Source organism: Pongo abelii, chromosome 20, assembly GCF_028885655.2.
Source record: "Pongo abelii isolate AG06213 chromosome 20, NHGRI_mPonAbe1-v2.0_pri, whole genome shotgun sequence".
In the NCBI taxonomy this organism is placed as follows: Eukaryota; Metazoa; Chordata; class Mammalia; order Primates; family Hominidae; genus Pongo; species Pongo abelii.
The window spans coordinates 40340690-40393409 of NC_072005.2; the positions used below are offsets into that span (position 1 = coordinate 40340690).

General features: G+C 44.1%; 2 protein-coding genes across 3 annotated transcripts; one reads left to right on the top strand and one right to left on the bottom strand.

Moving 5' to 3' along the window:
* Nucleotides 1-336: 336 nt before the first annotated feature.
* On the top strand, nt 337-18557 carry ZNF30 (zinc finger protein 30). Its single transcript, XM_054538860.2, is given in 6 exon segments — nt 337-556; nt 3203-3275; nt 5172-5304; nt 6945-6958; nt 6960-7041; nt 16603-18557. Coding segments are annotated over 5 exon segments (1854 nt in total). The 5' UTR covers nt 337-556; nt 3203-3266; the 3' UTR covers nt 18219-18557.
* An 11014-nt stretch (nt 18558-29571) lies between these two features.
* On the bottom strand, nt 29572-37638 carry ZNF792 (zinc finger protein 792). 2 transcript variants are annotated; one of them, XM_024238420.3, is made up of 4 exons: nt 36933-37638; nt 34151-34277; nt 33449-33571; nt 29572-32785 (listed from the first exon to the last, which is right to left on the bottom strand). In XM_024238420.3, exons 1-4 carry the CDS (start codon nt 36963-36965, stop codon nt 31170-31172), a joined length of 1899 nt encoding a protein of 632 aa, XP_024094188.3. In that variant the 5' UTR covers nt 36966-37638; the 3' UTR covers nt 29572-31169. The 2 variants fall into 2 exon arrangements, with proteins under 2 accessions (XP_024094188.3, XP_024094187.3); XM_024238419.3 differs by having other exon boundaries at nt 37364-37637.
* Between the last annotated feature and the right edge of the window lie 15082 nt (nt 37639-52720).

Sequence of the window (52720 nt, forward strand, 5' to 3'; positions counted from 1 at the left end):
TATTTTTGTGTTAAAGTAATAACATATTTTGGTATAGATTATCATTTTTTGTTTGTTTTTGTTTTTGCTTTTTCTGACCTGGTGTGTTAGTGCCCTGGGTTGGCCCTCTAAGAAGCTGGCCACCTACTTCGGGCCTCAGGTGTCAGACGCCCCCTAACTCCCCAAAATCACCCAGCTTGGAGGTCCACAGCGCCCAGCTCTACTAGCGCCTGCGCCTGCGCACTCTCAACCCGACGGAGCGCCCAGAAGTCTCCCGGCGCGGGTGGGCGGCCTTGTGGACCGCGCCGCGCATGCTCGGCGGTGTGACGGCTACGGACTACATTTCCCACAGGCTGCTGCTATCCGGCCAATGTAGTCTGAAACTACATTTCTCAGCGGCCGCTGCAACGACCTCAACCTCTGCCTCTTCGCCAGTTCATTGTGGTCGTTGACCCGGCAGCGAGCTTTGGAGTTCAGCAAGGGAGAAGTCAGCGCCCGGCTCCGAGGTTGGAGCAGCTCCGACGGGCAACTTGAATTTCTGCAAACGAACACAGCACCGGGAGCTCTGCAAACCCGGGTAGGCGCGGAACCCAGATTGAGACAGGCGTGAGCGTTGGGTGGACCGGGCGAGGATCCTGGGCCCGTGAGTGCGGGAGCGGCAGGGCTGGGAGGGTGCGTGGGACGGGGCCGGTGTGCACCCGCGAAGACTGGGTGCATGGTCTCCATGCGAACCTGAGCTATTAATATTTGTTACTATTTTGGATAAAATCGCTGTAATTGATTTATGTAAAGGAGCAAAATACTCAACTCTCAGTTTAAAAAGGAAACGATAGATATGATACTTTGTACATGCAGCGGGAGGAAATGGGATTGCCAGGAAGCCTCTTCTTGTTTGGAAAAAAACTGTATAAAGTATTTACACCTTTTAAAGATGAGAACAATGTCATCTCAAAATTATCAGTGCAGGGAAAAGGACTTCAAAGGATCTGTTGTGCAGATTACTTTCCTAACGACAAAAGTATGTAAGAAAGGAGAGCAAGATGACAGCTGTAAACATTTCCATCAGTCTCCATATTGCACAGAGATAGGACCCAGCCTTTTCTTAAGATTCTTCAATTTTGCATTATCCCACAGCAGTAGCTCTCTCTCTCTAGCTGCTAGGGGACAGAGGAAATTGAAATGTCAGAGAATCTTTTCTGTTGGTTTTTTGTTTGTTTGTTTTTAAAGAAGAGTTGCTCTTAATTTTTTAGTTAGAATTAAAAGAAAACATGCCAGAGAAACTTCGTTTTAAGTAAAAAGTGGAAACAGGTCGGGCGCCATGGCGCATGCCTGTAATCCCAGCACTTTGGGAAGCTGAGGCGGGTGGATTGCCTGAGCTCAGGAGTTCGAGACCAGCAACATGGCAACATGGTGAAACCCCGTCTCTACTAAAAATATAAAAATTAGCCAGGCGTGGTGGCGTGCGCTTGTAGTCGCAGCTACTTGAGAGGCAGAGGTGGGAGAAGTGCTTGAAGCTCGGAGGCAGCGGAGGTTGCAGTGAGCGGAGATGGCACCACCGCAATCCAGCCTGGGCGACAGAGCGAGATCCCGTCTCTAAAAAAAAAAAAAAAAAAAAAGATACATAAATTAATAAAATTAAGTGGAAACAAGTATTTCTTTAATTAAAATGAAATAAAGGATGTATAATGTTTATGTAATAACTCCAATGCAGTAGTGCCCCCTTAACCGGCAGTTTCACTTTCTTCAGTTTGTTACCCTCAGTAAACCGTGGTCTGAAAATAGGTGATTTTGGTACAATAAGATATTTTGAGAGAGAGAGAGACCATGTTCACATAACTTTTATTACAGTATGTTGTTATAATTTTTCTATTTTATTATTAGTTATTGCTGTTACTCAATTATGGTGGCCCGGTGCGGTGGCTCATGCCTGTAATCCCAGCACTTTGAGAGACTGAGGTGGGTGGATCACTTGAGGTCAGGAGTTCGAGACCAGCCTGGCCAACATGGTGAAACCCTGTCTCTAGTAAAAATACAAAAATTAGCCAGGCGTAATGGTGGGCACCTGTAATCCCAGCTACTTGGGAGGCTCCCAGGAGGTGGAGGTTGCAGTGAGCCAAGATCACACCACTGCACTCCAGCTTGGGCAACAGTGTGAGACACTGTCTCAAACAAACAAACAGAAAAATAAAAATCTCTTATGGTGCCTAATTTATAAATTAAACTTAATCATAGGTGTGTATGTATAAGAAAAAACAGTATATATGGGGTTCAGTCAGACATCTACTGAGGATCTTTGAGTGTATCTGCCCCCCGTGGATAAGAGGGAACTACCATAATAAGAGCTAACTCAGCTGCGCGCGGTGGCTCACGCCTGTAATCTCAGCACTTTGAGAGGCTGGGGCGGGCGGATCACGAAGTCAGGAGATGGAGACCATCCTGGCCAACATGGTGAAATTCCGTCTCTACTAAAAATACAAAACTTAGCTGGGTGTGACTATGCGCCTGTAGTCCTAGCTACTCGGGAGGGAGGCAGAGGCAGGAGAATCACTTGAATCTGGGTGGCGGAGGTTGCAGTGAGCCAAGATGGCGCCACTGCACTCACTCCAGCCTGGGTGACAGGGCGAGACTCCGTCTCAAAAAACAACAAAACAAAAGAGCTAACTCATGTTAAGCAAGTATTCTATTAAGTTTTGGGGTGGGTTTTCTTATTCTTCAGGACGACCACATGTTGGAGCTGATATTCCTATTACTATTTTAGTGATGAGAAAACTGAGCCATATTAGTAACTGCCTGATCATTTTCTCCTATGTTCTCTACCTCCCATGTCTTGACCAACCTCAGATTTATACTGCCACCATTAAAGAAGCTCTGGATTGGGGGATGTGGACTCTTTTTTAGGCTTAGAACGTGGGAATGGAGTGAGGAGAATCTGTTCAAGAGAAGACTGTGCAACCCAATTTGAGACCTAGATCAACATTCCCAAAATGGGGGCCTGGTGGGAAAGCTTGTGTCTGACTCTGCCTTCCTTAAGAAGTGCCACACCTCTGCAATCAACTCTATACAGCTTAGTTCACTGGGGCTTGAATTCCACTGTTCTTCTCCAAATTTTGTTTGAGGGTGTTTGTAGCACAGTTTGGAAGCTGAAATGAAGGGACAGGAAGGTTTATTAATGTATGTCATTGAGAACGCTAAAGCCTCCTTTTCCTCTCTCTGGATTTTGTAGCGTTTGAACTTCTCAGATAGAGGAACCCCAGTGAAGACTGATCAGTTCTTACAGTTCTCAAAGCATGGCCCACGTAAGTTGGTGTTTCTTCTTGAAATATTGGGATTTTTATATTTCGTGGCTATTTTCCTTAATTGACCTGAAGCATTCTTCATCAGAGTGTACCATCTAATTGCCTACTTGATGCCTTTTGTTTGGCAGAATGATGTCAAAGTATCATTTCCTCCTTACGAGGTCCTCGTTTCTAATCGGTGTTCATGAATTCATTGAGCAAATTACTAAGCAGGTAAATAGTAAGTCTTAGCTGAAAGGCTGTGATAGAGCAGTGAAGGATTGAAGTCCCGTGGCAGAAGTATTTGAGCTTCCTACATCCATCTGTGGTTTGATGAGTTCGATCTGTTGGCTTCATCTGGCCACACATCAGAAGATTTGAAGTTTTCCACAGAGCTGATAAGGTGGAATTTTGTATTGTTGGTCTCAATATGATGAGATAACATGCTCTATGAGGCTTTTAAGATTGACTGGGGATGTGATTATGATGTGAAACATTGATATCATGGTTCTTCTTGGGATGCCTGAGAGTGATACTAAGGTCAATTTTGTTATGGAATGGGACCTGCCAGACTTGGACAACATGCATTTGGTTCTGAGTCATTTTCACCCTAATCCACTAACTCAAGAACAGCCAAATGGCCAGGTGCAGTGGCTCACACCTGTAAACCCAGGACCTTGGGAGCCCCAGGTGGGAGGATCACTTGAGCGCAGGAGTTCAAGACCAGCCTGGGCAGCATTGCAAGACCCTGTCTCTACCAAAAAAAAAATTTTTTTAATTAGCCAGGCATGGCGGCATATGCCTGTAGTCCTAACTACTTGGGACCCTCAGATAGAAGGACACTTTGAGCCCAGGAGTTCAAGGTTGCAGTGAGCTATGGTCATAGCACTGCACTACAGACTGGGCAACACAGTGAGACTCTGTCTCAAAAAAAAATTTAAAAAAACAACAGCCAAAGTATTAAGTGAAGGATCTTGTATGACGCTATCAGCATATTATTATCAGTAGTAGATGAACAGATTACCAGAACTGGGGAAAACTGAGGCGTTTGGTGCAGTCTTCATTTATAAGTATAAAATCATTACTTTTTTTTTCTTCTTTTTTTTTTTATTTGAGACTGAGTCTCGCTCTGTCACCCAGGCTAGAGTACAGTGGCACAATTTTGACTCACTGCAACCTCCACCTCCTGGATTCAAGTGATTCTCCTGCCTCAGCTTCACAAGTAGCTGGGATTACAGGCACATGCCACAACGCCCAGCTAATTTTTGTATTTTTTATAGAGATGAGTTTCACCACATAGGCCAGGATGGTCTCGAACTCCTGACCTCATGTGATCCACCCACCTCAGCCTTGCAAAGTTACTAACCTTTAATACAGATCCACAAGATAATTTTTATGTCACTTTGGAAAAAAGTGTTTATTAATATAAGGAAAAACACTTATGATGTGACATAATGAACTTGAAGCTTGAGGAGTTATTCAACAAATTTGTGTCATGGCTATTTTCTAAGACAGATTTTATTCTACAGTTGGAGAAAGAAATCATAGCTATTTTCTTCTTAAAGGGAAAGTAATATACAGACTAATTGTTTTTGAGAATTTGTTTCATTGGATACTTAGCAGGCAATATCTTTGTATATACTCTTCTACTTAAAAGGGAAACTAGGATTATTTTATCCATTTCACCACAAATCTGGAGTATTGTGATATCCTACAATATATAGGACATTTTGTCCATAGCAGCAGGATTCTTCCAGAACATACAGATACCATGCTTATCCACTTGGCACATCATAAGCTTCCAGCTTATGTGATTGTTATGTTATTGCTCCCTTACTACATTGAAACGTTTTATTCCCTCTCCTTTCACCTTGAAAGCATTTTCTTTGATTTTACCAGAAATATGTGGGTTTGCAGTTTCAGGGATCAGTGACATTTGAGGATGTGGCCATAGCCTTCTCCCAGCAGGAGTGGGAGAGTCTGGACTCTTCCCAGAGGGTCTTGTACAGAGATGTGATGTTGGAGAACTACAGGAACTTGGTGTCAATGGGTAAGCGTACTTCTCTCAAATAATTGAGAATCTGCTTCCTGTTATACTTTCTCCATTGCAGATTTTAGGGCTATCTTAAGAACTGAACACAATTTCTTCTTGTTGCCAGAGAAATGATTTGAGCTTTGTTAGGTTGGAAATGATCCAATGGCAGGATTAGAATTCTGGATTGTTTATTGCAAAACATTGACAAAAGAGGCCAGGTTTTCTATTATGTTTTTGTTCTAAATTGCTCTAAATGCTCTGTGAAAATCTGACCCACCTTGCAGGCAAAACAACTAGACAAAGGGTCTTGATTTGTTCTATCTGAAGAGCCTATACAACTTATATGCTGGCGGATTGGATAAACAAATCATTTAAAACTGAAGTTACCTCATCTTATTTCGTATAAAATAATCTGATTTTGTGGTTAAAATTCATCATCTCTGAGCTTTGCATTTAAGAGTAAATGTAAATTAAATCTATATCCTATAGATGTAGATGTCTAAGGAGACTTTGTTTTTCTCTTAGCAAAATAACAATAATAATGTTAGTAACACACATTGTGCTTACTGTATGCTGGTTCACTGTTCTCTGCTCTTTATATTAATATATATTTGTATTAACTGATTTTTATCCTTACAAGCACTCTATAGGTGCTAACCATTTTAGATGAGAATGCTAAAGCACAGTCTGTTTAAGTGAGTTACGCAAGATCACACAGCCCATAGGTGACAGTAGCAGAAACTTGAACCCAGGCACTTAGGTTCCACAATCCGTGTTCTCAATCACAATGTCATACTTTCCTTCTTCTTTTTTTTTTTTTTTTTTTTTTTTCTGAGGCGTGGTCTCACTCTGTTGCCCAGGCTGGAGTGCAGTGTAATGATCTCAGCTCACTGCAACCTCCACCTCCCAGGTTCAAGCGATTCTGCTGCCTCAGCCTACCTAGTAGCTGGGATTACAAGCGTACACCACCACACCCAGCTAATTTTTGGATTTTTGGTAGAGACAGGGTTTCACCATGTTGGCCAGCCTGGTCTCGAACTCCTGACCTCAAGTGATCTGCCCACCCTGGCCTCCCAAAGTGCTGGGATTATAGGCATGAGCCACCGGGCCCAGTTTTTTATCAAGACACAAAAAATAAATGAGTATACACTTATCTCTATTTATAATAGATAGATAGAGTTCATTTAAAATAAAACCTTTCAGCTGGGCGTGGTGGTTCATGCCTGTAATCCCAGCACTTTGGGAGGCCAAGGTGGGTAGATCATGAGGTCAAGAGATTGAGACCATCCTGGCCAACATGGTGAAATCCCGTCTCTACTAAAATTAGCTGGGCATGGTGGCACATGCCTATAGTCCCAGCTACTCAGGAGGCTGAGGCAGGAGAATCACTTGAACTCGGGAGGCGAAGGTTGCAGTGAGCGGAGATCGCGCACCGCACTGCAGCCTGGCAACAGAGTGAGACTCCATCTCTAAATAAGTAAATAAATAAAGTCTTTCTCTACCTATCTGGAATTATGAATCCTCTTACCCTTCTCGTCTCTGAGATATAAAGGTCAATATCTTTTGCCCTTTCATTTATAGCAAATTTAACCAAAGCTGAAAGTATTTTTGAACTCATATTTTATTTCTTTTCTACATTCTTATCTCATAAGCAGGACATTCCCTTTCTTAAACCACATGTGATCGCCTTATTGGAACAATGGAAAGAGCCTGAAGTGACAGTGAGGAAAGATGGAAGAAGATGGTGCACAGGTGAGTAAGAGCGTGGCAGGTAGGGAGGCCATTGTTGCTGGAAACAGCCCAGCTGTCAGGGAGGAGGTGCATCTCTGCCATCTTTGGAAGTTTCCTTTCAAAGGCCTAGGGCCTGTGTAGAAAAAGGCTGAGACTTGGGAAAGAAACAAATATCTCACCAGCCTCTCCAAAGGAACTTCATCTTTACCTATTTTAACACTCACTCACCTCTTGTTTCCCTCTCATTTTATTACGGACTTGGTCACTTTCCCAGTGCATTATTCCATCTGTGTATTGAATTTCACTGCTTTCACTTCCTCTTTTACGTTTGGATTTATTCATATATTCTTAGACAGTAATAGTTGAACAGAGACAGGAACAAGAAGTGAGGGTTCAGGCCGTGTAATTATTTTTATGTAAGACATGCCAAGCAGAGGGAATAGCAGATGTGGACCATGCTTTGGGTGGGAAAGAGCTTTGTGTGCTTCAGGAGAGTAAGCAGGCTCAGGCAGAATTAATGGGAGGAGTAAGAAGAAAAAAGCTAGAGTGCTAGCAGGAATTTGAATTTGTTTGTTTTGTTTTGTTTTTGAGTGAGACAGTCTTCTTTTGTCACCTAGGCTGGCATACAGTGGTGCAATCATAGCTCACTGCAGCCTCGAACTCCTGGGCTCAAGCCATTTTCCTGCCTCAGCCTCCTGAGTAGCTGGGACTGCAGGCACACACCACCACACCTGGCTAATTTTTTTAATCTTCAGTAGAGACAAGGTCTCACTATGTGGCTCAGGCTGGTCTTGAAATCCTGGGCTCAAGTGATCCTCCTGCCTTGGCCTCCCAAAGTACTGAGATTACAGGCATGAGCCATCGTGCCCGGCCAGGAATTTGGATTATTTTCTAATGTAACTAGAAACTATGACCTAATTTACATTTTTCCAATTTTTGAATTTTGGAAAATTCTAATAAATAGGAAACAGATACCAGAAAAACCATGTTAAAATGTACAGCTTGATTAGTTATTATGAGGCAGATACCTTTGTAACTGTCACTCTGGTCAAAAGATAAAACATTTTTACGGGGGCTGGGGGACAACAAGAGGGAGAGCATTAGGACAAATACATAATGAACGCAGGGCTTAAAACCTAGATGATGGATTGATGGATGCAGCAAACAACCGTGGCACATGTATACCTATGTAACAGACCTGCACATTCTACACACATATCCCAGAACTTAAAGTAAAATAAAAAATTTAAAAAACAGGCCGGGCACGGTGGCTCACGCCTGTAATCCCAGCACTTTGGGAGGCCGAGGTGGGTGGATCAGGAGGTCAGGAGATCGAGACCATCCTGGCTAACACGGCGAAACCCCGTCTCTACTAAAAAAATACAAAAAATTAGCCGGGCGTGTTGGCAGGCGCCTGTGGTCCCAGCTGCTCGGGAGGCTGAGGCAGGAGAATGGTGTGAACCTGGGAGGCGGAGCTTGCAGTGAGCCGAGATTGTGCCACTGCGCTCCAGCCTGGGTGACAGAGCAAGACTCCGTCTAAAAAAAAAAAAAAAAAAAAAAATTTAAAAACAATTTTTATAAAATAATGTCAGGCTTACAGAAAAGTTGGAAAGTTGTACTAAGAATTTTCATGTACCCTTCACCCAGATTCTCCAAATGAAGAGAGAAAACTCTACTACCTTCCCTTAAGGCTTTCATGCCCTGTACCTAATCACAGTTACCTTTCTCCCTCCCTGATTAATCACCTCTAGCCACTTCAAACTTTGCCAGGCATCCCATATTCTTACTCCCAGTCTTACCTGCTCTTCTCAAATCAGCCTGCTATGCTTATGGACACCTGCTGGTTATTTTGAGGTTCTCAGGTCTGTCAGACACCCCATGTTGTCCCCCTCTGCCTTTTCCTGGACAGATGCCAAGACCACACAAGTCTTAGCTATAGTATTTCGTCTCTGTCTGCTAGAATTTTGCCATTTTGAGGGTACCTCTTCCTGTAGTTTTGTTGTATATGTTGTCTGTAGTTTTTTTTTTTGTTTTTTTTTTTTTACAGTTTTGCTATCCTGTTTGCTCTGTTTTTATGGGGTTATTTGTTTAAATTCAAAAACAAGGCTACCACTTCCACCATTGTGGTGGTCCGTTTTCATGCTGCTGATAAAACATACCCAAGACTGGGTAATTTATAAAGAAAAAGAGGTTTAATGGACTCACAGTTCCATGTGGCTGAGGAGGCCTCACAATCATGGCGGAAGGCAAAAGGCATGTCTTACATGGCAGCAGACAAGAGAGAATGAGGGCCAAGTGACAGGGGTTTCCCCTTAGAAAGCCAACAGATCTCGTGAGACTTATTCACTACCGTGAGAACAGTATGGGGGAAACTGCCCCCGTGAATCAATTATCTCCCACCAAGTCCCTCCCACAACACGCGGGCATTATGGGAGCTACAATTCAAGATGAGATTTGGGTGGGGACACAGCCAAACCCTATCAACCATCATCCTAGTTTATGTTTTTAGATAATTACTCCAGGTATTTGTAGTGGGTAGTCTGAATGGGGGCAAGAGCAGTGCAAGCTGGGGGCCTGAGTGGTTTGGATTAGGATGTTAATGGTGGACAGTGGTGAGAAGGCAGAGTGTTCATGATACATTTTTAATGTAAAACCCACAACATATTGGTGGATTGTAAATGGATATGGAGGCAAAGAGGGAAATCAAGAAGGATCAACAGGTTTGGACTTGAGCAGCTGAATGGGGGTACAGTCACGTGAGATGGTAAAGAGGGAAGGGCAAGTTGGAGGGCAGCTCTAAAGGTGTCTGCTTTCCAGATGTTAAGTTGGAGGTGACTACTACTCATCCAAGCAAAGATGCCAAGTAGGCTGTGGAATATGCAAGTCTGGAGCTCAGGGAGAGTTTAGGCTTACACATGAGAACTTGGGATGCAGCTGTGCTTGGTGGCTCATGGCTGGAATCCCAACACTTTGGGAGGCCAAGTTGGGAGGATCACTTGAGCCCAGGAGTTTGAGACCAGCCTGGGCAACATAGGGATATCCCATCTCTATATAAAATGTACAAATTTGCTATGCATGGTGGTACATACCTGTAGTCCCAGCTACTTGGGAGACTGAGGCAGGAGGATGGCTTGAGCCCAGGAAGTCAAGGCTGCAGTGAGCTATGATCACACCACTGCACTCTAGCCTGGGCAACAGAGAAAACCCCTGTCTCAAAAAAAAAAAAAAAAAAAAATTGGGATTCATTGGCATTTGGCTGCTATTTAAAGCCATGACACTGGCTGCGGTCCCTTGAGAGTCAGTGCAGGTAGCGACTATTTTTTTGTTTTTGTTTTTGTTTCTGTTTTTGTTTGAGACAGAGTTTCACTCTTGTTGCCCAGGCTGGAGTGCAGTGGCGCGATCTCAGCTCGCTGCAACCTCTGCCTCCCCAGTTAAAGTGATTCTCCTGCCTCAGCCTCCTGAGTAGCTGGGATTATAGGCACCTGCCACCATGCCTGACTAATTTTTTATATTTTTAGTAGAGATGGGGTTTCATCATGTTGGCCAGGCCAGTTTCAAACTCCTGACCTTAGGTGATCCACCTGCCTTGGCCTCCCAAAGTGCAGGGATTACTGCACTGGCGTGAGCTACTGCACCTGGCCGGTAGTGACTACTCTTAACATTTAAAGGTCTTCTAGAGGAGGCTGCAAAAGAGACTGCCTCTTTTAAGGTAGAATTAAAACCGGAAAGTGGTGCCACCAAAGACAAATGAAGAAAGCGTTTCAAGATAGAAGAGTAGGCCAGACACAATGACTTATTCCTATAATCCCAACACTTTGGGAGGACAAGGCAGGGGGAATCACTTCAAGCCAGGAGTTCAAGACCAGCCTGGGCAACATAGCAGGACCCCCATCTCTACAAAAAGTTTAAAAATTAGCCAGGCATGGAGTCATGCCCCTGTAGTCCTAGCTACTCATGAGGCTGATGCAAGAAAACTGCTTGAGCCTAGGAGTTCGAGGCTGCAGTGAGTCTGCACTCCAGCCTGGGTGACAGAGCAAGACCCCATCTCTTAAAAAGAAAAAAAAAATAGAAGAATGATCACCTGAAAAGTGAACTAAGCTAAGCAGTGATGAGAATTGACCACAATATATATATATTTTTTCAAGACGGAGTCCCACTCTGTCACCCAGGCTAGAGTGCAGTGGTGCAATCTCGGCTCACTGCAACCTCTGCCTCCAAAGTACAAGTGATTCTCCTGCCTCAGCCTCTTGGGTAGCTGGGACTACAGGTGCCTGCCACCATGCCTGGCTAATTTTTGTATGTTTAGTAGAGGTAGGGTTTCATCGTGTTGTCCAGGCTGGTCTCAAACTTCTGACTTAAGGTGATCCGCCAACCTCGGCCTCCCAAAGTGCTGGGATTACAGGTGTGAGCCATGGTGCCCAGTCTGACCACAATATTTAGCCTTGCTAAAGGAGGAAATTTTCAGGGGCATCTAGGGGTGAAAGCCTGACTGGTCTGGTAAAAACAGAATGGGAGGCAAGGCAGTGCCAAGAATGAGCACAGCAGTCCTCTTGAGGCATTTGGTTCTGAAGAGATTTTTAAAAATAATAATAAAAAAATAAATAAAAATAAGGTCACATTCTGAAGTACCTTATTTTTAAGGTGGACAGGAGTTTGGGGGACACTGTTCAAACCAATACACCTTGTATCCTATCAGTCTCCTTATATTACTTTGAGGATTTTCTTTTCTTTTTTTTTTTTATAATATCTCTTAATATCTAGAAGTATTATACCATTCTTAAAAGTCCAGATTTGGGAACTTTTTTTGCATTTTGCCAACTGAGTTAAAAACTCCATAATAATCTTCACCTAGATTCACTAGTTCTTAATAATTTACCACTTTGCTCTATATCTGTATATATAAAAATTTTTTGCTGTACCATTTAAGTTGTGCAATTGCAAGACTTTATTCCTAAATACTCCATAAGGTACTAAGAATTAAGGATATGATTCTTGATAGTCAAACACACAAAAACCCATTTCACCTGCAGTACCCACCAGAGGTTCATCTTAGGCTCCACTGCGCATTCAGACTAAGACTGCCTGTGGTTGTCTTGGCTCTATCTGTTTAGGAAATGCCATAACAGGAACCCCAGCTTGCCAGCAGGGCAGCCTCACCTGTTCTGTCAGGCTGCATCCTTACAGTGGTTCACGCAGGATACACTCACATAGCCCTCCAAAAGTAAGGTGCAGAGAGACGAGACACACACCAGGTGAGTTGGCGAGCTGCCATGACTTAAAGAAGATACAAGCATTTCACAGAACTCAGTACCCATAGCAATTCCACAGGCATGGTTTCCAGGGTCCCCACAGAAGACATGCCATTTAAAAGAGATTCTACATTTAGGGAAGCTCAGAGTATGGAGTTCCCATCAGCTACTTAGAGTTCCACTCAGTCCACATGCAACTTACCTATCAGTGTCTCGTCTCCTCTCCCCTCCCCTCCCCTCCCCTCCCTTCCCCTCCCCTCCCCTCCCCTCCCTCTTCTCTTTTCTTTCAGATGGAGTCTTGCTCTGTCACCCAGGCTGGAGTGCAGTGGCGCAATTTCAGCTCACTGCAACCTCTGCCTCCCAGGTTCAAGCAGTTCTCCTGCCTTAGCCTCCGGAGTAGCTGGGATTACAAGCATGTACCACCACACTGGATAATTTTGTATTTTTAGTAGAGACAGGGTTTCACCATGTTGGCCAGGCTGGTCTCGAGCTCCTGACCTGGTGTTCCACCCATCTCGGCCTCCCAAAGTGCTAGGATTACAGGCGTGAGCCACCGTGCCCAGCCTAACTTTTGTATTTTTAGTAGAGATGGGGTTTCACCATGTTGGCCAGGCTGGTCTTAAATTCCTGACCTCAATTGATCCACACTCCTTGGCTTCCCAAGGGGCTGAGATTACAGGCATAAGCCACCATGCCCAGCCTAAAAGCTAATTTTTAAAAAAAAAGACATGCAGGTGATGTGTCCAGACTTTTTTCAAGCTTTCAAAGGTGTGCAGGTTTTCGAGCAACACAGTAAGGATACGGAAGGATGGCACAGCGTTGATTTATTTCACTACTGCATCATCCTTCTAGGCAGTGCCATCATTCATCCACTTTCTCATTTAGTCTTTCTTTTTTCACATGCTTGGGCATAATTGACAAATAATGATGAAATAACTCTTAGGATGGTGAGACAGAAAAATGTTCCCAGGAAACTTATTCTTACACAAGATTCTTACTGGAAAAAATAAGATTACTGTCTCGTAGTAGATTGTAGTTTTATAAAAAGGTGTAGTAGAGCCCTAATTGTAAAATTGAATGAAATTTAGTATATTTTGAAAATAAGTAAGTTTTCTTTGTTCTTTTGAAGGCCTTTAAGAAAGACTAAAAGTCATGAAATACTAATTCTTACAAATAGTTAGAATTGCTTGAAAAAGAAACTCAAAAACTAAAAATTGACCCCATGGGCCCTGATAGAATATTGAAGGTTAAGACAGGTTTGGGGAGTATGCTGGTCTCAGTTTTCTTTAACACAGAGATAGGGGATTTCGTTGATTTCTGTTCTCAGTGTCCCCTGTCTCCTTTTTGGTCATGCTTCAGCCTTATCTGAAGATAGACCATTATCTTCTTGGGACCATGATTATCCAAAAGTACACAACTATGTCATTTCAACTTCCAAAAGTTTTTTTTTTCTATTCTTTTATTTCGAATATCATTTGGAGCTGGGCATGGTGGCACACACCTGTAATCCCAGCACTTTGGGAGGTCAAGACAGGCAGATCACCTGAGGTTAGGAGTTCGACACCAGCCTGGCCAACATGGTGAAACCCCATCTTTACTAAAAATACAAAAATTAGCTGGGTGTGGTGGTGCACATCTGTAATCCCAGCTACTCGGGAGGCTAAGGCAGGAGAATCACTTGAACCCAAGAGGCAGAGGTTGCAGTGAGCTGTGATCGTACCAGTGCACTCCTGCTTGGGCAACAGAGTGAGACTCTGTCTCAAAAAAAAAAAAAAAAAAAAAAAAAAAATTAGAATATCATTTGGATTGTTTGACAAGAAAATTGTTGCACAATAGCATTTATGACTCTAGGCATTTGAACCCTAGAGTATAGACAAGTCCTAAGAGAATGGTTACGATCAGAATTTATAGTTCAGTTCTAGGCCAGGATCAAAGACTTGTACCCAAACGTAACCACATGAACAGATCCCATCCCTAATCCAAAGAGCCCACAGAACCAGATATGGAAGAATTATCCCAATTATCTAATTTCCTGATTTCTTATGTCTTTCCTAAATCATTTTAGAGTTTTTAAAGATTTCAGAGGTCTTTAAAGATGTGAGTACAACATTCTTCTCATAAGAATAATATTTCTTGCTTGAAAGGCACGGTACTTTTTCTAAACAATGTATTTTGAACCAGTTGCCTATCCAGTTTCATGGACATGAATTTGTGTCTTTGTGACATTGTCCAGATCTGTTATCGGGATTACAGTGCTAACATGGTTCTCCCCATTTTGAGGGTCCTCTTGTGTAGCGTGACATTAAAAGGCTTGGAGGTAGAAGAAAACAGTCCGAAGTTCTGTTTCAGTGGTGACTGAAGTTTTGTTTTGTTTTGTTTTGTTTTGTTTTGAGATGGAGTCTCACTCTGTTGCCCAGGCTAGAGTGCAGTGGCGCGATCTTGGCTTACTGCAGCCTCGGCCTCCCAAGTAGCTGGGATTACAAGTGCCTGCCACCATGCCCAGCTAGTTTTTGTATTTTTAGTAGAGACAGGGTTTTGCCATGTTGGCCAGGCTGGTCTTGAACTCCTGACCTCATGATCTGCCCGCCAGTTTCCCCAAGTGCTGGGATTACAGGCATGAGCCACTGCACCCAGCCTGACTGAAGTTTTTTGACACAAACTGAGGTCCAGTTTCTCTCCTCTTTGAATTAAGTTATCTAAAGGTCTCTTTTTCTGACAAGGGGGATGAATGGGCCACAGTGATCCTAGGAGATAACAGGAACCATCCTAAAGGCAGATATTGAGTTCAGTGAGTTAACATATCTAATCCAGTTTTGCAGTTGGTTTTTGTGTACAAACCCAGTGCTTTAGCGGCCACCCCAGTGATCTCGTCCTATGGGCTTATCAAATAATATAATAATATTTTAAAAGGTGGTAAACAGTTTTGTCTCAATATATCAAAGGAGGCAATGTGTATCTTATCAGGAGACATCTAATGTCTGGCTGTGCTCCTCATTAAAAGACTGTCTACTAGATTACAGTGATAATGGTCCAACCCCACATTATTGAGTTATATGTTTCTCCATGTGACTAAACAATAATCTGTGTGATCTTAGTTTATTCTCAAGGAGTATACATTTCTTCAGTTTAGCAGTATATCTTGTATCAACAAATGATACAACAAATGATAATACAACATTTGTTGGTTTTAACAACAAATGATAATTCTCATTGGAATTATAAAATATCATTCTTTGTATGGAGATATTTTATTACTATTATTTCTTTTGTATAGGAGGCTGGACTCATTGGCTCACACCTGTAATCCCAGCACTTTGGGAGGATGAAGTGGGAGGATGACTTGAGCCTAGGAATTGGAGGCCAGTCTGGGCAATGTGGCAAGACCCCATCTCTATAAAAATTACAAAAAAATTAGCTGGGCATGGTGGCACACACCTATAGTCCCAGCTACCCAGGAGGCTGAGATGGGAGGGAATCACCTGAGCCTGGGAGGTTGAGGCTACATTGAGCTGTGGTTGTGCCACTGCACTCCAGCCTGGGCAAGAGTGAGATCCTATCTCAAAAAAAAAAAAAAGAAAAGAAAAAGAAAACCAGTAGGAAAGCAAAGAATGAAGTGCTAGAAAATAAAGACATGGACGTCCTTAGACAAAGTTAGCAGTTTACCATATTCCTGATAAAGTGACATTTTATTTTAAACATGGATAGGATAAGAAAGCTCCAGTCTACAAACAAAACATGCCAGAAGATTTTTAGGCGATGATGCCACCTGCACATGGAACCAAAAGGTGAGAAAATTTGTAAGAACATCAAGGTGCTAAAAGGGGGAAATTAGGTCAGTATGGGACAGAGGGAGTTGTGTCTTGATATGAGGTCTGAGAGGTGAGCAGGGACCATATTATTTGTGGAAAGATACATGGATTTTAATGTAAGTGCCACAAGAAACCCCTAGAAGGAACAATAAAATATGGATTATAAAAATTTCATCTGCATCAGAAACATTTGTTAGAAAGGTTGACAGTATTGATGCCCAGGAACTTCCCCTATATCTGATTCAGAGGGCCGGGATGCTGCTTGAACATCCATTTTTTAACAGGCTCTTCAAAGATTTTTATCCACACCTAAATGAAAACTGTTTCACTAATCACCAACCTTACTATTTTACATAAACACTTGTTAATCTCTGCATTCCTTCTTTTTTTTTGAATTTCATAATGGTGTTTTAATATTACTGAGCTGTTTATTTCTAGTTGGTGTTATTTTCAGTTTTTCTCTTTTCTTCCCTAGAATTTTTTTTCATACAGAAAAATAAGATATTTTTAAAATTTTCTTTCAGATTTGCAGTTGGAAGATGATACAATCGGCCATAAAGAAATGCCCACCTCTGAAAACTGTCCATCTTTTGCTCTACATCAGAAAATAAGTAGACAGAAACCATGTGAATGTTGGGAATATGGAAAGACTCTTTGTCAAGACTCAAAGCCTGTTCAACATGAAAGAATACATAGTAGTGAAAAACCCAACAGATGTAAAGAATGTGGGAAGAACTTTAGTAATGGACATCAACTCACCATACATCAGAGATTGCATGTTGGTGAGAAACCCTATAAATGTGAGAAATGTGGGAAGGTCTTTATCAGTGGCTCAGCCTTTGTTAAGCATGGGAGAATTCACACTGGTGAGAAGCCACTCAAACGTAAGCAATGTGGAAAGACTATTAGCGGTAGCTATCAACTTACAGTACATAAGAGTATTCATACTGGGAAGAAACCATATGAGTGCGGGGAATGTGGGAAAGCTTTTCTAGTATATGGAAAGCTTACCCGGCATCAGAGTACTCACACTGGTGAAAAACCCTTTGGGTGTGAGGAGTGTGGGAAGGCCTTCAGTACCTTTTCGTACCTGGTTCAACATCAGCGAATTCATACCGGTGAAAAACCCTATGAATGCAAAGAATGTGGGAAGGCCTTTAGCACTAGCTCACCCCTTGCTAAGCATCAGAGAATTCATACTGGTGAGAAACCCTATGAATGTAAGGAGTGTGGGAAGGCCTTCACTGTGTATGGACAGCTTACTCGACATCAGAGTATTCATACTGGTGAGAAACCTTTTGAATGTAAGGAATGTGGAAAGGCCTTTAGACTTAGCTCCTTCCTTCATGCACATCAGCGAATTCACGCAGGGATAAAGCCCTACGGATGCAAGGAATGTGGGAAAACCTTCAGTCGTGCCTCATATCTTGTTCAACATGGAAGACTTCACACTGGTGAGAAGCTCTATGAATGTAAGGAGTGTGGCAAGGCCTTTAGTACTGGCTCATACCTTGTTCAGCATCAGAGGATCCATACTGGGGAGAAACCCTATGAATGTAAGGAATGTGGCAAAGCCTTTATTAGTTGCCATCAGCTTACCGTACATCAAAGGGTTCATACTGGAGAGAAACCCTATGAGTGTAAGGAATGTGGCAAGGCCTTCAGAGTGCACGTACATCTCTCACAGCATCGGAAAATTCATACTGATGTAAAGCCCTATGAATGTAAGGAATGTGGAAAGACTTTTAGTCGAGCCTCGTACCTTGTACAACATGGCAGAATCCATACTGGTAAGAAGCCCTATGAGTGTAAGGTGTGTGGCAAGGCCTTCAGTTCTGGCTCATACCTTGTTCAGCATCAAAGAATTCATACTGGGGAGAAACCCTATGAATGTAACAAATGTGGGAAAGCCTTTACTGTTTATGGACAACTTATTGGACATCAGAGTGTTCACACTGGTGAGAAACCTTTTGAATGTAAGGAATGTGGGAAGGCCTTTAGACTTAATTCATTCCTTACTGAACATCAGCAGGTACACACTGGTGAGAAACCCTTTAAATGTAAAAAATGTGGGAAGACCTTTAGATACAGTTCAGCCCTTAAAGTGCATCTGAGAAAGCATATGAGTGTTATACCCTAAGAGTCTGAGGAGTGTGGGAAGTGCTTCCTGTGTGGCTCAAACATTGTTGAACATCAGGGAATTTATGCGGGTAGGAAACTTTCAAATGTGAAGAATATTGGCAGGTCTATTCTCATCTTTCTTATAAGATAATTCATAATATAATTCAGAAAACATAAGAATCTTCATTTGTCATTTCTAGGTTTGTAATACCAATATTTATACTGGCAGACCATTCAGAAAAAGTGGGAAACATTATTACTTAATGGTTACAGCATTGACAGCATGAAATTTTATATGATGTATTTATTCTAATGTGATCGTATGAACAAGTGAATAAAAAACCTTGTACCTCCTAAACCACTGTGGAACTTCAAATAATTCATCATTATTTTTTAAAACCAGTTAACAATGTAATGAAAGCCTTTAGCCATGGCACTCACATTAACTATCATCATTGTTATTCCACTGCCTTGCAGCCAGTTAGATATTAGGCACTACACTTATCACCTGACAGCATTGTTTTAAAATGGTGATAATAGAACCTACATTCTTATTTAAAAAAAAAAAAATATGCCAGGCTTGGTGGCTCAAGCCTGTAATCCCAGCACTTTGGGAGGCCGAGGAGGGCGGATCACGAGGTCAGGAGATCAAGACCATCCTGGCTAACACGGTGAAACCCCATCTCCACTAAAAATACAAAAAAAAAAAAATAGCTGGGCGTGGTGGTGGGCGCCTGTAGTCCCAGCTACTCGGGAGGCTGAGACGAGAAAGGCATGAACCTGGGAGGTGGAGCTTGCAGTGAGCCAAGATCATGCCACTGCACTTCAGCCTGGTGACAGAGCTAGACTCTGTCTCAAAAAAAAGAAAAAGAAAAAAGAAAAATTGAGACCTCAATTAAACTGGACATCTGAGCTGGGCACAGTTCAAATGGGAGGTCAGGAGGCTGAGGTGGGAGGTTCACTTGAGCCCAGGAGCTCGAGATCAGCCTGGGCAATGTAAAGAGACCCTGTCTCCACAAAAAAAAAACAAATAAAAATAAAATAGAATAAACTGGCTATCTGGCACCTATCAGGGACATGAGAGTTCCATTGGATAGCTTTACCAAGAACCCAGAATTGTGTATTCTGGGAAGTGAAATGTGTGCCTTTGTTATTATCAGTAATATCTAACACTGAAGGAAATAAGGAGTTATTTGGCCTTGTATTGTGGCCATAGTATATCTAGAGACATGTGTGATTTACATTTATATTTTAGGTATCTAAGGTAGGAGATTTTTACTCTGAAGTGCACAACTCTTAGGCAATGGCCTAATAGTCTGCAATAAATGTGAAGATGAGGCCATTTGTTGACCAGGTCATCCAGTGCTAAGATGACTGCCTGAAGTTTGGCCAATTGTGTTGATTGTTGGGGACATCCTGTCTAAGATGCAAAGTAGCAAGATTCCACTAATTTAAAAAACAACACACAAAAAAATCAATATTTATGATGGTTGGCAGTGTCGTTCATACAGTCTGCAGACTGTTATTGCTGTTTACTTGGCTAATCCCAAGGGTCTCCCCAGGTAGCCAACCAGCCTAGGAGAGGGGGTGACTTCCTCCAGTACCATGGCATGTGGCAAGAGACTGAGGACAAAGGAGACCACCTCTCCTGTAGATGGAATATGCCAGAGGGCCCAGATTTGTCTCTATCCTGTATTAAGGAGGCCTCGGTAGCCATGCCAAGTTTGTAGGTTGCTGTTTCTTGACTCAAAACAAATGGGCAGCTAAATATTAGGTCTGTGAAAGTCTCTATTTCTAGAAGAGCCTAGTATGTAGCTAGTCAGTTTGTTTTAATGGAGGCATAGCATGAGTTTGAGAAGGGCAGTTTCTTGTATCAGAAGCCCTTTCAAAACTTCTGGCCATCAGAGGTGGTCTAGAGACTCAAGGACACATGAGAAGAGGTTGCCAAAGCCTTGACAGTGAAGGGATCTCTTAGGGCGCTAACAAATGTGTCTGTTGAGGTCAATGTGGACACATTTTAAAGACTGCTGGGGGGAATCACCCCTGTCTGATGTTATAGGTTATTATATAGCTAAGGATACAAGACACTGTGGTACCGGGGAGGGATAAACAACATAGGTCTAAAGAACAGAATAGATAACCCAGAAACGTGCAAAGAAATATAACCAACTGATTTTTTACAAACCAGGAAAAGCAAATAAATGAAGGCAGATAAGGCTTTTCAGCAAATAATGCTGGAGAAATTGAACGTCCATAGACAAAAGACGTGAACATCAATTTAATCCCATACTTTAAACACAATTCACTCAAAATGGATCACAGACTAAAATATAAAATAAAAAAGTACAAAATGTTCAGAATACAGGAGAAAATTGTCAGAACTGAAGGCTAGGTTTACCCTAGGTTTAATGGGTTAGGTAAACCCATTAAACAAAAGAAAAAATATCCAAAAATAAGAGTATCAGTTTCCACATTAAAAAACTAACAAAGAGAAATGCAAAACGAGCAGAAGAGATTATATAATAAAGATTAAACTGGAAGTCAATGAAATAAACAGAATGAACTGTAAAGAAAATCAGTGAAACCAAAAGCCTTAAGAACAATACAACTGATAAACCTCTAGCCAAGGATTATCAAGTTACAAAGAAGCACATAAATTACCCAGATTGGGAATGAGAGACACGACAGATTCTACAGATATTGAAAGGAAAATCATGAACCCATTTATGCCAATAAATCTGGTAAATAAAATAAAATGAACAAACTCTCTTTGAAGACACAAACCACTAAAGTTCACGTAAGAAAAATAAATAAAAGTGTATATCCCTATATTTATTTTTAAAATCAGATTTGTAATTAGAAACCTTCCTACAAAGCAAACTGTGGCTTAAATGGCTTCAGTGGTATATTCTACCAAACATTCAGGGAAGAAAACCTAAGAATGCAGAAACTTTTCCAAAAAAGTGGAAGCATAAGGAATGCTTTCCAACTTAATTGGCGAAGCTATTATAGTGATACCAAAACCACACAAAGGCATTACAAGAAAACCACAGATCAATATCCTTCATGAACATAGATATAGAAACTTCAACAAAATTTTGGCAAATCAAACCCAGCAATACAAAAAAAGGATAACACATCAAGAAAATGTAGATTTACCCTCAAAATATAAAAGTTCACTTGATATTTGAAAATCAATGCAATTTACCATTAAAAGACTTTAAGGCCAGGTGCGGTGGCTCACACCTGTAATCCTAGCGCTTTGGGAGGCTGAGGGAAGCGGATCACTTGAGGTCGGGAGTTTGAGACCAGCCTGACTAACATGGAGAAACCCCGTCTCTACTAAAAATACAAAATCAGCTGGGCGTGGTGGTGCATGCCTGTAATCCCAGCTACTCAGGAGGCTGAGGCAGGAGAATCGCTTGAACCTGGGAGGCGGAGGTTGCGGTGAGCCAAGACCGCGCCATTGCACTCCAGCCTGGGCAACAAGACTGAAACTCTGTCTCAAAAAAAAAAAGACTTTAAAACAAGGTAAAACGTGATTGTAGCAGGTAAACTCTAAAAAGAACCCCAAATCTCTACTTCCTGGAATTCTTACCCTTGGGTACCCCTCACACATTTTACAAGGGTTGATCTGTAAAGCTTGTATAAAACAGAAAACATGAGGACATGTAACTTCCAATTTTAGGTTATCAAAGACACTGGTCTCCTTCTTGGATAGACTCTCCTGCTGTTGGATCACTTTCTCTGTTTGAAAGAATGCATGTGACGAGCATCCCATCAGAGAGATCCATGTGGCAAGGAACTAAAGCTTCCTGTCAACTGCCATGGAAAAGAGATTAGAATTGAATCTTCCAGCCTCCAGCAAGTCTCCTGAGACTGTAGATCCAGACACAGCAGCTCCAGAGACAGCTTAACTGCAATTTCATGGGGGGATTCTCAACCTTGACCTACCTAAGCTGCTCCCAGATTAATGTAATATTCTAAAATATGTAAACAAATGTAGAGTGACAGAAAGCAGATCAGTGGTTTCCTAAAGACGGGTAGGTGGGTAAGGAGGAAGAGATTACAAAGAGCCCAAGAAAACCTTTAATTTCATGGCTATAAAGATGTACCAAAACTTGTACATGTGAAATATGTGTAGTTTAGACTTCAATAAAGCTGTTTTTCTAAAAAGAAAAAAAAACTTTAAAAATCCTCATTTCCTAATTATTTTACTATTATCTACGCTTTAGAGGTTATTTACATTTATTGCATCTATTCAGTGGAAACAGAATACAATGGCGTGCTATTGCACGTATCTTCCCAACTCCATATTCAGAGACATTGTGTTGTAGCTTGAAATTGGCCAAGACAGAAGTATTTACACCTAAGGTATTGGTAAACACTACAAACCAGAACTTGATCTGTTGTTTTATTGGCCACGTAGACTTAAGAAAGTAGAGAATATGTTAATAATTCAGATTAAACTTAAAAGTGTTTCATGTCTCTAGTTTCCCATTGTGAACAGCACAAAATTTTGAGGAAATATTCTTCCAGTATTCAAAATTACTCTATAAAACAAATAAGTCACTGGCATTATTGATAAATGACTGCAGTTCCAAAAAATTTCTTTACTATTTCAATATCAACTAATATTTACTTTTAAAATAGGCAAGATATATCAGTAGACATTTTACCATAGAAGTTATATGGGTGGCAAATAAAAACATGATTTAAAATATGCTCAAAATCATGAAGCCTTAGAGAAATGCAAATTAAAACTACCATAAGATACTATTACTCCATCCCTAGTAGCATTATGAACATTAAAAACACAGATCATAGCAATTGTTGGTGATTATGTGACGAAACTGGAACTCTTGCTCACAATCGGGGATGCAGGGGATGTAAAATGGTATAATAACTTTAGAACACAATTTGGCAGTTTCTTAAAATGTAAAATATTCACCTACCCTGCAACAAAGGCATTGCACTTTTAGATAATAACACAAGAGAAGAGAAAGAATATTCCCACACAAAGACCTACACACTAATGATTACAGTAGCTCAATTTGTAATGGACAAAAACCAACATGTAGCTAATAGAAGAAAAGGTGGGAGTTCCAGAGGAAAGAGAGAAACAAGGAGGAAGAGGGACTATTTTTAAGAAATGGCCAAAACTACCCAAATTTGATGAAAGACTTTTTTTTTTATTTTAATGCACTATACAGATGTAAAAAGACATAAATATAAACACCCAAGAAGCTCAATGAGCTCCAAGAGGGATGAATTCAAAGAGACTCACGCTGAGGCACATTATAATCAAACTGTCAAAAGACAGAGACATAAAGAGAATACTGAAAGCAGCAAAAAAGAAGTGACTCATTACATTCAAGGGATACTCACTAAGATTATCATATTTCTCATCAGAAACCTTAGAGGGCAGAAGGCAGAAGGCAGAAGGCAGAAGGCAGTGGGCTGACATGTTCAAAGTGTGCCATGAGAAGAAATAAGGATCTCTAGTAAAGGCAAATACCTGGGAAAAATTTAAAGTTCATATTATTGTAACTTTGGTTTGTACTCCACTTTTTGTTTTTTACGTGATTTAAGAGATGAATGCATTAAAAAAATATTAATCTATGTTTTTGGACACACAATATATAAAGAGGTTATTTTGTGACACTACTATCTAAAAGTGTTGGGGATGGAGTTGTATAGGATCAGAGTTTTTCTGTGTTATTAATGGTAAGCTGGTAAAAGTTCAAATCAGAGTATTACAAATCTAGGATGTGAAATGTAATCTCCATGGTAACCACAAAGAAAATAGTTATGGAATATACACAAAATGAAATGAGAATGAAATTAAAATGTTTCACATTTGAAAAATCAAACACACAAAAAGAGAGTAATATAGGAAATAAGGGACAAAAAAGTTAAAATCACATAGAAAATAAATAGCAGAATGACAGAAGTAAGTCCCTCCTTATCAGTAATTACTTTAAATATAACTGGATTAAATCCTCAGAGCAAAACACAGAAACTGGCAAAATGAGTTTAAAAACAAACAACAACAACAAGAAAACACCCATGATCCAACTATATGCTGTCTACAAAGTTTCACTTTAGATCCAAAGACAGAAATAGATTGAAAGTAAAAGAATGGGAAAAGATATTCCATGCAAATAGTAACCAAAAGAAAGCAGGGATGGACATACTGGTATCAAACAAAATAGACCTTAAATCAAAATGAGGTTCCATGAGACAAAGAGAGACATTACATATTAAGAAAAGATTCAAGACAGCAAGGACATATAACAATTATAAGCATTTATATACCTAATAACAGACCATCAAAATATGCGAAGCAAAAATGGACAGAATTAACAGAAGAAATAGACAGTTCTACAACAATAGTTAGAGACTTCAATAACTGATTCTCAATAATAAATAAAACAATCAGAAGACCAATAAGGAAATAGAGGGCTTGAACAATATAATAAGCTAATTAGATCTAACAGAAAATATATAGAATACACGATAACAACAGAATACACTTGCACATGGGATATTCTCCAAAATAGACCATGTTAGGCCATAAATTAAGGATCAATAGATTTAAAAAGATATACATCATATAAAATATCTTCCCTGATCACAAGAGGATAAAGTTAGGAAAACTTGAAAATTCACAAATTTGTAGAAAGTAAATGACACTCTTAAATAATGATTATATCAAAGAAATCACAAAGGAAATTATAAAATAGAGATGAAAGAAAATGAAAACAATATACAAAAACTTGTAGGATACAACAAAAGCAGTGCCTAAGTAGGAAATTTATAGCTATAAAGATTATATTAAAACAGAAGAAAGATCTCAAATCAAAAATCTAAATTTACAACTTAAAAAAACTTTATAACTTAAGAAACTTAAGAACAACCAGCCAGGCGCAGTGGCTCATGCCTGTAATCCCAGCACTTTGGAAGGCCAAGGTGGGCAGATCATGAGGTCAGGAGTTCGAGACCAGCCTGACCAACATGGTGAAACCCTGTCTCTACTAAAAATACAAAAATTAGCCGGGCGTGGTGGCACGCACCTATAATCCCAGCTACTCAGGAGGCTGAGGCAGGAGAATTGCTTGAACCTGGCAGGCGGAGGTTGCAGTGAGCTAAGATCGTGCCACTGCACGCCAGCCTGGCAAAAGAGCAAAGCTCTGTCTCAAAAACAAACAAACAAAAAAAAACACTAAGCCAAAAAGTTAGCAGGAGGAAGGAAATAATAAAGATTAGAGCAAAGATAACTAGAGAATATAAAAGCAACAGAGAAAATCAACAAAACCAAAAGTTGGTTGTTAGAAAGGATTAACAAAACTTTAGTTAGAAATGACTAAAAAAAAAGACAGAAGATTCAAATTAATAAAATTAGAAATTAAAATAAAGACACTATGATAGAGTCTATATAAATAAGAAAAATTACAAGAGAGCTATGAACAATTGTATGCCAACAAATTGGTTGACCTAGAATGGATATAGTCTGTGAAACACAAAATCTACCAAGACTGAATCATGAAAAACTAAAAGGCTGAGTACCATGGTTCATGCCAGTGATCCTAGCACTTTGGGAGACCAAGGCAGGAGGATGCTTAAGCCTAGGAGTTTGAAACTGGCCTGGGCAACATAGAGAGACCCTGTCTCTATAAAAATAAAAATTAGCTGGATATGATGATGCATGCCTGTAGTCCCAGCTACTCAGGAAGCTGAAGTGGGAGGATTGCTGAGCCCAGCAGGTTGAGGCTGCAGTGAGCCATGATCATGCCACTGCACTCCAGCCTGGGTGACAAAGCGAGACTCTTTCTCTCTCTTTCTCACTCTCTCTCTCGATGATGAAGAAGAAGAGGAAGAGGAAGGAGAGGAATAGGAAGAAGAATAAGAAGAGGAAGAAGAAAAAGAAAAGAAAAAAGAAAAGTTTGAATAGGCCTATCAACAGTAAAGATAGAGAATCAAAAACCTCTCAACAAGAACAACACAAAAGCCCTGACCTGACAGCTTATCTGGTGAATACTACTATACACTTAAAGAACTAACACCAATCCTTCTTAAACTCTTCCAAAAAACTGAAGGAGAGAACACTTGCTAACTCATTTTATGAAGCCAGAATTGCCCTGATGCCAAAGCCAGACAAACATAAGAAAACTACAGACCAATATCCCTTATGAACACTGATGCCAAAATCCTCAATCAAATATTAGCAAGCCAAATTAAGCATCATGTTAAAAGGATTATACACCATGTCCAAGTGGGATTTATTCCTAGAATGCAAGGATGGTTCAATGCATGAAAAACAATCAATATACTATTCCATATTAACAGAATAAAGGAAAAAAAACCAATCACCTCTTTTGATGCAGAAAAAGCATTTGACAAAAATTCAATACCATTTCATGTAAAAAAAACTCAAAAAATGAAATAAAAGGAAACTACGTCAACGTAATAAAAGCCATATATAAAAAACCCATAGCTAACATCATTCTCAATGGTGAAAAACCAAAAGCTTTCTGATCAGGAACAAGGCAAAGATGTCCTCTTTCTCTGTTTCTGTTCAACATGGTACTGGAAGTCCTAGCCAAAGTAATTACGGAAGAAAAGAAGTAAAAGGCAACCAAATTGGAAAGGAAGAAGTAAAATTATTTCTGATCACAGGTGATATTATATGTAGATAATTCTAAAGTTTTCACACACACACACACACAAAGACTGTTAAAATTAATAAATGAATTCAGCAAACTAGCAGGATAAAAAAAATCAACACAGAAAAATGACTTACATTTCCATACACTAACAATGAACAATCTGAAAAGGAAATCATGAAAACAGTTCCATTTACATTAGCATCAAAAGTAATAGAATGCTTAGGAATTAACCAAGAAGGTGAAAACTTGTACAATGAAACTACAAAACACTCCTGAAAGAAAACAAAGACATAAATAAATGGAATGAAATTCCATATTCACAGACTGAGTAACTTAATATTATTAAGATGTCAATAACACCCAAATTGATCTATAGATTTAGTGGAATCCCTACTAAAATCCCAATAATATCTTGTGCAGAAATATAAAGATCCATTCTAAAATTAATATGGAATCTCAAGGGATCCTGAACAGCCAAAAGAATATTGCAAAAGAACAAAGTTGAAGGTCTCACACTTCCTAATTTTAAAGCTTACTACAAAGCTACAGTAATCAAAACAGCATGAAACTGGTGTAAGGACAGACATACACACCAATAGAATACAATGGAGCTCAGAAGTAAACCCTCACATACATGCTCAAATGATTTTTGACAGGGGTGCCAAGACCAACCAATGGGGAAAAGACAGTCTTTTGAACAAATGGTGTTACGAAAATGGGATATCCACACGCAAAACAATGAAGCTGGACCCTTACCTAACACCATATACAAAAATTAACTCCAAAAAGTGACTCAAAATGAATCAAAGACCTAGACGTAGGAGCTAAAACTATAAAAACTCTTAGAGACATAGGTGGCATGGTTCCTTAGATATGACACCAAAGGCAAAGACACCAAAAGAAAACATAGACAAATTGAACCTCATGAAAATTTAAAATTTTCTGATCAAAGGACACTGTGAACAGAGTAAAAAGGTCCACAGAATGGGAGAAAATATCTGATAAGGGATTAGTACCCAGAATATACAGAAAAGTTGTAAAACTCAACAACAAAACAACTCAATTCAAAAATGGAGATAAGAAGCCGGGCACAGTGGCTCATGCCTGTAATCCCAGCACTTTGGGAGGCCGAGGTGGGTGGATCGCGAGGTCAGGAGATCGAGACCATCCTGGCTAACACAGTGAAACCCCGTCTCTACCAAAAATACAAAAAATTAGCCGGGCGTGGTGGCAGACGCCTGTAGTCCCTGCTACTTGGGAGGCTGAGGCAGGAGAATGGCATGAACCCAGGAGGCGGAGCTTGCAGTGAGCCGAGATTGTGCCACTGCACTCCAGCCTCGGCGACAGAGCGAGACTCTGTCTCAGAAAAAAAAAAAAAAAAAAAATTGGAGATAAGGAGGGATGAGTGAAAAAAAAAATGGAGAAAATACTTGAATAGAAATTTCTCCAAAGATAAATGGCCAGTAAGCACATGAAATGATACTTAAAGTCACAAATCATTAGGGAAAGCATATCAAATGAGATACTACTTCACACCCATTAGAATGGCTACCACCAAAAAAAAAACAAAAACAAGTGCTGGTGAGGATGTAGAAAAACAATTTGGTTTTTTTTTTTGAGATGGAGTCTTGCTCTGCTGCCCAGGCTGCAGTGCAGTGGCACGATCTCGACTCACTGCAAGCTCCACCTTCTGGGTTCACGCCATTCTCCTGCCTCAGCCTCCCGAGCAGCTGAGACTACAGGTGCCCACCACCACGCCCAGCTAATTTTTTGTATTTTTAGTAGAGACGGGGTTTCACCATGTTAACCAGGATGGTCTCGATCTCCTGACCTCATGACCCCGCCCGCCTCAGCCTCCCAAAGTGTTGGGATTACAGGCGTGAGCCACCGCACCCGGCCCTGAAAAATTTAAAACTTTGTTTATTGTTGGTAAGAATGTGAAAGGGTGCAGCTCTGTGGAAAACAGTGTATGTCAGGTCCTCAAAAAACTAAAAATAGATTTACTATATCATCTAGTAATTCTACTTCTGAGCATATACCCAACAGAGTTGAAAGTAGGGTCTTGAAGAGATATTTGTTGTGCACTCATGTTTGGAGCAGCATTATTCGCAATAGGCAAAAGGTGGAGGCAACCCAAGCATCCATTGACACGTGATAGATAAGCAAAATGCAGCATATACAAGGAAATACTAATCCCCTAAAAAGGAAATTCTGACATATGCTCCAACATTGATGAACCTTGAGGATATTATGCTAAGTGTGAAATAAGCTAGCCATAAAAAGACAAATACTTATTATTCTACTTATATGAGGTACCTAGAGTGGTCAGATTCATACAGACAGAAAGTAGAATGGTGGTTTTGAGGGGCTGGAGAAGGGAAAATGGGAAATTATTGCTTGACAGGTACAGAATTTCAGTTTTGCAAGATTGAAGAGTTCTGGAGACAAATGGTGGTGATGGTTGCATAACAATACGAATCTACTTAATACCATTGAAGTATACACTAAAAATGGTTAGGATAGTAAATTTGATGTTAAGTATATTTCATCAGATTTTTTTAACATTTTTAAATAAACCATAAAAAACTATGGTGCACTCACCCAGTATAGCACTACTCAGTAGTAAAAGGAATGAACTATATATGCACACAGGATGGATGATTCTCAAGATAATTATGCTGCATGAAAGAAACCAGACCAAAAGAGAGTATAAATACTTTATGATTCCAATTGTGTTAATTCTAGAAAAGGCAAACAAATCTAAAGTAAAAAATGTAAATCAACGGTTTCCTGGGGAAGGCAAGGAGGGACTGTCAAGGGGCATGAGGTAGCTTTGCAGGTGATGGATACGTTCATTATCATGATTATGGTATTGGTTCCCTGAGTGTACATAATGTATGTACAAAACTTACCAAATATGAATAATTATTGCATGACAATTACATATCAACAAAGCATTAAAAGAAACCGTTGCACATAAAAATCCAACCTCCCATTCATTTTAGAAATCCGATTTGGCAACCCTATATTGACTCTGCCATCTCTTTCTTCTTGCCTTGGGAGCAAAGAATGACTGGCTATGTCATAGATACTACAGTCCCTATAGTATAGGATCTGCTTTTTCTCAGTCCCTATTTTCCTACTAGCACAGCACTGGCCTTGAGATGCACAGCACAGAGATGGTAATCCACAAAACCAAAACCTTTAGATTATTTGCTCTGCCAGTAACATTAGTCATAGGACAGAGGTCTGAGGTCCTGAGAACTTCTGCAAACCCTGAATCGTGCACAGTCACATTCAAGGGAGCATTCACAGATGCACCTTTAGCACAGGTCCATTTCTGCTGGTTTGCTATAATCTCGCCTACTCCCTATTAATCACGTCCAGTTGTTTCTGTACAAATTATGGTCCCAGCTGGGCCTGGTATGTCTTACAGTTAAGAGATACCTGCCTAATGCTGAACTTCAGGGCATATGGCTCCTTGGCAGGTGCTAAACAGCATCTGCTTTACAGTGTTGGGGAATATGGGGCACCCCCTGGGAATAAGGGACCCAATTCATGCTGTTCCCACATGCACTGGAGGTTGTCACAACTGCCCCCTCCTCAGGGTAAAAATTCATGCCATTCAGACAATATTATACCCATAAATTCCTACAATTTTTCCTAGGAGGCCTTGGTGGCAATGCAAATGAGGTCAAATCTGGATTGACAGTTGTTCTCTGCCATCCTCCTGTCCACTCCAAGATAATCTGGAGACCCCTTCAGTTTGGTAGATCTTAACCCTGTTCTTGAACGACCCTACACAGTGATCAGAACATGGAAGATTAAAGGCGGCTTTATCATAAGGCCGTTATCATCGCATGAACCAGGGCAATGCACAGGAGATAAGTTGTTCTGCAGAGTAACATGAAGGCTGGACAAATCCTTCACAGGCATAACATGAGACCCACAATGTCCCAGAAAAAGGGAAACCTTCTCTAGAACAAGCTGTTGGCAAAACCCTACTCAGGTCTTCACAGCCAAAAGTTGGTCATGTCCACAGCTAAACCAGCCATACAGGGCAGGAGTGACATCGTCCCATGGCTTCAGACTACTCCTAATTCCCTTTAGGGATTGGAAAGAGAGAGGAGAGGTCTGCCTTCCCTGAGCACAGTGGAGTGGTGGACACACTCTTTGGAGAGCTGCAGTGTGTGGTGCTGACATGGCTTCTATCACAACCCCAGCAGTGAAAAAACGCTGATAAAATCCACGGTAAGATAATTTAACTTGTCTCCAGAAAGCTTCCAACACAGCTAGCATTCCTAGGGAAACTCCCCAGGGTGGGTACTTGGATAAACAAGTTTCAGCTTGTAGTTGACAACGCCCTCATAAGATCTGTTCTCAGAGCTTATCTCTGGTGTGTGCTGTGAACAGGGAAGGAGCACATTCTCCATGCTCCTTTCTCTGGTGTGAATCTTCTGATGCCGAATGAGGGTAGGCCTTTGGTTGAAGGCTTTCCCACATTCGCTGCATTCATAGGGCCTATCTGGTTTGTGAACTTTTAGGTGCTGCCTCAGATTGGACCTCTGCCTGAAGGTTTTCCCACATTCGCTGCACTCATAAGGCCGCTCGCCGGTGTGAAGTCTCCGGTGGTTATTGAGGCTGGAGCTTTGGTTAAAGAATTTCCCACATTCACTGCACTGGTAAGGCCGTTCGCCAGTGTGAAGTCTCCGGTGGCTATTGAGGCTGGAGCTCTGGCTAAATAACTTCCCACATTCATTGCATTCATAAGGCCGCTCACCAGTGTGAACTCGCTGATGTTTCATGAGGTCAGAGCTTCGGCTGAAGGCTTTCCCACACTCGCCGCACCCGTGAGGCCGCTCGCCAGTGTGAACTATCTGATGTTGAATGAGGCTGGCGATGTGGCTGAAGAATTTCCCACATTCGTTACACTTGTAAGGTCTTTCTCCAGTGTGAACTCTCCAATGTTTAATTAGGCTGGAGTTGCAGTTGAAAGATTTCCCACATTCACTGCACTCATGGGCACTTCTGCCCGTATGAACCCTCTTATGATGAATAAGGTTGGAACGCTGGCTGAAGAACTTCCCACAGTCGCTGCACTCATATGGCTTTTCACCAGTGTGAACCCTCTTATGCTGAATGAGGTTGGAGCTTCGGCTGAAGAATTTCCCACAGTCACCACACACGTGAGGGCTTTCACCAGTGTGAACCCTGCGATGTTTAACAAGGCTGGAGTGCTGGCTGAAGAATTTCCCACATTCACAGCACTCATACGGTTTTCCTCTATTGTGAACTTTCTGGTGTTGAGTGAGGTCAGCGGCGTAACTGAAGAAGATTCCACATTTGCTGCATTCATAAGGCCTTTCTCTGCTGTGGATTCTCTGGTGCTGAACAAGAGTGGATTTGTCATTGAAGGCATCCCTAGATTCACAGCACTTGTTATGCCTTAGTGCAATGTGAAAATCCACCACACCTTCGGTGGCCTTGTGCGGCTCCCCATTGCTGGGAGCGATCTCATGCTGCAGAAACCCTGCTGTGGCCACAAAGTCCTTCCCACCCTCCCTGCAGGTGGAAAGCTGATCTGATGTGTGGTCTCCGCAGGTCTTTACAGGGGAAACCTGGCCCTCCTCCCTTCTGATAGGGTTGTGTACGTTCTGTTGCACCTGTTTCTGGGGAAGGTTTGCACTGAACTCAGAGGCTTTCACATATGCCTCACACACAAATGGTTTCTGCCTGGGATGTGTTGTCTGATGTTCAGCCAAATGCAAAATGTCTTTCAAACGTAGGCCACATATGTCACAGGGGCAGGTCTTCTGGGGGCACAGAGTTGCCTCGGGACTCCTGTCCTGTGCCACTCCTTCTACAGAAACATTATGCTCAGAAGGTAAGTCCTTGCCCTCTGTTCCACGGCAAAAATCTGAAAGCAAAGAAATGCTGGTGAAGTTCATATAAACTTTAATAGAAGGAAAGAGCCCCATCACCTATGCTTGGCTGACCCTAGAATAAGCCCATGGAATTGTTGGCAACACAAGAAGGCTCAGGTCAGGGTAAGGAATAATCTGCTCTGCCATACTGTGCCTAGCCAGGTCACAAAATACAGGAGGCCTTATCAGGACCAGGGACACAAGGATGGGGGACAGTATTGGGCAGAGAGGCAGGGTCTCCCACTCACTTCTCTTTAAAGGCCTTTTGGCAGGGCTTGGGCTGCTGGTAACCTGTGAGGGCTATGCAGTGAGAAGATCTAGACCCAGCAAAACCTGCAACTGAGTAGCTGGTGTTCAAGCACATCAAGGAAAAGCACGTATCTCACAACATATTAAGTGTAGGCCGGTGTTGGAAAGTGCCACAGAGGAAGCTGAAAGAGAGAAACGGAGGCCAGAAAAGTGGGGCACAGCCAAGGGGCCCAACTCAGAATAGTAATGACAAGTAGATAATGTGTCAAGCATGGGGAAGGAAAAGCAGAGACGTGGTCTGGCTACTGGCATTGGTATCAAATGATGATGAATACGAGAGAAGATGCTGGTATGATGTAAACACAGTGGTGATGTCACATCCTCCCCTAGCTCCCATCGCTGCTTACCAGAGCCAGGCCTGCCATAAGCCCCTCTGGCCATGGCTGAAGTCATATCCACACTGTCAGGCACCCAGGGCTCTTTCCCCATCTCCAACTGGGAAACGATGTGGGACCTGAAAGATATAAGTCCTAAGGGAAAGACAGAATGGATCAGTGGACAGCACCTGCCCAGTTGAACTACCCCATGATAGACTACAGGACAGGAAACTCCGTATGACACAGGGACATTGGGTGGTCACGGCAAGCAGTAACCACATCAGTGATTGGAATTCCTGGCACAGTCAGGCTTAGGAAATATTAGCAAGAGGAAAGGCACAGAATCTAAACCACAGAACTGTCAGATCTGGATAATCACCCAGGAGGGAATGGCCAAGTCAGAGGGAGTCATGCAGCTAACCGCAAGACCCCTCATGCCTGGAGCTTTCCTGCAAGGCTTCAGGCAACAGGTGTGGGGGCCGCCGAGGGAGAGGAGGGAACAATGCACATAGCTCAGCCCCAGAAGCCACAACACACTTACCAGGAAAGTGGGGATGGAAGTGCCAGCGGTCTGGCTGTGGGAAGGAAAGAGCTGTTTCTTGGGCAAAGGGGACAGGCAAGTGGGGATGGAAGTGCCAGCGGTCTGGCTGTGGGAAGGAAAGAGCTGTTTCTTGGGCAAAGGGGACAGGCAGAGAGGAGCTCAGGACACCGGGGTAGGGGTGACAGCCTTACCCAGCGAGGCTATAAGTGCAAAGTTTTCCAGCATCACATCGCAGTACAGGAGTCTCTGAGCCTCATCGAGGAGCACCCACTCCTCCTGGGAGAAGTAAATGGTCACGTCCTCAAAGGTCACGCAGCCCTGCCATGATGGGGACAGTTCGTTCCATGATCAGTCTCTGTCCTTGGGACTCCCTACCCATCCCCTGCTCACTCTCCTCCCCAGCTCCACAGCTCCAGGAGGTAGCAGGCCCTGGTTCTGTGGGCGCCTCATGTGACCACTGTGTCAGCCCACAGCAGCAACAGGCAGGGCGCAGAGAGGTACTCTCTAAGCTCTGGGCCTAAAGTCCAGGGCCCAGCTCCCTCTTCTGCCAGCCTCTTCCCCTAGTGTCACCAACGTCATGCTTCTCAGACACAAATGTGGGCTTCTCCTTTAAACCCCAGTCCAGAGCCCTGGGGTGAACAGCTCACACTCCCTCCCACGTGCATTTCACTCTTTGGACTGCACCACCCTCACAGCTCCAGACCTTCACCACGGCCTCCCACTGCCACTGCTACCCTCTCCCCATCCTGGCCCCTATCCTAGCCATCTCCATGGGCTCCCATGTGTCACTCTGCACATGGCATCCAGAGAGTGCCTGGCAAACACAACCACCATCCCAGCCTGCCCCAGACCTTTGATGGCCTCCACTGCCAAGGGCAACACCCAGGTAAGGGGGAGAGGGAGCGCTCCACCCTTGCCTTGTAGCCCCCTACCTCCCCTGGCCTGGCTTCAACCTAAGCCACCCACGGCACACATGGGTGTCACTTACCCTTGGCCTTCTTTGTTGCACATTCTGACCCTGTCATCACTCACACTCATTAAAAAAAAAAAAAAAAAAAAGCCAACCCCAATCCCTCTGGCCATCCTACCCCCACCCACCTAAGGCCAGCAACTCTGCCAGCTGACCCCTCTTGCCCCAAGCTAATTCCCCAGCCTGAGGACAAACCCCATCAAAGGTCACCACAGAAGCCTGGTGAGAACATAGGTGAGTGTGTAAGCACCAGCCCAGGCCTCACTGCAATATTACCTCCTCTACTGCTAAGCCTCAGCATCCATCTCATTCATGTCTACACTCTTTGGGATGATCTGGCCACCTGCCAGACCCTCTGATACACCCACATAGCCCACCATGACCACTACTGTTCCTCACCTGTCTTTATGATGCCAAACAAGCCACAGTCCCCAAGCAAGAACCCTGCTCTCAGTTTTCCAGCCCCACCTTCCTCTTTTTTTTTAACATCATTGTCACCATGACCTGAAGTTTCACCTCCTAAATCTGACACACAGCTACGCTCCCGTCCACACACCAGATGTCACATTTTGGATGTTTCTAACTGTTGAAATAAACAAAGACCAATGAAATGAGAAAAGCCAAGGCTACTTACTCAAAGCTCACTATAGCAAGAGAGACTCAATGCAAGCCGGGAGTGGGAGAGTTTTATAGCAAAAGAAAAGGAAGGCTTCAGGCGTGCCCTGGTTGGAGGCTCCTGTTCGTAGGTGGGTGAACTAGAAATGGGCATCCTATGTGATTGGTTAGGGTGCATATCTGCCTTTCTCTGGTTGTTCTTAAATCAGAAGCAGGAGCAAAAATTAGGAAAGCTGTCTGTTATTAATCAAACCTTGGCCATTTGGGACTGCTCATTACAGAAGTTATTGTTTTAACTTCCTGGATTGTCAGTCCAGATAGCAATCTGGCTTCCTGTGGGTCTGACAGACAGCAGGCTGGCTTCCTGCTGTATGGGTTGTTTATTGTAGATAAGGGGGTTGGTTTCCTGGGCAGGTTCTGGGGCAGAATTCTTTTTGTATACATGATCTGGCCATTGTTCAAATGAATATCCAGTCTCTCATAACCTTAACAACTCCCTCAGAACACTCTAACTGTGTGTTTAGCTGCCCACTCTTCAACTCCATTTGGGGGTCTCTGGGACATCACAGGCTCAACCTGGCCAAAACCTAACTTCTACTGCTTCCATGGAAAATTCCTCCTACAACCAACTTCTCAGTTCATAAAGCTGGATTCATCAAACCAAAAACCATGGATTCTTCCCTCCTCTTTCTCACCCTCCACATCGGAAAATTTGGTCAGCTTGACTTAAAAGACATCAAGTTCCCAATCACTTCCTCTACCTCCAGTCCCCACTCTGGTCCGGCCAGCAGCAGCACTGGCCCGGCCAGCAGCAGCACTGGCCTGGGCTATTCCGTTGGGCTACTCCTTGGCATCCCTGCTTGCGGCTCAGTCCACATTCAGTTCTCCACTGTGCATCCACAGGGAGCCTGTTAAGACCTGAGTCACAGCATCTTCCTCCTCTGCCCTAAACCTTCCAACACCCTCAGAACAGAGGCCCAGCTCTCCAGCCTGCCGTTCTGGGCTGTCTTCAGCCCACCTGCTCTCTGGTTCCAGCAGACATAATATTAATAACAGTGACCTGGGTGGGGTTCCTTGAACACTCCCAACTCAGTCTCCACACCGTGCCCCACCCCACCCCCCAAGCTTTTGCGCATGCTGGTTCCTGTGCCTACAAAGCCCTTTCTCCCTTCATCCCATTACATTTCAGCAACGGAAGCCACTTTATATAAACCCTGACCTGATTCAGGATCCTAGCTGGGAGCGACTCCCTTCCAGGGTCCCCTGACTCAAAAGCAAGGAAATGGGAAAGGCGAAAAGTCCTAGAACAAAGCCATCTTTTGCGTCTCAACACCGGGAACAGAAGCATGGGGGGCTGACAGCGAAGGGCCTAACGTCCAAGCACTCACCTGCGCGGGGTCCCGCAGCGCCGCCGCCGCCATCGGAGTCTGTGGTCAGAGCAGGGCCCCACGGTGAGGCGACCACGGGGCGGGGGGAGGGGGTCTCGCAGGCTGAGGCTACCACCCACCTGGCCGTGCCCCAGGCGAGGTGTGACCCCGGGCTGAGGGTCGCACTCCTAGCCTCAGTCTCCCCCGTGCAAAATGCGCACGGGGCCCGGGGCGCAGGCTCTGGCGGCGCTGAGAGCGCGCAGCCCCGCCGGGTACCCCAGTTGCAAGGGGTCACGGCTGGTGCAAAGGCGCGGAGGGGGTCCCGGCCTCACTGTCCCCCGCGCGGTCCGGGAAAGCCGGCGCGGCAGCTTCACGGGCGCAGCCCCACCCGCCCCGCCCCCAACCCGGGGTCCCCAGCTCCTGGGGACTCAGCCTCCCCGCCGGGAAATGACCTGCGAGGCTGCAGTGCAGGAAGTTCCGGCCCCCACCGAGGCGGCCGGGACAGTCGCCATCTCCCGTACTGTCATTGGCCTGGCGCCAGCCGCTGGTGCACAGGCAGGGCCTAGGGATCGCGAGTTTCTGCCCAGCCTCTCGTCAGGCTGGGGGTCCAGGACGGGAAGGAGAGCGGATCTCGTCGGGGCTCCACCGCCGCAGCCTGCAGCCCTCAGGCCTTCCCCTTAAAGGGGCCGCTCCCGAGCCTGCGGCCGTCCGCGCTAAACCCCGCCCACCCTCGGAGGTCCAGGAGGAGAGGCCCAGTGCTCTTCCTGCGCGTGTGGGCATCGGCCAGCCGCTTCACCCCTAAGGGACCTAAATTCACACTGGAAAATGGGGATAGTACCCAATGGGCGGGGTCTTTGCATTGTAATATTAAATGTCGCTCTGATTCAGGGCTTCTCAAACCAGCAACATCAGCATCACCTGGGGACTGGCTGAAAATGCAAGTTCTGAAAATGCAACAACTTAAATCTAAGGACTCAGAAATTCTGGGGATGGGATTCAGCCTTCTCTACTTTTTGGGGAGGGGGAGGTGGGGGATGGGTCTCGTTCTGTTGTCCAGGCTGGAGTGCAGTGGCCTGATCATAGCTCACTGCAGCCTCCATCTCGGGCTCAAGCTATCCTCCTGCCTCAGCCTACCAGGTAGATGGGATACAGGCGTGCACCATCATACACAGCTAATTTTAAAATTTTTTGTAGAGACTGGATCTCCCTGTGTTGCCTAGGCTGGTCTCAAACTCCTGAGCTCAAGCGATCCTCTCACCTCGGCCTCCCGAAGTGTTGGGAATTGCAGGCGTGAGCCAAGGTGCCAGGCCTCCTTCTCTGTTTTAACAAGCCCTCTGGGGACTCCAATGCTGGCTCCAACCTTACAGCAGGGACTCTCATTGAAATCCAGTAAATAAAATGGGAAAAATAACACTACATTGTTGCAGGAAGTCAGGCACCCCGAACGGAGGCTCCTGCTGAAGCCGTGACAGAAGAACATAATTGTGAAGATTTCATGGACATTTATTAGTTCCCCAAATTAATACTTTTATAATTTCTTATGCCTGTCTTTACTGCAATCTCTGAACATAAATTGTGAAGATTTCATGGACATGTATCGCTTCCCCAATCAATACTCTTGTGATTTCCTATGCCTGACTTTACTTTAATCTCTTAATCCCGTCATCTTCGTAAGCTGAGGATGTATGTCACCTCAGGACCCTGTGATGATTGCGTTAACTGCACAAATTGTCTGTAGGGCATGTGTGTTTGAACAATATGAAATCTGGGCACCTTAAGAACAGGATAACAGCGATTTTCAGGGAAAAAGGGAGATAACCTTAAAGTCTGGCTGCCTGTGGGATGGGCAGGACAGAGCCATATTTCTCCTATTACCGAAACCGGGTAAGAGAAATATCGCTGAATTCTTTCCCCAGTAAGGAATATTAATAATTAACAGCCCTGGGAAAATAATGCATTCCCAGGGCAGGGCCTCTAAAATGGCTGCCCTGGGAGTGTCTGCCTTATGCAGATGTAGATAGGGATGAAACACACCCTAGTCTCCTGCAGTGCCCCCAGGCTTGCTAGGATTAGGAAATTCCAGCCTGGCAAATTCTAGTCAGACCAGACCAGACCAGTTCTCTGCTCTTGAACCCTGTTAAGATGTTTATAAATGACAATGCGTGCACAGCGGGACATGGAAGCTCATGAGTGATTCTAGTTTTGCCTTGACCTTGTGACCTCACCCTGACCTTCTGCCTTGTGATCTTTTGTTGCCCTTAAAGCACGTGATCTCTGTGATCCACACCCTATTCGTACACTCCCACCCCTTTGAAAATTGCCAATAAAAACTTGCTGGTTTTACGGCTCGGGGGCATCACGGAACCTGCTGACATGTGATGTCTCCCCCAGACACCCAGCTTTAAAATTTCTCTCTTTTGTACCCTTTCCCTTTATTTCTCAGACTGGCCGACACTTAGGGAAAATAGAAAAGAACCCACATTGAATTATCAGGGGTGGGTTCCCCCGATACTACATGTCACATGGTGAAACCACCTTTGTAAAAATTATAACTGAGAAAATTATGACAGTGAGAGATCTGACCTAACCGACTCCATCTTGCTTCTAACCTCCAAGCTGTCCTTGTTCATTCCTGAGCATAGGCCTAACTAACTTTGGGAGAAACTTAGTTTATAGTTTAACTTTGAAACAGATAACAGCCCTTTCCCTCTAGGCCGGGCGTGGTGGTTCACCCCTGTAATCCCAGCACTTTGGCAGGCCAAGGCAGGCAGATCACGAATTCAAGAGATCGAGGCCATTCTGGCTAACACGGTGAAACCCCATCTCTACTAAAAATACAAAAAATTAGCCAGGCGTGGTGGCAGGCGCCTGTAGTCCCAGCTACTCAGGAGGCTGAGGCAGGAGAATGGCATGAACCCCAGGAGATGGAGCTTGCAGTGAGCTGAGATCGCCTCCAGCCCGGGCAACAGAGTGAGACTCCGTCTCAAAAACAAAAACAAACAAACAAAAAAACCCAACCCTTTCCTGAAACAAACCCTCTTCTTGCCTGGGGACCAGACTGCCTTTGCAGGATTAACAAAAGCCACAAGATTAGAAAGTATGGTTTAGGAGTCATGCAGCCAGCGGCCAGGGGTCACAAGATTCTAAACCTTCCCATTTGCTCCTGGGCATAACGTCACTATTGTAAAACCTAAGATTGGTGCTCGAGATATTTTTCAGACCCAGCTCTCAATGGATCAGCTAGTGCCACCCAGATTGATAAACTGGGTCATCTGGTCCTGTGGTCCCCACCCAGGAATTTACTCAGTGCAGTTAGACAACTTTGATTTCTCCCTGTGATTTCATCTCTAACCCAACTAATCAGCACTCCCCACTACCTGGCCCCCCCACCCACCAAATTATCCCTGAAAACCTCTGATCACTGAATTTTCAGGGAGATCAAGTTGAGTAATAACTCTATTTCTCCCATGGCATGGCTGGCCCTGTGCCATTTAAACACTGTTTACTGCAATGCCAAGGTCTTTTTGTAGCAGGTAAGAAGGACCTATTGGGTGGTTACAATGGTAGATAACAGGGCCCAGGACAGAATTCCTGCTGGCTAGCAGAATTCTCAGGAATTCATTCAATAGCATAAAAGCTATTGTCATTACCAACATCATCATCACAAGAGTCTTACAAACACTGCTGTGGGGCGGCAGAGAAGAGACACTTCTGTGCAGTCTTTTGGATATTGTCAAAATATACAATGACTCTAACTCAGCAAGTACCGCCTCAGAGGGAATAGTTATGATTTTTACATGAAAGCACACCATAGTAATATTTGCCTACTTGATTTTATCTTATTATTTTCTTATAGCTGCATTTTTTTGTTTTTCTAAATTGATAAAATCATATATAATTATTGTATGCAACATGATGTTTTGAAATATAGATACATTGTGGAATTGATAGGGACAGAAGGAAGGGAAATTCTGGGCAGAAGAGGCCAGGTCCATCAAGCTGAAAAGCTTGATACCACGGCCCAAAGTGAGAACTTACATCCCTATTTTCCCACTCAAATGTTGCCTTTTCCAAAACCACCCATGGCTCACCCTGCTGCCCATCCTATGCCCATAAAAACCCCAGGCTCAGCTGGCAGAGAGAAGAAAAGCAGCTGGACATTGGAGACTATGGTTGGATGTTGGAGAGAAGCAGCCTGACTTCAAAAGGACAGCTTGACAGCATAGCTTTGGAGAGGATGGCCAGGGATGGCCAAACTTCAGGGGACGATTACCTTCCTGCTCCATCCCCTTTTCCGCTCCTCTTCCTGCTGAGAGCCACTTTCACTGGCAATAAAATCCCCTGCATTTACCATCTTCAATTTGTTTGTGTGACCTCATTCCTCCTGGATGCCAGACAAAAACTTGGGTGCCATGAGTGTGGGTGCAAAAGGCTGTCACACTGACCCTCCACTGAGCTGTTAACACTTAAGCTATGCATGGATGGCAAAGCTAAAAGGGCACTGTAGCACTTCCTCAGGGGCTTCAGGGGTCACAGACACCTTCCCCTAGACGCTGCCATGGGGCCAGTATGGAATTCGCTCTTGCCAGCACCCAAAAGCACTCACCCCGTCTCCTGCACTCACTCACCTGCGCTCCCCCTCCCATGAGGGGTGGAACAACAAATGAGTGGAGTTCGTCCCTGCCAGCGCCCGTGCACTTTAGTTCCCATCCAAGAAAGGGTCAGGGAAATATCCTGCTTCAGAATGACTAAATCAAGTTCATTAACATATGCATCACTTCACATTGTTTTGTTTTGAGACAGGGTCTCATTCTCTCACCCAGGCTGGAGTACAGTGGCACTATCATGGCTCACAGCAGCCTTGACTTCTTGGGCTCAAGCCATCCTCCCACTTCAGCCTCCCGAGTAGTTAAGACTACAGACATGCACCACAACACCCAGCCAGTTTTTTGTATCTTCTGCAGAGATGGGGTTTCACCGTGTTGCCCAGGCTGGTCTCAAACTCCTGGGCTCAAGCATTCCTCCTTGCCTTCGTTTCCCAAAGTGCTGTGATTGCTGGTGTGAACCATGGCACCAGCCTTAGTTATCTTTTTTGTGTTGAGAAGACTTAAAATCTACTCTTTAAGCACTTGTCAAGAATACAACATAACTACAGTCACCAGGTTGTACAATAGATCTTTTGAACTTATTCCTCCTAGCTACCTGAAATTTTATATCCTTTGACCAGCATTGCCCCACTCCCACCACCTGGCAACCTCAGCCTCTGGTAACCAACATTTCACTGTATTTCTATGAGACAACTTTTTTAGTTTCCGTATATGAGTGGGATTATGTAGTATTTGTCCTCTGTGCCTGACTTATTTCACTTAATATAATGTCCTCCCATTCAACCTTGTTGTCCCAGTTGACAGGATTTTCTTCTCTTTTATGACTGAATAGTATTCAGTTGTGTATCTCTACCATATTGTACAAATCCATTTATCTGTTGATGGGCACTTCAGTCGCTTGACTATTGTGAATAGTGCTGCAATAAATATGGCAGTGCAGATATCTTTTTGACATACCAATTTCAACTCCTTGGGATGTATACTCAGTAGTGGGATTCCTGGGTCATATGGTAATTTTATTTTTATTTTTATTGATTTATTTCTTTGGGACAGGGTCTTGCTCTAAAGCCCACTTTGGAGTGCTGTGGCATGATCATAGCTCACTGCCATTTTGACCTCCCAGACTCAAGTGATCCTCCCGCCTCAGCCTCCTGAGTAGGTGGGACCACAGGAATGTGCCACCACACCCAGCTTATTTATTTATTTATTTATTTTTGAGACAGGGTCTGGCTTTGTTACCCAGGCTGGAGTGCAGTGGTGCAATCTTGGCTCACTGCAATCTCCATCTCCTGGATTCAAGCAATTCTACTGCCTTAGTCTCCCAAGTAGCTGAGACTACAGATGCGCGCCACCATACCTGGCTATTTTTTGTATTTTTAGTAGAGACAGGGTTTCACCATGTTGACCAGGCTGGTCTCTAACTCCTGACCTCAAGTGATCTGCCTGCCTCAGCCCCCAAAGTGCTGGCATTACAGGAGTGAGCCACTGTGCCCAGCCACTAATTTATTTTTATCTGGAAAAGAAAAGAGGTTCATTTGGCTCAAGGTTCTACAGGCTGTACAGGAAACATGACGTCAGCATCAGCTTCTGATGAGGCCTCAGGAAGCTTCCATTCATGATGGCAGGTGAAGGGGACCTGGTGTGTAGAGACTACATGGCAGGAAGCAAGGGAGAACTATTATTACTGTGGGGTCAGCATCAACACATTCATGAGGGATCTGCTCCCAAGAACAAAACACCTCCCACCAGGCCCCACCTCCGACACTGGGGATCAAATTTTAACCTGGGATTTGGAGGGGACAAATATCCAAATTATATCAGGTGGACAATGTGGCTGAAGCTTTCCCTGCTTCAGACGGAATTGGACACAGGCTCTGGGAGAGAAGATACAAAGTGCCAAGACCAGCTCTGTCGGGGAGACCCTAACCCAGCAGTGCTAGAGGAATTAAAGACACACACACACAGAAATATAGAGGTGTGGAGTGGGAAATCAGGGTTCTCATAACCTTCAGAGCTGAGAGCCTTGAACAGAGATTTACCCACATATTTATTAACAGCAAGCCAGTGATAAGCATTGTTTCTATAGATTATAGATTAACTAAAAGTATTCCTTACGGGAAACAAAGGGATGGCCGAAATAAAGGGATGGGTCTGGCTAGTTATCTGCAGCAGGAGCATGTCCTTAAGGCACAAATCGCTCATGCTATTGTTTGTGGTTTAAGAATGCCTTTAAGCGGTTTTCCACCCTGGGTGGGCCAGGTGTTCCTTGCTCTCATTCCGGTAAACCCACAACCTTTCAGCGTGGGCGTCATGGCCATCATGAACATGTCACCATGCTGTAGAGATTTTGTTTATGGCCAGTTTGGGGGCCAGTTTATGGCCAGATTTTGGGGGGCCTGCTCCCAACACAAAGGGGTGAGGAATGAGGTCGAGTGTTCTGACACAGTTTTAGCAAATGCAGGTACAGACACCCAGGCTGGGTGTAACTGAAATGCATGCTTCATGGAGATGCGCTCATCTGAAACGCCTGGTGTGTGTGGGGAGGGTGGGTGCGGATTAGCCTGAGCATGGTAGCAGCATGGGATTCGGACACAGAAATGATTTGCAGGAGCCAGAGGAGGGTCAGTGTGGTAGTTACCTACTGCTGCACAACAAATTATCCAAAAACGCAGAGGCTTAAAACAACACCCTTTTATTATCTATTCGTTTCTGTGGGTCTGGAACCCAGGCATGGCTCTGCTGGGTTCCCTGTTTCATGTTCTCTCCCAAGAATGCAATCAAGGTGCCAGCCAGGACAAATATCTCATCTCATGGCTCAACTGGAAAGGGGTCACTTCCAAGTTCATTCACTTCATACAACCTGTGGGACTGAGGGCCTCAGTTCTTCCCTGGCTTTTGGCCTGAAGCTGCTTTCAATTCCTTCCCTCTTGGGCCTTGCAGAACGGAGAGCTTGCTTCATTAAAGCACGCAACCCAAGAAGGCAGTTGAGTTTGCCATAAGACAGAAGTCACAATCTTTTGTAATCTCATCATAGAAGCCACCTCCCACCACCTTTGCCGTATTCTTTGGGTTAGAAGCAAAGTCATAAAGCCGGGCCCACACTCAAGGGAAGAAAATGACACAAGGGCACCCAAAACAGGAGGTGGAGGTTGTTGGAGGCCCTCTTAGAAGTCTGCCTAACACCAGACTCCTAAGTGGAGAGGTCCCAGGAGAAAAATATCTCAAACTACCCTTCCCCCGGGTCTGGACTGTCCTTGAGAACTATTTAAAGAGAGAATCTTTTAAGTGAAGTAAGTGGCAAAGAAAAAAAGTTATAAAAATGCTAATATTCCAAAAACTTTCTGGGGAGTTCCTAATGGTTTATAAGCACTGTGCTTAGTTTCTCATGAGACTGCCTTTTAAAAATAGTAATTAATGGGCTGGGCACAGTGGCTCACATCTGTATTCCCAGCACTTTGGGAGGCCGAGGCAGGCAGATCACCTGAGGTCAGGAGTTGCAGACCAGCCCGGCCAACATAGTGAAACCCCGTCTCTACTAAAAATCCAAAATATTAGCTAGGCGTGGTGGTGGGCGCCTGTACTCCCAGCTACTCAGGAGGCTGAGGCAGCAGAATCACTTGAACTCAGGAGGCAGAGATTGCAGCGAACCACGATCGTGCCACTGCACTCCAGCCTGAGCAACAGAGTGAGACTCCATCTCAACAAAACAAAACAAAAAATAGTAATTAATAGAAAACAGGTAATTCACCTGTAATTTATCAAAACCAAAGGTTCCTCACCCCAACCCCTACACGGGGTCAAATTCAGTGTTTTGTTCTCGGGAAAAACCTGACAGTGTTCTAGTTTTCTTTTGCTGCATCACAATCATCCCAAAGTTTCGTGGCTTAGAGCGATGTGGGGTTTTTTTGGTTTGGGGTTTTTTGTTTGTTTGTTTTTTGAGACAGAGTCTGGGTCTATCACCCAGGCTGGAGTGCAGTGGTGCAATCACTGTTCACTGAAGCTTTGACCTCCCGGGTTCAAGCAATTCTCCTGCCTCAGCCTCCCTAGTAGCTAAGACCACAGGCTCACACCAACACACCCAGTTAATTTTTTTATTTTTTGTAGAGACAGGGTTTTGCCATGTTGCCCAGGCTGGTCTCAAACTCCTGGCCCCAAGCATTCATCCCACCCCAGCCTACCAAAGTGCTGGGATTGCAGGCATGAGCCACTGCTCCAGAATCAAAACAATGTTTATTCTGCTCACAAATCCACAACTTGGATAGGACTCACTGGGGCTCATGTCTGCTTCACTCAGCATCAGCTGGGCCACTTGAAGACAGGGGGCTGGAACCTTCTGAAAGCTCTCTCACTTATAAGTCTGGCAATTGATGCTGGCTCTCAGATGGGGCTGTGACCAGGATACCTATAGGTGGCTTTTCTGTGCATCTGCTTGGGCTTCCTCACAGCATGGAGCCTGGGTTCCGAGGATGAGCACCCTGAGAAAGAGAGAGCCAGGCAGAAGTTATCCCCTTTTATGACTTAGCCTTCAAAGTCACCTGGGGTCACTCCTGCCACAGTCTCAGGCCTGCTAGATTGAAGGGATGGGAACATAAATCCCATGTCTCCATGAAGGAGATCAAGTCATCAAGGTCATTGTAAGGAGGGCATGTGGCATGGGATATATCCGTGCATTCACCTTTGGAAAATACAATCAGCCACAGAGAGCAAACAACCCCACCACCATCCCACCCCTGAGCTTTCACGGGTGTCAGTGACAACAAGCATCGTAGGATGAAAAGAAGTCAGCAGTCATGAAAAAGTAAGGCAGCAAGAAGTACAATCCTTTCCACCTCGTCTCCCATGAGAGCAGGAGGTTGGGAATGAATCCACCTGCCTGAACTAGAAAAGAGACGTTGTGCAAGGTCACTGGGTCGAGCCTGTGGGTTTGGGCTTCTCAGCCGGCCTGTTACGATGAAGCTTGTTCTTGCCTATTGCTGCACACCAAATTACCATAAATTTAGCAGCTTCAAACAACACCCGTTTATTATCTCACAGTTTTGTAGGTCAGGAGTCCAAGCAGGCTTGGCTGGGTTCTGCTCCGGTTATTACAAGGCTGAAATCCAGGTGTCCGCCAGAAATTCTGTTAGCCAGGGCTTCTATCATCAGTTCTTCTCTGCGGGGCGCTGCTAGGGAGGTCCTGACCACCAGAGGGCACTAGAACCACAATCCCGGTCCCAGGGAACTTTGCTTGTGCTCCAGCCCCTTTCTGTCAAAATGCGGTCCGGCCACCAGCGGCAGCAGCTTCTGGGAACTTGTTTGAAAAGCAGAACCTCAGGACTTAAAACCAGACCAGCTGAATCAAAATCTGCATTTTTGTCAACCCCCTCACCCAGGCAATTCATGTACACCCTTGAGGGCCAGGCTGTAACTCAGTGGTTCTCTACCTTGGCTGCATGTTAGAACCACCAGAGGAACTGTGTGTGTGTGTGTGTGTGTGTGTGTGTGTGTGTGTGTGTGTGTGTGTTTGAGATGGAGTCTCCCTCGTGTGTGTGTGTTTGAGATGGAGTCTCCCTCTGTCACCCAGGCTGGAGTGCAACGGCACGATCTCAGTTCACTGCAACCTCCGCCTCTGGGGTTCAAGCGACTCTCCCGCCTCAGCCTCCAGAGTAGCTGGGATTACAGGCTCTCGCCATTATGCCCAGCTAATTTTTGTATTTTTGTAGAGATGGGGTTTCACCATGTTGACCAGGCTGGTCTCAAACTCCTCACCTCATGTGATCCGCCCAGCTCAGCGTCCCAAAGTGCTGGGATTACAGGCGTGAGCCACCGTGCCTGGCCTGGAGGAACTTTTAAAATCCCTGATGCAAGGGACTACCCCCAGAGATTTTGATTGCATTGGTCTGGGGTGCAGCCTGCTGCCCGGATTGTTAAAAGTTTCCCTGGGGATTCTACTGTACAGTTAAGGTTGAGAAGGGCTGCAAGCCTGGGTCATTGCACACTGTAAGAACCTTGTGTACAAATGCAACTGTGCCACGAAACAACTCCACGCCACCTGTGTGTGTAGGCACAGGAGAAACACATAAAGCCCTGACCCTCAAGGGCCTCCTGGAATGCAAGACCTCAGACCTCAGGGGCCTTCAGATAATGGTGCGGTCAGGGCAAACATGGAACACCAAGGACGTGTGATCTTATTTTCCAGGTGCTTCAAAGACTCAAGTCAAACACCAACTGCTCAGATAGCAAATTCTAGCTCACCCACCACCACCCATGCTCAGTGATGGGGCTCACGGCAGTTTCCTGTAAGTGTTTGCTGGTCTCGCCTTTCTAACTCCATTGAGGGCCCCCTGAGAGAAGTAATGAGTTGGGTCCCCCCTCAATGGAGCCCCGTTCGCAATTGCTTTTGTGACCTAGGAAGAAACCAGCTGATGGTGGAATTGGTGAGTTGTGCTCCAGGAAAGAAGGTGCCTGGAAGACAGAGATCAGCGATGTTAGGAGGGACTCTAAAAAAGTGTATTCTTTCCTATTTATATAGAACTTCATGGTTCCCAACGCACTCTTAGGTGCACTGTTGCATTTATATAACACCCATCTGCATTAGATTAGAGTAGGTTATCTGTACAGATGACGAAAACTGAGTGACAGAGGCGTAAATAGATATGCCAGAATTTGCATGAATCAGGCAGAATTAGAACAAGAAATCACCTTCCTAAATTTCCTAATTTCCTATGTGCTGTTTCCAGGATGTAGCAATACCCAGCTTTTGACCTCTCTTTCTTCACTGTTGAGAGCATTTCTGGGGGATTTTGTCTTCATTCTTTCTTTTTGTTCTCCTCCCCAAAATTGTGGGTTTGTTTAGTCATTCTGGAATTCTCTGTTAATCTCCCACCAAATGTCCATTGACGTACTTGATTTCTCATTTTTGAAGGAAGATTCACCAGGTGTAAATTCTTAATATATGCTAGCAAAGACAATGATTTCATCACATTATAAACTTCTTGAATGCAAGAAACTTATTTCCCATTGTATCTCTCGCACCTTTGACAAATATTTGTGGAATGAATGAATAATGAATGAAGGGGATTTGCAAAGTTAAATGTGAGCAAGGGAGGAAGCTGACCCAGGAAATTAATCTGGAGCCAGTCTGCAGGTGGTGTGGTGGGCGCGGTTGTAATCTCTGGACTAAGAGCTGTGAACGATGGTGCACAAAGAAATACTATCAGCACCACAGAGAGTGGGTTTTATCTTCTCAAATAATGGCCAACTTTCCTGCATCTTCTTCCCTTTTCCTGCTCCTCTTGAGGATGTATTCTCTGCTCCTCTTGAGGATGTATTCCCTGCTCAATTGAAACGCTGAAACATGGCTGGGTGCAGTGGCTCACACCTGTAAACCCAGCACTTTGGGAGGCTGAGGCGGATGGATCACCTGAGGTCAGGAGTTTGAGACCAGCCTGGCCAACATGGGGAAACCCTATCTCTACTAAAAATATAAACATTAGCCAGGCATGGTGGTGCAGGCCTGTAATCTTAGCTACTCGGGAGGCTGAGGCAGGAGAATTGCTTGAACCCAGGAGGTGGAGGTTGCAGTGAGCCAAGATTGTGCCACTGCACTCCAGCCGGGGTGACAGAGTGAGACTCCGTCGCAAAAAAAAAAAAAAAAAAAAGGGCTGAAACGTTCTTGGAAGAATTCAGCGAGCCTTTGGATACTGACTTTCAGTAAAGGCCTCCCCGGCTCCCTGCCTTTTTTTCTATAAAGTGTCCTTATTCCTCTGGGATCAGAAACCCTTCTCCTTCTGGGGTCCCCAAACAATGCTCCTCCCTGAAACAAATGAGGTGCAGGAAGGATGTGAGTGGCATGCCCTTCCTCCACCACCAGTGTTTCTGCTGAAACCATATTCACTTTATTAAATTAATCAGGGAAGAAGGGAGGGGGAGAAATGAAAATAAATCAAGCTTGCAGCACATTCAGCATTCATCATGAGGTCATCCTGCTCTCTGACCTGCCCTTCCTCACAGTGGTTTGGTGCCTGTTTTTCTAGAATCACACAGACCTGTTCCAAGATGATAGTTCCCCTTAACTGCTCTAGAGATAAGAACTTGAACGTTATGAAATGTTAAGTTTTGGCCGGGTGCAGTGGCTCACGCCTGTAATCCCAGCACTTTGGGAGGCCGAGGTGTGTGGATCTCTTGGTCAGGAGTTCGCAACAAGCCTGGCCAACATGGTGAAACCCCGTCTCTACTGAAAATACAAAAATTAGCCGGGCATGGTGGCAGGTGCCTGTAATCCCAGCCACTCAGGAGGCTGAGGCAGGAGAATCGCTTGAACCCAGGAGGCAGAGGTTGCAGTGAGCCAAGATGGTGCCACTGCACTCCAGCCTAAGTGCCAAGAGCAAAACTCTGCCTCAAACAAACAAACAAACAAAAGAAATGTTAAGTTTTCCATTTGAGATATTTTTTCAGGTTCTGTATACTGATGAAACCACTGATGCCATTTGGTCTGAAGGAACCCACAGGAGCTGCTGACTCACTAAAGAATGCAGTTTTCACACCCTGATTTCAACCCCCTAACCTGAAGCAATCAACCACCCCAATTCTCCAGCTCCTCGTCCTTCCATGATCCCCTTAAAATCGCCAGCCCAGAACTCCTTGGGGAGACGGATTTGCGGGTTTCCTCTCATGTCCTCACTTGGCGCCCTGTGATCATGAAACTCTTTCTCTGCTGCCAACCCTGCTGTCTCAGTGGAATGGTCTGTCACTGCACAGTGGGTGTGTGAGCCTGTTGGTCCTATAACACTGCTTCATCAGAATGTTCTGAGGCTCCATACCCCAGGCCCACCCTGCACTGGCCAGCTCCCCCTGCCCTTCTCCCCATTGCCGTACTCCCACCCTCCTCCACTTTCTTCCCTGAGAGCTGGCTCCCAGGGTCTGCAGGGCTCATCCAGGTTGGTTCCGTGGCCAAGGGGCATGGTTCCAGCTCAACCCCTTCTGCCCCTTGGACTGAGAACCAGGGTCTGCAGTCCACAGTGGAGTAGGCCTTGTATATGGGCTCTGGGTCCATACTTAGGATCTTATGAGGGGCAGGTGATGGTAGAGGAAGAGGCTACCCCTAGTGGGCATTTGATTGGCAATGGGAAGGCTTAGAAAGGGGTCACAGGCTGGAGAGCTTCATGGACTGCATCCCACCATGAAGGAAATGGAAACTTGGCTTTTCCATTCTCAGGTTACAAGGGAAGAAACTTTCATGATGGTGTTGATAAAGAATATTCTGACTGAATAAGTTGGGGCCAATTTGGGGTTGGGTCTCAGGGAAATGAAGAGGCTGTAAAAGCCCAAATCTTTCCCTTCACGTGACCCCCAGAGTCTTTAAACTCACCTGCTTCTTCAAGTCCCGAGCCCCTTCCTTCAACTCATCTTGGATCACATGCGAACAAAGTAACAAACATTTATTAAGAATTTGTATTCACAGCCCGGCACGGTGGCTCATGCCTGTAATCCCAGCACTTTGGGAGGCCGAGGCTGGTGGATCACCTGAGGTCAGGAGTTCGAGACCAGCCTGACCGACATGGCGAAACCCCATCTGTACTAAAAATCCAAAAAATTAGCCAGGTGTGGTGGCGGGCACCTGTAATCCCAGCAACTTGGAAGGCTGAGGCAGAGAATCGCTTGAACCCGGGAGGCAGATGTTGCAGTGAGCCGAGATCACACCATTGCACTTCAACCGGGCAACAAGAGCAAAATTCTGTCTCAAAAAAAAAAAAAAAAAAAGAATTTGTATTCACAAAACTTCATGCCAGGCTGGATGTGGTGGCTCATACCTGTAATCCTAGCACTTTGGGAGGCCAAGGCAGGAGGATCACTTGAGCCCAGGAGGTGGAGGCTGCAGTGAGTTATGATCGAACCACTGCACTCCACTCTGGGTGACAGAGCAAGATCTTATCTCAAAAAAACAAAAAATCACCCAATTCTTTGCCACAGGGAAACTTTTGGGGACTATGGATGCACACATTTGCTAGAAGCCATTGAAGTATACACTCAAAATGAGTACACTGTTTGTGTAAATTATACCTCAATAAATTGATTTTAAAAAACTGCATCAGAAGATTGGCAAGAATATTGATAATTGTCACAGATGGATGATGGACACGTGGCAGCTCATTATGCTTCTCTCTCTACTTTTGAGAATGTTTAAATTTTTCGTAATAAAATTAAAAAATAAATTTACTCTGTGCTAATACATTTAGCTGTGGGAAGCAAAGTGTCATTGGGTATGTAAGATTCACACACTTTAATTCTTCCATGTCACAAGCAATTCACTGAGCACCAGCCTTGTGCCAAACATTGGGCTGGTGCACTGGAACTCTTATGACAAGGTCACAGTCTGCCCCTGTCCTGATGGTGTGCACAGTGGAGGGAAAGAGATGGGTGCTTAACAAATAATTGCCCAGGTAAATGGTGACTTTCATAATCCATACAAAGAAGCCAGATGCCAACATATCTCATGGCAGAACCCACCTTGCTCTAGGCAATCAGAAAGGCTTTCTAGAGGAGGTGGTGGTTAAACTGGGTGCTGAAGGATGAATAGGAGAGTGAGAGAAAAATACAGGAGCATTTGTTGTTATTGTTGTTGTTTTTTTGAGACAGGGTCTCACTCTGCTTCCCAGACTGGAGTGCAGTGGCACTCACTATATAGTGGTACTCATAGCTCACCATAAACTCGACCTACTGAGCTCAAGCGATCATCCCGCCTCAGCTTCCCCATTAGCTGAGACCACAGGTGCACACCACTATGTCTGGCTAATTTTTTTTCTTTTATTTTTTGCTAGAGACAGGGTCTTGCTATGTTGCCCAGGCTGGTCTTGAACTCCTGGCCTCAAGTGAGCCTCCCATCTCAGCCTCCCAAAGTGCTGGGATTACAGGTGTGAGCCACAATGCCAAGCCATACACAGGAATGTCTTAATTCAGCAAGCTTTTATGGCATCAATGCTATGTGATTAATTCCAAGTACTTTTCCCTGGGGAACTCTTATTCTACCAAGGGATTCCAAATGGTGGTAAACACTTTATTATGATTCAAAGCGTTAATTACTATAATGGAAAAAACCTATCTCATCGGGAACCAAGGAGAAAAAGAATTCTTGGAGAGAATTATTGCTGAAGTATTTACAATGGAAGTTGCTGCTAAACTGGGTGTTAAAACACAGTTGATGTTCACTAGGTGCACCAAAAG

Bases quoted from the DNA above. Each gene is read 5' to 3' on its own strand.
- ZNF792 (XM_024238419.3), bottom strand. From the start codon at position 37,438: ATGACAGTACGGGAGATGGCGACTGTCCCGGCCGCCTCGGTGGGGGCC. The intron at 33,572-34,150 runs GTAAGGCTGTCA...TCTTTCCCTTAG, and splicing joins TGCACTTATAGCCTCGCTGG to GACTTATATCTTTCAGGTCC. The intron at 32,786-33,448 runs GTAAGCAGCGAT...CTTTGCTTTCAG, and splicing joins TTATGGCAGGCCTGGCTCTG to ATTTTTGCCGTGGAACAGAG.